Source organism: Cavia porcellus, unplaced genomic scaffold (assembly GCF_034190915.1).
Source record: "Cavia porcellus strain 051 isolate PalLab524CR breed Dunkin Hartley unplaced genomic scaffold, mCavPor4.1 scaffold_1, whole genome shotgun sequence".
Classification (NCBI taxonomy): Eukaryota; Metazoa; Chordata; class Mammalia; order Rodentia; family Caviidae; genus Cavia; species Cavia porcellus.
In genome coordinates this window covers 20335068-20407156 of record NW_026947484.1, presented here as the reverse complement: position 1 = coordinate 20407156, position 72089 = coordinate 20335068, and the positions used below count along the sequence as shown (strand labels likewise).

Genomic DNA, 72089 nt, shown 5'->3' with positions numbered 1-72089 from the left:
AATGCAGGAAATTCTGTGGACAGGCTAACACGTACTAAACCATTTGAGAACACCCTCCTTTTGAAACCCTCAGAAGTGTCCGGGTTACTTTGGATTTGTGAGTCTGGGTTTGAAACTGGATCTGTGGTTAGAAAACTCCTGGTTGAGACCAAGGAGAAAGTTCCACACCGAAGCTAACAAAAAATCAGTAGTGAAGATTTTGTGGGATGAGCTCAGACCTCTGGAATAAGGATGGCTGCTCACCTTCCAGCCTCTAGGGCAACAGAAAGGTCCGCAGGAGTAAAAGTGGTGCCTTCCCAGGAAGGCTGCCAGGTCAGAGCAGACAGAGCCCCTGCAGCACCTTGAAAGAGCCACAAGCCCTGTGGCCTTGCTGATCTCTTAGATATGTGCTCTTCTGGTTTCAGTGGGTGTCATCCTTCTAGGGAGAGTTATGAACATTATCTGAATTGGTTTAGGTGAATACCACACTGTCACCTCTAACAGCTCTGTGGCTGAGTCACAAGGCACAGCAAGAAGAAAGCTCAAGAGGTAGGGGTAGTTGAGCATGTGGTGCATGCAGCTAGTAGAAGGGCAGAGACCTCAGAACATGCCTAGTGCCTGAACTGTACTAAGCATGGCTCTTTTTCACAGCTCTTGTGTCTTTTCTCATTCGGTGAAGATTGTGAACAACTACTTAGCAGGCTAGAGCCAAGGAGGAAAGGTAGATGGGTCCTTCCCTCAAAGGCTGATAAATGTCTAAAGTGGACTTAAAATCTGTCCTTAGAGAAAGAGGTGGCAAACTTGGTGGTGAAGCTGGCTTGGAATATGGGATAAAGTCCAGACTTCTTCTAAGCACATGTGAAAATGGACAGTATGTTTTTCTGTTGGATAGTAAGAGTTTTCTATTTTGCCACAATCATAGCCTCAGATTTTTAAAATGATTAGAATACTTTCTTTAAATATGAATGATGTCTTAGTTACATATTACTTGTTGTGGAGACAAAATACCTGAAGCCCAAGTTGGGGAAGGAAAGATTTATTTTTTACAGTTTTTGGAGGTTTCAGTCCACACTCAGTTGGCTCCAAGGCAGGTGGGCACGGATGGGCCGCAGTTCATGGTGGCTGTAAACAGCAAGCAGGAACCTGCAAAGAGAGCAAGGGTCACTTTCTTCCTGCCATTACATCACATCCTGTCTTCCACCCCTCTATGGGTGGAGCACTGACACCATCAATCAAAGCACTAGACAAAGAACCATTAGAAATGCACAGTGCAAACTCATGAGGCCTGGGGGCCACAGACATAAATCATGACAAATAGTGTGGATTTTTTCTTAAGAAGAAATTTTGGGAAACAAAATTCACTGAATCATAATAAATCATTGTTTACTCTGTTGCAATGAGTAACGTATTTGCTTAGATGTTCATTATTTAGCATTTCATGATCCCAGAAAATAGTCTTCCAAATGCCCAGCTCTGAATGCAAGAGCTTTTGGGTAGACATTCTTGATCTAAGGCCATTCCATCAGCAGTAGTTCTCACTTCTTGGCTTGTGAATACATACCTCCCATCTGTATCTATCATCACGTCTCTGTGTGTCTTTATGTCTCAATTTCCCTTTTTTTTCAAGGGATGCCAGTCAACTGGAGCTTAGTCTTGCTTGAAACTCTCTGAGGATATGTGTGGAATGAATGTTGGCACTCAGGTTTTGCAGTTCAGGAGCGTGGATCATTCCACTGCTGATTCTCATTGGAAATTGTTCAGTGTTATCTGTGAATCTATTAACTGTTCCTCTTTTTAGGGTTGAGGCTGCTCTCTTGCTGGTCTCTGCTGGAGAAAATCCCTATGGCTTGAGGTAATTTTTTCAGTCACAAAAGTGAAGAGATTCTTGTGTTTCTGGAAATCTAAAGTTCATGTTAAATCATAGGTGTCTGCAGTGTTGAGTTCTAAGGGAAATAACCTCGACTGAAATCAATGCCTTTTGTGACCCTTTTAATTCAAGTCAGTCTTGTTTGGATCAGGTAAACTTTGTTTAATCAACTCAGTCAAGACACTTCTTTTATTTTTGTTGTCACTTCTCTGACCCATCACTCCTTCCTGGGTGCTTGCTTTTTTCCGTACTTCAACCTCCTTAAAGATTGAACCTTTTGCTCACTGACACTGCAGAAAGTTAAAGGCAAATTTCTTTTAAAGCTTACTTTCTTTTTGTTTCTTTATTTCATAAATTATATTCTCAAAAGTACATATGACTTATTTGTTATTTTATTGGCGTTATGATCCTCATTCATTTGATTTAGGGATTGTGCATCCATCTAACTTGGTGCCTTTGTTTCTAGTCAGGATTAGATACTGTGCTGGAAATAGCACCCTGAGGTCACCTTTTTGGGTTTCAAGCAAGTATGTGTGGTAGTTAGAGCATAACAGCTAGGCAAGCTCACTCTGCATCTCTGAAGATAGCAAGCAGGCACAGGTAGCACCATACAGTGCTTCATAATGGGTTGAATCAGGGGATCTGACTGAGGCCATGGTTGAGATCATAGGTCAGTGGTACACAGATATCAAGATCATAGGGTTTGGAATAATTATCTCTAGGAGTTAGAGAATGGTCCTGGGCTATAGGCTAAAGAACACATTAAGTAATTTAACAAAATTACCTATAGTTGAGGGAAGAGGGAGCTGAGAACTTTCCGACAGTCACCCTGAAGGCAGATGCTTTGGAGATAGCTGGCTGCCTGGGAGCTCTCTTTCCAGGGAGTTTACTGAGCATAGTTAGAAAAATACCTTGGTTGGGAGATTCAAAACTTTCCTTGGCTGGTTGTCAGATGGTCCTGAGGGTCTGATGGAGACCTTTTCTCCTGGCTGAAAGACAGCTGAATCAAATAGTAGGAGGTCAGGGCCCATCTCTGGTTTGTGGGGCTAACTGGTTGTGTGATAGTAGGTTAAATTAGGTTTTTATATTTTGATTGATCACAAAAGACCTATGACACTTACTATGCTCATCCATGCTAGCCACAAAAGGTATTCCTATAAATAAATACAATGAAAATGTGCATATTAGTTTTGTGTATTTTTTGAAATGTGTATTTATTTTCTCTTATCATTCTGTTCCTAGTTTCTATACAAAAAGCAGAGTTTGTCTTATGCTTGTGCCTCATCAGTTTGTTTGTGGTGCCAGAAGCAGAGCTGTGTGCTGACTGACAATCTGTTTTCCTTGTTTATATACTGACCACAGAGTTTGTTCAGAGCCAAGGTATGAAGGGACATTTCTTTGAGGACCATGACTTCAGAGATAGATAATTTTCCAGCCTTAAAGAGTGCAGTGATGAGGAAGAGAGACATGTTGACTCATGACTGAAGCCAACACTTTTTCTGCAGCAAAGCCCAGATTGCCTAAGTCCTCTGAGGAGCTGTGACTCTTCGGCTACTTGAAGAAGCCAGTGCAGCACACTGTGATCTACTCATGCTGAGCACTATATCTTGAGATTAGATGTATTCAGTTTGTGCAAACTTCCCTAATTATGTCCACTATTGGATGTGGCCAGGCTTCACTAGTAACATGGATTAAATTTGACACCAGACCAGGAGTACTAATGGATCCAGGAGACTGCTCCACCATTTCACATCCAAGTTTGTGCACCAAGGCATATGTGTTAGATCATAACCTCCTTGCTTAGGCTGTCTGTCCGTCTCCTCATCTTCCACCTGTCCCTGCTGAGCTCTGACTTGTTCATTTTAGACCCCTAAGCTGCTGTTCTTAGGTCTGCTCTGATAATGGACATGAAACCTCTGACACGTGGCAGTATTTGTGGCACGTACACTTCAAGTAAATATTATCTTCAGAGCAAGACTAGTTTGGTGTTTGTGGCTTTTAAGCCCAGATATAAACCAACAATCTCACACAAGGAAAGTGGCATATAAAATGAGAGAACCCACAGAAATTACATAACAGGCTGCTTTTCTGTGTATCTACTGCCTAACACACAGTATTTACCTGAAAATAATTCATGTATTAGTGGAAGAGAGAATGATCCTTTCTAGTCCTATTGTAGATGTGGTCACTCTCACTTAAGTGGTCGTTACAGGCCGGATAATCGATCATGGAGTTCCAAGTCAGACACCGTGCTGTTAACAATGACCAAAAAGGACAGGCTGAAAGGAATCAGTATGCTGAGTGTCCTCTCAGAGGGTGTGGTCTGAGCTTAGGAGCAAGACTTGCCTTTCTGAGAAATGACAGTACCCTCCCTAGTGGAGTGCTCTGGCCTAGCTTTCTATGGATATGTCCTGCCAATTTTGTCCCCTATGGATAGGGTAGAAAATAAGCCAGTATCCAAAAGGGACCTAGGAAGAATAATATAGAAATAAGTCTGCTTGGAATCTTATAGAACCGTTGAGATTGTGGACAGTGAAAGGTGGAAGAACAGAATCACAGGCAAGACCAAAACTGAAGCTTCTGCCTGAGCCTAAGAGTCCATGGCTACAAGAGGATGTACGGCTAGGAGAGGAGAGCATGCTCTATGCTTTGGACCTATATTGAACATGCTGTCATTGGCACTTAAACTCTGTCCAGGAATCCTATGCTATCGTTTCTCCAAAGGACTAGAGATCAGTGTGCTAAGGAGTTACCTGATTTTCCATTTTATTTTGCCGCACTATTCATAATATTCTAGTGTCATCTTGTGTCTATCAATGATTGAATAAAGAAAATGTGATATGTATATTTTAGTATATATCGTACTATATATATATATATATATATATATATATATATATATATATATACATACATTTCAGCCAAACAGAATAAAAAAGTGATCTTATCATTTGCAACAGCCTCGATATACTAGGGGACTATTCTGTCAAGGGAAAGTAGCCAGGCACAGAAGAACAAATATACGTTGTTATTTTGTGGAAAATTGAAAAACATTGTACTTGTAGATATAGTGAATAATAGTAGTTATCACAGGCTAGAGATTTAGGAACCTTTGGAGATGTTGGTCAGAGGGTCCTAAGTTTTAGCCAGACAAAAAAGTAAGATTTTGATATCTGTTGTACATCACACTGATCATACTTAGTAGTGTGTATACATCACACTTATCTCCCATGGTAATGTGTATTTCAGAATTCCTAAGAGCAAACTTCAGATGCTCTGAGTATAAAATATCATAATTATTAAACTGTCGGTTATGTTGATGAGCCTTACTTAATCATCCCAAATTGTATATAGATATATAATAACATCTCTTAGAACACCATAAATAGCTTCAAGAAAAGAATTGTTGAAATAATTTTTGAGTATCATTTGATTGAGTAAATCCTGGCATGGAAAAATATGGTACTTGGTGAAAGCAATGGGAATTTATATGGATTCGTTTCTTACTGTGCTTGAGAGGATATACGAGCTACTTTAGATATGTTATATAAAACTCCAGTGTGGGAGATACCTATTACTAACTACATGTGTAGATAATAGAGGATGGGAAACCTTAGATAGTATGTTAAGGGAAATGGAGGTAACAGTTCACATCTATGTCAAAATGCAAACTTCCATTCTTTTTCCTTGCAGATAATAAAAGTCACAAATTGGTAGATCTCAACTCAGTTGTCCTAGCAAGGTAACCTAGTGAAGTCAGGATACCTCTGTGATGGCCTTACCTTGATGTTCATCCACTGTCACTAAGGGTCAATTCAGGGAATCCTATCTTACCTTAGATATCAGGATCAATAATCCACCTATCATCATGGCCCACTTAAGCAGATGACAGCTGCCTTGTTATTGAGGAAGTAAGACCAATAGACCAGCAAAGTTCAAGATTGTGGAGATGGAGCCAAATATGGACTGAGAGTTAGAAGACCAGGGCTGCTGGTAGGCAGGTGGTTAGAGAACCTGGCTCAGTCCAAGCTCTCTCCTAACTTCTGCATTACTTTGGTCATCACTATCTTTTCCTGGGACTCTGTTTCTTTATCTTCTTTTAGAGTAGGATCGGGACTAATCTACAGTAATCCATTTCAAAGGAGTTTTAAACTACAAACCCATTTCCCCAAAGTAAATAGAACGTGGAAGTATTCATGTATATGACTGGGAAACACTTTAAATACTATTTTTTGGTTTTTTGCTTTGTGGATTTTCATTTCTTTTTTCCTGAGGAAGGAGCCAGATCTTCAGTAGGTGTTAGGTGCAGGAATTTTGATTTTCAGACTCAAGTCAGAAGTTGATTTTCCCTTGTAAAGCTACACAAGACAATTATGAGACTGTGATGCAGCATACTTTGTAAACAGATGGGAGAAGGCATGCCTTTGAGAATTACAGGATCTCAGAGTAAGATTTAACTCTGTGCCAAAAAAGAATGTAGTATTTTGTGTATTTGGGACATAGAGACATTAAGATTGATCCATTGAACACAGCTGTTTGTAGTCTCTCTGTTTGAATGTCTACTTTGTATTCTTTGATACTGTGATTTGAGCAACTATTTCCAAGATGATAATATGTAATCTATTAACAGGTGATTTCTTACTGTTATGTTTTTTTTTGTAGTTCTGTATTATATGTAACCTTACACTGCTTTGTTTTGTTTTGTGTTTTTCTCTTTTTCCTCTTAAAAAAAAAAAGATTGATCCGAATTCTGCCAGGCATTGTGGAGTATTAGTGACCTGACCCTGCAGTTCCAGGTAAAGGGAATATTCAGCAAGGTAAATAAAGCACCCACAGGGAAAAATGCCATGCACTTTGTGTTCTCTAAGCTATGAACTTCTCAACAAAGAGAAGCTTGGATAACATTAGATATAATGGATGTATCAGTAACATTCATGATGACCTAAATATTACAGATAGCTCCCCATTTTCTTATGTGGTGGCCTCCCAGACTCAAGTTTGATTCTTCAGAGGAGGGCACTGTAGTGCTGACAGGGATTATGGTTCCCAGCAGTGGACTGGACATGTGTGTTTCCTGTAATTGGATTTTTTATGATAACATGTATATTTGTTTCCTTTCCAACAAATGAAAATAAGCCTGCTTCATTATCTTATCACCTAGGGGCCCTCTTTTGAATCATTTAGCAACTTGCTATCTGAAAAGTGTGTGACTAAGGTCATTTTTAAATTTCATACAGTTTTGAAGTATCATGTGATAATGTTGATAGAAACTGTAAGAAGAAATATAAATAAGATGTTTTATTTCACAAAATTTCCACACAGGCCTCATTGGTCAATCTGGAGGATGGAGTGGAGTTAATTTGGAAAGTCTGTGACAATACCAGCTTCACTGGGATCTATGATTATGTTCATCATAGAACCTAAGACCTGGCACTATTTTTTGTTTTTTACCTAGGAGTGAGCTCAGTACCTTGTGATTGCCTGGTAGGTGCCTTGGCAGGTGAGCTAATCCCCAGCATCTGGCCTAGCACTTTGTACACACTTCACAATAAGGAGGAGATTATATTGGTAAATCCAGGAAAAGTTATGGGAATTCTAATAAATAAATTTCAATCTACCAAATCCAGTGAAATTCATGGCATGAATAATGAGTTAAACCAGTATCTGTAGTTGTGGGGAACCAAGGGGTTCCTGGGTTCAGTCAGAAAAATAGCTAAGCAGAATAAAGGCCACCACCCAGTTCTGAACCAAGGTTTCATTAACTTGTGAAGAGAGACAGGTTTTGGTCCTGGATTGGGAGATTTGAAGAGGTTACAATATCAAATCAGTGTGGCCTCATAAGGAGAGTAGTTGGTAGACAGTGACAACTCTTGGAGGGATAAAAATGGGCATCCAGGTGGCTGTAAGCCAAGGTTAGCCTTGTTCTTAGAGGAGAATGGAGAAGGAAACAAATTTCAGGTGAAGGTGAAGAGTCAGTCAGGTTACCTGGCACTCCATGTGCATCCCTAAACCTGTGGGAGAGAAATGTCCTCATCAGGTATACCCTTCCTCTACCCAGACTGATGGGGTCCTGTTGTGACCTCAGTGGTGCCTGGATGATCTCCAGGACCCATGAAATCATCCCTGTCCCCTCTACATGTGACACAGGAGAAGTCATATGTTCCCCTGGAGCCCTAGAAAGAAAGATGTCCACTTTTTCTTCAGTTGGTGCTTAACTGTAGCCCTTGCAAAAAGAGAGGCTTTGGAGAAGCTAAAGTGTATAAGGCAAAGGTTGGTAACAGTTTTGAGAGGGGATTTGGAAAAGTATTGAGTGGAGAAGGTGTGGAGGAGGCAGAAATCATCAGAACTGTGTCACTGTCCTGCTTAGCAAAGAGTTGGTCCTCATAAGTAAGTGAGCAAACAAGAGACTAGCCTTCCACTGAGATGAAACATTTATTTAGTAGCTGGCATCTGCTCTAGAGTGATTGTAGACGCAGCTCCAGGTAAGATGGTTGCTCATAAACGGGATTTACTTTACTGTGTGCAGTCAGCTCTGTTTCATAGTTTTCTTTATCCAGGGTAGAAACCATGAGACTTTGGTAAAGATACATGGTGTTGTTCCATTCTTTGGTGCATAGGAGACAAAGGCCTGTGCCACATTATTACACACCAGGGGGCCTCCGGAGTCACCCTGTAAATAGAGAGTGAGTCTGTGAACCATGGCACCACTTAATTTCTCACTTTCATTATCCCAAGCCCTCTCATGCAGTACTGATTGTAAGGTGTGCTTGTGAGAGATTAGAGGGAACTATAGGCTCTTAGTGGCTGAGCTCTGACTATGGGCATTTTCACTCTTGGAGCCAGCCTTTGTCTTCATCCCCAGGTCTGGAGCTCACCACTGTAGAATAGTGAGGACCATTGATTACAGGCCAGGGAGGTTGATGACCAGGTCTGACAATGAGCACAGATGATGAGCTCATTGATCAAGAGGGCTGCCGTCTCAGAAAAGGTTATAATGCCTTGTCTTAACTTAAACAAAGTATTTTTAATCTTTGGGTCTCCCACACAAATCTCTGTAGCAGGATCATACTTTGCACAGCTGTCCTCACACTTCTCGTCATTCTGCATTACTATCTCCACTCCCTGCAGTGTTCTTGAAGGTGTACCCTCTGGATCCAACTTTCCCCATCTAGCTACCTGGCACCCGGTACCTGGATTCACCTGGGTCCTGCCCTTGGGCAGGATGAGGAGCTGCACAGCTTTAGTCAGCTTGGCCTTTTTCTCCAGCTGGTGGAAAATAAGTAAGGAAGTCCAGTTCAGTGTATGCTCCTGGGTATGCACAGTGTGATGGACATGATGGCAAAGAGGGCAGGGGCAGGGTGCCAGTGGGAGTGGCAACCATTCTTGAGGAGAGCAAGAGTGACAAGGACATGTACCTTACCTTCAGCAGCATGATGTCATTGATGTGGATTTTTGGATTATAGTCTTGGCGGGGAAATGCTTTTTGTACACAGATAACCTGCTGGGTGTCCTCTTGCTTCTTGATGTTGTGGGCACCCAATGTGACCTCTAATTGGTTGTACACTGAGGCAAGTGGGTTGTTGGATGGAGAGCTACAAAGGACAAAACCCAGGATCTGTAGAAGCAGGCCACAACTGAAACAGGGTATAGCTGTAGTGGACAGAGGGCTACCCGGCTGAATGACTGTCCCTCCTTCTTAGTACTGAGGGAGGGCACCTTGAGCACCAGAGGTTCTCAGTGGTCAGTGCCTCCAGGAAAGGACATGAAACTGTTTTAGTTTGCTTGGTTATGCCAAATATGCTCCTGGGTCTACTTGTAATCAGGTTTGATTGCCCTGGTTTTCCTTATATCAGGAATTCTTTGGCAGTGACTTGCTTCTCTTCCCTTGGGATATGATGACCCTTTCTCACTCTCACCAGTCATCCTCATATTTATGTCCATGAGCTCATCGAGCTCCACAGAAAACAGGCACTGAGAAGTGTTTTCTGTAGCCTGTGGACTCTTGTTCCTTTCTCACCTCTGTAAACCGTGAACAGCTGTCAGCACAAAGTCCTCTTGAATCAGGAAGCCACCACAAAGTTTTCTAGGTTTCTCAAGCCTGATCTTAAGGTAAGCCATGTAGGCAGGAGTGGGGTTTGGCTTCATGCTCCCCGATAATCTCTCCTGAAAACAACAATAAGACTGGGTGTAGCCACTGAGTCCTTTAACAAATATCTATTTACAGTCTCTGAACAGTTGGGCATTTGGGAGCATGCAGTTTCTTGAAGTGGACAGGAACCTAGAGGAAGATGCCTGAACATGTTTTCCAAAGGGCAGGAAATTGAGTCTTGTTCTACTTGTCCTTTTAGTCTGTTTGATTGAAGATGACTATATGTATCAGGGGAAAATAAAACTTCTGAGGCTTTTCATCATTCCTCTGCTAACTTTTTCCTTCCCTTGAGTAAATAAAACCCTTCTGAGTCCTGTGATGTCTAGGATGGTGATGCTTCCTCCTGGCAGCCCTCTAGGTGTACTGTAGATGTGGTCTTATCCTCTTTCCTAAGGCCTGACATGTAGAGGGTGTCTCAGATCTTTTTCCTGGCAGCATGAAGGAACAGCTGCAGTTAGTGTCTGGTTAGTAGAGCAGTGCAGATGGAATTCTGGAAAGCAGAGAATTGTGAGTCTGCCTCTGTGGCTCCTCCTGGAAAACAGAGGAGCCACTGAAGTCCGGAGGAGGAAAGCAGAGCTGGAGAAAGTTAGTAGCAGTGAGGAGAGGCAAAAACAGTGTTCTGAGGACAGAGATTCCATCCATTCTGGGGAGCTCTGGGCATCTCTGCTAGGCAGTTATGAATGCAAAGCCTTTCCCCTCCCCTGACCGGGATGACTGGCCTATTTTGCCCTGTTTAGAAGTGCTTGATATTTTCTTCTTTTTACTTCTCACCTGCATGAACTTTGAAGAAAGACTCTCTAGATGTGCATGCTGAGGCTTACTAAGGGTACATTATCAATCGGCTCTTCTTGAAAGCAAACTCTGGTGGCTTATGCAGTGTCCTACCTGATTCCCTCTGGTGGGAATGGAGTTCAGGTTCAGAGCAATGCTGGCAGACAGAAGGCTCTGGGGTGTTGCATAGACACAAGTGATTCATATGCTCTGTGCAATAAGATTGGGCACCTGGAGGGTGAAGGTGGTCACTCACCTGCCTCTGCTCTGGGGAGTAGAAAGAAGGCCAACAGGAGCAGGAGCAGGTGCATCTTCCCAAGAAGCAATAAGTGTCTCCAAGTCAAAGCTTATGAAGATTTGTCCATGTTGTCTTTTAGCCCCCAGCAGAGGAAAGGGGAGGAGTTGGCTCAGTGTACTCATGTTTGTCACTGGTTTTGTGGTGCTTACCCTGAGAGGCTTTCTAAAACAACACACTATTGCCACCGCCTCTTCTCATCATGACACCTTTTAAGTGTGTGAGACCCCTATAATGACCAGAGCTGATGATTCAGATCAAATCATGTGTTCCTGTCCTCACCAGAAACCCAGATGTGCAAGGTGGGTCTGCAGGATGTGGTATTGGCCAGGATATTCTCATAAACATGGGTTCCCAGTGACATAATTATCAATGCCAGGTTTCATCAGGGTAGTTTTAGAAGCATTTGAGTATTAGGACCATCTCTTGTGCTAGGAGCAAGCATGCTGGAGAGTGAGCTGACCATCTGATGAAAGAGACAGAAACCCAGTAATCCAATATCAGGAAGGCCACAGTGGAGCAATGTACTTAGGAATAACAAAGTGTGGCCAGCATCCACTCAATCCATCTGGTGACTCTGACATCATCATAGCCTCCTTCAATGGGAATCCTAAACATGTCTTATTTAATTATAAACATTCAGCGTGATGGAGTAGGCCTCTCTTCTCAATATTTTTAAACAAAATATCTGCACTTGGCGTTTTTGGTCTAAATTAGCAAATTGCTGTGGGTCCTTGCAAATCAATCTGTGTCTTGACATAGGTTACTCCCTTTGCTTTGGTTGTGCTGTTGTGAATCCCAGTAGAACAACCTGAACTAAATATGGAGGTGTCTTGGGGTGTATATCAGAATACTGATCCCTTGTCTTTAGGGCCCGTTTTCTTTTCTCTTCTTCCCATTCTATAGGAATTGAGAGTTGCCTTGCTCCATGATATCCTTCTCCCATAGTGTTCCTGTTTTGAAGACTGCCTACCTGCATCCATGGCAAATACTGTTGCTCAATGGCCAACTGTAGGTATGAACAATTTGATTTGGTGATTTAAGCTTCCTGTTCATGTTTTACATGTTTTTCTCTGAGGAGTATTACACTTGAGAAGAAATCATTCTGGTGTATCTTCATTTTCAATAGAGAACCATCAACATTTATCAAAGCTGAGCTTGTTTTTAACTGAACTTTGCCGGTTGTAAATAATTAGAAAGTAAATTATTTTTCTGACTGTAATTATAATACATATTCATTAAGCAAATTCACAGAGGGGATGGGGATTTAGCTCAGCGGCATAAGCACCTGCCTTGCAAGCAGGCAGTTGTGAGTTCGATCCCTGGTACCGATAAAAACGAAAAAGACGAAAAAAAAAAAAGAAAAGAAAAAGAAAATTTGCAGAGCAGGAAAGAAAAATAGCATGCGTTTGTCTATCTCCCCCAGACAATTGAAAATTTTGTTATAAATATTTGTGTTACATAATGATTATACTTATTGTGGGAATTTTGTATGTAATGCATCTTATTTCTTCTTGTCCTCTTCTTGTCTCTTCTCTTTCCCCTCCTTAAAACTCTTAGTCCTCTTCTTCTCTGAAAAAAATCTATCACTGTTTCTTATTGTGCATCTTTTATTTGGCTGTTTAATTTATTTATACTTAGGTCTCTTACAAAAGAGAAACCATATGATATTTAATGTTGCATTGTTTGTTTATTTTACTTAACATCGTGGTCCTAAGTACAATCATTTTCTACAAATTCCTCATGTTTGTCCTGCTTATAAAAGAGTAGTACTCCTTTGTGTACAATGCCACATTTTTAAAAATGCATCTATTGCTGTACAGACCAACAGTGTGCTTCTAAGTTATAGCTGTTATGAATTGTGCTACTATGAACATGGATATGAGTATATTACTGTAAATACGTTTCTTTCTCCTTTAGCAAGATAGGGAAACTGCTGTCTTTAGAAGGGACATGACTGGGCTGAATAGTTTACTTTTAGTTTTCTGAGAAATCACTGTACTGCTTTCCATAGTCTTATATACAGCCCATTAAACTTATGCGGTGAGCACATTAACTCAGTGCAATGCTGTAGATACAAGGTAATTTACTTCCTGTTGTACTCAGTCTTAATTAATCTTACAATTTAAACGTTTTAACCACATTTAAAATATCCAATTACTCACTATTACCTTAATAATTGTTTCACAGTCTTATTAAAAATTAATATGTAATAAATTTCTAAAGTTGTAAACTAAAAAATCAACATAAAGTGTAAATAATTAAACTCTTCCAGATCTTTGCTCAGTGACATAAACAATTAAAATTACCTGATTTTTTTCACTCAATACATAGCATTAACATTTTGAAGTATGACCTAATACATTTTTCATATATATTTGCATTGAAAAATTTAACAAGGGATGATGATAAACACATTTATGACTCATTTTTAAAACTAAGGGGAAGTTAGCATGTTACATGTGTAACTATTTTGAAGCATACAATTTAGTAGAATTTATGGCATTTAAAATGTGCATTTGGAATTTCAAATTATTTCTGGAACCTCAAAATGTTGTATGAATATTAAATGATTGCTCCCCATCAACCTTTTTCTCATCGTCCTGCATACTGCACTGCTAAACTTTTTTCTCTATGCACTTGTCTATTTTGAATATTGCATGGTTGGATCATGTTTCTAAAATCATTCTTTAAATTTTGGAAAGTTTAAATTATTTACATTTAAAAGGATTACTTATAGTGAAAGGTTTTTTATGACATTGTGCTACTTGTTTTTTATGTCATGTGTTTTTCACTAATCAGTTCTCTCCATACTGCCTTGGCATTTCCTATAGGCTGGCACATTTAAAAAATCGGGGTATATTCTTTTTTTGGTTTGATTGTTACTGATGGTACTTAAGGTTGATCCCAGGATCTTTGGAGTGAGCTACATCCTACCTTTCTCTTTAGTTTTTACTTTGAGGCAAGATTTCATTAAATTGCTTTGGTTAGATCTTAGGTTTCTCCTGCACCAGCCTTCCAGAGTCTTGGGACTGCAGGCATCTACCACCACCCTTCACTTAATGCCAAGTGATGAAGGATAGATTCTCTAGATGTAGAATACTTGGTTGACAGCTTTCTTTTTTCTTTTTTCTTGGTACTGAGGATTGAATTTACACCCTGCACTTGCCATGCAGGCACTGTGCCACTAAGCTATATATCCTGCCCAACAGGACTTTCTTTCTGCACTGTAAGGAAATGGTCCCAGTGCCTTTGGCCCTTAAGGTTTCTAATGTGAGATCTCATTGAGAATCATTTTATGGGATGAGTCCCTTCTTTTTCCTGTTTGGAAGGTTTTCTCTTTGTGTTGTAACAGTTTCCTTGTAGTAAGTGCCCTTTTGAGTTTTGAGTTTAACCTGCTTAGAAATTTTGAGCTTATTGGGATTGTGTATTCTTATACTTCATCATATTTGGGAAGTTGGGGGCCATCATTTATGGAAATGTTTTTGATTTTGAAATTATCTATCTTTCTTAAGTATCTTGAACTTCCATTGTCTCTCTCTTTATATATATCTGATATATATATATATATGACAAAAATATATATTATATATATGATATTGAATGTGTCCTATAGGACCCTTAGACTTCGTTCATATTTCTTTATTTCTTTCATTTCTCAGACTGAGTTATTTCATTTTTATTAAAAATTCACTACTTCTTTTCTTCTCTATGTTCAGAGAGTTGGACTTTGTTAGTGAACTTTTCATTTCAACTATCATGCTTTTAAGCTCCAGAAATAAATATTTTTGTTTTTATGAGTATTCTTTACTTTTTTGTACATAGTGTCTGGTTTCATTTAGTTATTTGTGAGTTCACTTCAGTGTTTTGAGCGTTTTAAAGTGGGCAGATTTAAAACCTTTTGTTAGTCTATCCAATGCCTAAGCTGTTCAAAATGTTTTACACAAACTTCATTTTTTTTTGTGAGTGGGTGATTCTTTATTATTCCTTTTCATTCTCTGTAATTTTTTTGCTCAAAACCAGTCATTGGGTGTATTGTAAATGTGAAATTTTCCTCACATTGTAAAGTTTATTTTCCTTTCTATAGCATTTTGTTTATAAAGTGCCCAAAGGTTATACTTTGTCTTTCTAGAGCGATGGGTTCTTTCTATTCTCATTTTTCTCAGGGTCTCATGCTGTGAACATTCTCACCACATCTATGGAGCATGGGGCAGATGTATATTTTGTGGTAGGTAAGAAATGTGCTGAATCATTTACCGAAACGTCCACTGTATGATTGTAAAATTGATGTTAAAGAAACCTTAGTATCTCTAACTTCTGCTTGGTAACTACTGTGGTGTATCTTCTATTATCTTGCATTGGGGTGACAGACCACGAATAGAAACCCCTCTTCTACTGGGCTTCTGTTCCCAACTAAAAAATTAAGAACAACCTAATGCATATATGTAAAAAGATCAGGCAGCCCAGATCATTCCAGGCTGGGCTTCAAAGTGTGCTCTGTTTGAAATTAGGTATCACACAAAACTGAGAACATTGTTGTCATTATATGTGTCTAAATATTACTCCAAAGACTCAAGCAGCCTTAAATGTGGCTTTTTCACAGTAGGCTGGATCTAGAATATGTGAAACTGAGATTGATTCATTGCAAAACGCTAAAATGAAAGGCTTTGGATTAAGGGTGTGAGTGATTCCTGTTCTGTGTAACCTGGATAAAATACAAGGGATAGAAAGTGCCATGGTTGTCCCTTGTCCAGTTTTGTTGCTTTCTCCCTGACATGAACCCTTTTCCCTCTGCAATGCGTCTGTGCCATGCCACCCTTTCTGGAAATTGGTCAGTTATGGACTGAAACCTGTGCAAATTGTGAGTTAAATAAGCCTGATTCCTTTGCAGTTTTTGTGTTGGGCATTTTGTCTTATTCATGAAAGAAATGTAGTCCTGAGAGTTGTATTGGTGGCACAGTGCTAGGGTGACTTACTGAGCAACTAATTGCTACCTTATTGTCATTAATTCTGTATGCTGAATCATTTGCCCAGACTTCCAAGATAAGACTTTACAGTGCAGCCTGGCACACTCGGATTTCTTTCTGGACTACACTAAATTCTCCATAGCATTGGCTCTCTCCTTGAGGCTCCAAGGAGTCTGTTCTCCAGGTCCCTTTTGCCTTACACGTTAAGATTTTGAATTTGCAGTTATGAGTTCTTAACTACATATGCACAAATCTTAATTGGTACTTAAGAACTCCTGAGGACATTATGGGAATTGGAATTAGTGGGACTGGTATCAGTTCACATTGTTGGTTAGGTTCTTTCTCTCCAGAAATCTCACTGTTGCTCTAGTCATCACAGAATCAGTAAGACCAGGGCTTTATTTTTTGCTATATTTTATAATGGGTTAAATGAAGAAGAATTAGTTAGTTGTGAGAGGTTTCCCAGCCTGGGTACTGTGAAATGTTTCTGAAGGAAGGATCTTTATCGTGCAGTGAACTGCTGGCTGAGCCATAAAAATCTGAAGACGTAAGGTAAAGGCACATCATAGCTATCCTGAAATAATTTGTGACTATTACTTAGTAGCAGAATGTATGAAACAAACACAATAAAAGGGAAGATAAAGGGCATCATTATTAATCCATACTTTACCGGGTTTTAACAGGGATTTATTTAGTTTATCAAACTGCAGTTTTCATATCCTGCACTGGATTTACATTTACACATTCTAAGATGAAACAGTCAGAGATATTAATTGATGTACCTATAGTCACATGGTTTCTGAATGTTTGGTATACACACACAACCCCCCCCACACACACACACTACACACACAGAAGACTCGTGCTTACTGTACTGAAAACTGTCTGTCACTCTTAGAAGTCGTCAAAATAACACTGGACAGATTTCAGGTCAGCAAAAAGAAGTTATTTCATAATTAGAGATGTCTTTTGAATGGTCACTCTAGTAAATATAGATATTTTCTTTGCAGGCAGTTCTTGCAATAGAGGCAGCAGGATATCTTAGTATGCTGGCAGGTTACAATGGGTTTTGGGTGGAAAGATCACTAGAAAGATTTCAATGCAGCTCTGAGTTTATCTGTCAGTTGGAAGAGTCTGAGGTTTAGAATTATGGACTTTGTTTCAGTTACATAGATCAGTTGCCTATTTCTGGATTTCATCATCTCATTTGACAGAGACACTATAGGCTGTATAAAAGGCCTTTAAAATGATTATAACTATAATGTCAGTTAGAATGGGAAATGTGAGTGTCAACACAGCTTTTTGAATCTCTATCTCTAACTTTCTGTATGCAATACTTCTCTCTGTGTTTCTGTACAATTTCATATACATTGCCACACCTGTATGTATATTAAATATATGATTTTGTATATGATTACATATGCAGAACATACATGTAGATTTATATTTGTGTGTGTTCATGTACATCATACTATATGATTTTGTTTCTTTGTATGTCTTTGTTTTTTCCTTTTCAAGCATAGCCTGGAACACCTGTGTTGCAGGAGACATTTTTTCACTCAGTTAGAATTTTGAAGTCAGCTGCTTCACCCTTGTTATGAAGATGACATGGATCATTAAGATATTCTGCTACCATATTCTCCATGAACAAAAAGAAGGCAGGTGTCAGGTACCTAGAAGATGATATTATCCCAATGTGAAAATGAATTTTATATTGGTTGTTTGTGAGTATATTGGATGAGGGGTCCTTGTGCACAAGGGTAACTCGACAACACTGCATTCAGCACCAGGATGACAGAGGAGGTTTGCTTGCTATGCTTGAGCCAAGAACGGCCTAAAAACATGGACACAGTGTCAACAGTTGATCTCATAGCACAAGTGTGGTCTGTACATTAAACACTGTCTAACTTTGAGGGGTCACTGTGGGCTTGGAAAGGAAACATGTAGCATTAACCCTTATGGTTTGTGGGTTAGGGCTGCTGTTCAACTTTCTGGTGCTACGTGAGCTTTGAATCTAATGTTCTTTTAAAAATGTAATGGTACATGGTGTGACTTCCGTGTTTGAGTTCACACTACCCTTTGGGGTAAACCATAAAATGTGACTGCTCTTTTCTTGGTTTTTCTCCCTGTATGCCTGCATCTCACAGTGCGTACACATTTGAAAACCTTCAGACCAGAAGTTCTACCCAGTCTTTCTAATTCCTTATTTGCTGTACTAACTTAAAATGTGACAATGCTCATGAACATTTTTAGTGTAAGAAACATAGACACTGTTATCCTAAAACTTTTCATTTATGTGGATTTCTCAGACAGATTCAGGCTAACCAAATTAACCTGGGTGAAGAAACAAGGCATTGGTACAAGGTCATATGGCTGAAGTTTGTGAAGGTTGAAGGTCTCCCACCAAGCTTGCTTTTCAACCTCCAGCACCTGGCACCTGATTTATATCTATTTACTGATAAATAACAAAGGGCTGCTTTCGTCCTTCTGAAGAAAAATTTTGTAGCTATTCTAAAGGTAGGTACAACCTGAGGAGGCACCTGTGATCTTGGAGCAGAGGCTATGTTGGGATTGGTGAAGCAGGGCTGAAGACACTGAATTAGTCCATTTCTCAGTGCCTCCTGAACTCCTAAGGGTTGTCTGACCAGGTATGAGAGTTTTGTTTGCATAGCCAGGAAATGGAAGTTAGAGCTCTGGTGAGAGTTCTTGCCTGATTTTCCTCTACGACTATCCTGGGACCAGCAAATATTGACCTCTTAGAATCACTCTCAGACAAGTTAAGAGAAAAAAAGAAGACATACCTGAATAAACGTCCCTGTTAGTCCATTGTAAAAGTCCCATTAGACAAGGACATGCTCAGGCAGTACTGTGTGAAGAAATGAATAGAGACAGTGGGTCAGGTCAAGGTCATTTGAAGGAGAAGTGCTAGGCTGAGAAACTTTGTAAAGCAGGTGTGTGCAACCCATTGCCTGAAGGCTGTAAATGTCTCCCAAAATCAGGCCCACAAGATCACACATTTTTATCAATTTTCTGTGATTTTCAGCACTATTTTTTATGATTTGACTGTACAGTGCTCTTGCACAGACTGTGTAACAGTGTAACTCTGTATGCGTGGGGACAGAGCAGTGTTAACTCTACCCTCAGTGCTCACCACACACAGTGCATCATGAACTGCTGTTTACAAGGATGAAGAACAGAAAGCATAAAACTATATCAAAATTTTCTGAGAAGCATCTTCAAAACTAACTAAATTGTAACCACTTTCAGTGAACCATTTATGGATGAATTAGTTTCACAAATCAGGCCAAAGATGCTATTAGATTTATGTTTGCATTTTCCCCTTTAAAAGAGTGAAAAGAAAAATATAAATGTTTGATATTCATATACATTAGCTATATTATAGATTTAAAGTGTAACCCGCGACCATTTCTTTTTATATACTTTAGACGAAAAAGTCTACAGATGTTGTGGTATTAATGGTCCAAATTTTTATACTGGTTTAGGAAAGACCATGGACATAAGAGGCACTTGGGCATGGGGGAAATAAGCAGTGTGTCAGCTTCCTAGCTCTCCAGCATTCCTGGCTGACCCGACTAGGTGAAATCATGTGCACCCTTCCTGGGCATTTTTTTTATCCTCATTGCAGAGGAGACAGAAAATATAAAGGAGGTCCTGTTTCACACAAGAGTTAGTAAATTGTTTTCTTGCTTAATCATAAATGGGTGTCCTGTTGTAGTAACTTCTATCATCATTTCAGGTGACTGCTTTCCTTTTGTCCCTTACAGGTAGCTTTTGAACACATTTATTTCAGTGATTTCCTTTTTGTCTCTTGGCGGGTTGCTCACTTTCCCCTTAGTGCACACAATGCTCTCAGGAATATCATTTATATATTTGTCTCAGTCTTCTGAGGATATGCAAGTGAAATAGGTTGGCTAGCTTATTATGTCCTTTCAATTTTCACTTACCGTATGTATTTCTCATTGGGATCTGATAAGGTTGGATAGAGGTTTAATCACATGCAGGCTGTTTAAAGTACTTGCTTTTTGATGAATCATTGCCAGCCTATGAAGTTAAATTATTTTCCTTATAATTAGTGATTTTCCTTCAGGTGAGTGAGGGATGAAATAACTGCTTAATGTTTTTAGCCTCATTTTTCCTAAGGCTACTAAAAATCCTGCCTCACCCTTATAATACTATATTATGTGGATACATCATGGCTCCATCTTCCTAATATGTTATTATTCAAACTATTTCTAATTTCTGATAATATTAAGCAATATTGAAACTATAATCTTTATGCTGAGAGCTCAGTGCATGCCGTGTGCAGTGTTGTGTGTGAGTGTGCCCCTATGACCGCACTTTCATTTCGGTTTGCATGATGTTCTCCCAATAGTAGAATTACTGTACTGTATTATTGTCAGTTGGCACAAATGTTGCACCTGGGGAAAATGTTGGTAATGAGGGAGATTGCACATGCGTAGAATCAGGAATTTGGGGGAAATCTCTGTATTTACCTATCCAGTTTTCTTTAAACCTAAAATTGCTGTTTAGAAATTGAAGAGTTTGCTTTAATATTAAAATAGCTCTTTAAAACAAACATAAGCCCAAAGGAACAAACAAGCCATTCAAGATTTATAGAACAATTGATATAAGTAAAGTAAGAGTGCATGTAAAAATAGTCATATCAATAACTATATAAATCATAATTCAGAATAATTCATAAATCAGTGAAAGTCCAAGATAATCAGAGTGGGGATAAAAGTGTAATATAAACACATGTTATGTGTAAAACATTGCATAAGTTGAAAGGAGAATTAAAATAGAAGTACACACAGAATACCAGTATAGGTTGAAAAGAACAGTAAATACTGAATTTTAAGAAAATAGCATTGTGAAGGACATGTACATTTCTTTTCATGAAGAATATCAGTTATATTCCTTGGGAAGATATATTAATTTTAATTCATTTGATTGAATATAATTGACAAAATCAAATTTACTTAAGTTGCACAGCATCATGTTTTGGGATAGCTGTGCACTTTGAACCACTGCTACAATCACCTCACACACAGCAAATTTTGACTCCTTCTGCTTTAAGTGTTTTATAATAGCACAAGTCAGAAATACTTTTAACCAAAAAGAAATTGTGTTCAGCATCTCATTCTCAGAGTCATTAAACGATTAGTGAATACCATTCTCAACAATTTCATATTTCTATATTAATGTATTATTGAAAATAAAACTATCTATCATGTTCCTGTATAGGATTTTGTACCCTGATTTTTCACCTAATGAACTGTACTGGACACATTGTTACCTCAGTAAATTCATGTCAGCATCACAATAACTTAATGACACACTTAATAACTTTTTCCATACAAAATAGTGCCTTAACTACAACTTTCTCTTGCTCCTCTTTATTTCCTATCTATGGTCAAATAGTAGTCTTTATACTACTTTCATGTCATGTTTTACATTCCACACATTAGGGAAAACATACAATATTTGTCTTTCTGAAACATAAATTTTCATTTAACTTGATCACCTTCAGTTTCATCCTTTTTTTGCAAAAAACATAATTTGATTATATTGATGGCCGAATAACATTCCATTGTATGTATACACCACAATTTATTATTATTATTATTATTATTATTATTATTATTATTATTATTTTCTTTTAAAATGGGAAAAAGAAAACTTAACAAAACAGAACAAAGCAGATCAGAAGAAAACAATGTAAGTGACAGAGATTTCAATGCAAGACAGTAGGAGATCTACTGTGGCTAGCATATCTCTTGTTTCTTTCTAAATTGTTGTCCAGATCTTCAAAAACAATGAATTCATACAAAACAATGTAGTATAAAACAGATAGAAACAGAGCAATCTAGGCATTACAGACCTTCAAAACCAGACAATAAGAATATCAACAATGACTGCAATAATGTCTCTTGTTCTCTTCAAAATAGAGCCGTGCAGCCCTTCATGTATGTTGAAATTCAATAATAGAAAACAGACTAAAACCACCCTGAGCAAAGAATAAAAGCATTACTGGATTTCACAGCATGATGATACGGGTATCAACAATGGGTACCATAATGTCTCTTTTTCTTCAAAGTATCTGTTCATCCTACCATGCATAATATAATCGATTCTCTTAAACTGTTTAAGAGAAGTTCTAGGCATGTATATGCCTCTACATGTATACCTATCCTTTCTGTATTAGCAGGAAAAAAACAAACCAAATCAAACCAAACCAAACAAAACAGATTACTAGAAAAACAAGAAACAAAAAATGCAAATGAATGACAATAGCTAAGTGCCCAAAACAATGACGATATAGGCCTGCACAACAAGGAGACATAGTCAGGGTTATTACTTTGTATCTTGATCTTCACAAGAGTTCCTCACATCACCAGACCCAAATCTACCAAATTGTTCCAACTCTATGAATGTTAACTGCTTTGTTCCAAGAAATAATAGAATTTTTATCACAATCATCTTAGCTATCCGGTGTGTTTATACAAATGTAGATTTTTTTTAATTTTCCCATCCTATTTCATTTTCCTCCTTTTCTCTGAGATATTCTTTTTCTCCTTTGAGCAGATAATTTCCCTATCACTGTATTTATTGAGGATTTTGTATCTTATATACTCTTACCATTTCTTACACTAGGAAGAAAAAACAGTATTTACACATGTGAGTTTGATTTGTTTCATGTGTGAGTACGGTGTCAAATTGCATTTGTTTACCTATAAGCATGTCAGTGTTATCATTCTTCATAGCTGAGCAGTACTCCTTGTATAAAAGTACCACATCTTTTTTATCCATTCCGCAGTTGATGGGCATTTATGTTGTTTCCAAGATCTGATGTTTTCAATTCTTCTGGAAATGTGCCCAGAAGTGGAATAGCAGGGCAAAATGTGACTTCTCATTCCAGCTTTTATGGGTACCTGTAGACTGAACCTCATAGCGGGTGCACCATCTCCTGCACCAACAGTGCCAGAGGGTTCCTTTTTAGGCACAAAATCTCCAGGATTTGTTGATTGTAGTTTTCTGGATCCTGGTCATTCTTTCTCCAATGAGATGCAACCTCAGTGTGGTTTGAATGTACATTTGTCTAATGAACAATGGTGACAAACAATTTTTCATGTATTTATTTGCCATTCATATTTCTTTATGAGAGAAATGTGTATTCATCTTAGATGCCCATTTTAGGATTGGGTATTTGAATATCAGGGTACTGAAATTTCAAAATTCTTTATATGTTCTGGACTGAAGTTCTTTGAGAGACAGTTGACTAAGATTTTTTCAAACCTCATGGGTTTCTTCTTTACTCTGCTGAAGATTTCTTTTAACCTGCAAAACTTTTTAATAAGACAAGAACCCAGTTATTGATTCTGGGAAGCATTTGGTGCAGTTTGATTTTTGTTCATGAGTTCTCTACCTACCATACTACTTACCTCTTCATGATTTCTACCTACTTTGTCTTCCAGAAAATGAGTATTACTTTTGTTTTAATATTTAGATCTTTTTTCCATTTTGACTTTAGTACATGAAAATAGGCATGGGTCTACATATATTTTTCGGCTTGTGGAGAGCCAGTTTTTCCACTAGCACTTTTTAAAAGGACTATCTTTCAGTGAACATGTTTGGCTTCTTTATCAAGATAAGGTGGGGGGGAACATGGCAGACAGATAGCAGCAGCTATGGAAGCTCTCTGAAAGACCCAGCTTAGAATTCAGAAATGCTGCAGAGTAAGGATTCATAGCCAAGTGGAGATTTGCCCTGCTGACCCAAGAATGAACTGGGCTGAGAGAAACCAACTGGGAACGCAATCCTGGTGCTATAACAGGAACAGAAAAGCCTCAGCATGGAAGCTGGAGCCCGTGCCATTGGAAACTGCGATTTGGGTTTCCCACCGCTGCTGCTGCATCTACATCAGCTCGGCAGGGAGAGAGACGAACGAAAGCTCTGAGAATGGGAATCAGTGAAAGGAGTTGAAAGCAGGATGGGTGGGGAGCTCTGCATTGACTGGGACTCTTCCATGGTTCAGGACATTGTGGGATGGGGCAGACTTGAGGGAACAGTGTGCTGCAGTGACTTCAGCCACGTATCCCCCTCTCAAGTGGGATTGCTGAGCAGTTCCTAGCCTATGTGACGTGCTGGCTGAGACCCAGTAGGCCAGCACAACCCAGATCCCAGCTCCTGAAGGTGACCTGGAGGGGCAGGCCCTGCATAGGCTGCCTGGTCTACAACTTCCTGGTGTGTGGCGGTGGGCAGGAACACCTAGCCGGTGCAATTCAATCAGACTGTGGCTGACACGGAAGGAAGCTGGGCCTCCTATACACACTTGCATATATAAGGAACAAAGAATATGGAAGAGGCAGCAACAAGAAAGGGTCCTCAGCCCCCAATCCTGAGAAAGAGGCAATAGCAGACACAGCACCAATAGATATAAAGCGCTATCTCCAGAGCCTCCTAGACAAGTTCAGGAATGAAGTTATTAATGACCTGAAGGTAGACATAAGCAGAATAGTTAGAGAAATGCTAAGCACCATCCAAGAAAAAACAGATGGTAGAATGGAATAATAGAAAAAGAGGGGAGAATTGTTTGATGGAGAAAATAGAGAAAGCATAGAATACGTGAAGCAGGTTCAAAGAGATTACCAGGAAACTAAAAACTCTATCGAAAACTGGCATAACAGCTTGAAAGAAACTAAGGACAGATTATCTGAACTGGAGGGCAGATTGGTAATATGGGAGAATGAAATGAAAAACTTCTTAAAAATAACAAAGAAACAAACAGCAATAATACAAAGACTAGAAGATGATAACAGGATCCATAACTTAAGAATTAAGAACATAAAAGAACAAGTAGGGACACAAATAAATGGACTAAAAGCTACTCACAGAAATAATCAAGGAGAATTTTCCTAATTTAGCAAAAGGTAAAGATACTCAGTTGTATGAAGCATACAGGAACCCAGACACTTACCACCCAAACAGAGCAACGCCCAGGCATATAATAATTAAAATTCCAGAAATCCAATACAAGAACAGAATATTAAAAGCCATCAGAGACAAGAAACAAATCACTTACAAGGGAACACCCGTTAGAATTACAGCAGATTTCTTGGCACAAACCATCAAATCACGAAGAGCGTGGGGGGGAAGTAACTCAAGTTTTGAAAGATAATAATCTCCACCCAAGATTGATATATCCTGCACAACTATCCCTCGAAATTGATGGAAAAACAAGGTGCTTCCAGGATAAAGAGGAACTAGGGGAATATGCAACCACCAATTCAACTCTACAGAGAATACTGCAGGATATTCTAAAAAGGAAAAATACGAAGAATCCAGAAAATAGTGGCAGAGAGGCCACAATGAATGGAGCAGAAAGCAAAATGAAGAAGACAAACTGACAACTAATGACAGAAAAAGATCTCAACAGAAATGAGGCAAAGAAGACTGGATGATAGGAACAGCTATTTTGGAGAAAATGACATCTTAATAGGTAATACTGATTTAGTGTCATCTTGTTTTGAAGTCTCATCAAGCTTTTATTCTTCTGTCTCCATTGATCTAAACAGGTTGTATCATATTGGATTTTATTATGTATGATAGTATAAACAAAAACTTTTATAGACAAGGAAATTATACAGAAACCATTGTTCATTTTCTGTTAGTTGATTCTAAATACCCTGTAATACTGTCATTCTCTTAAATGGTTTTACATTGTTTTGATATATTTGATGCTACAGTACACGCAGCTATACTCAAAAGATTTCAAGCAAAGAGACAATATGGTAACTACTTTTCTGTTGGGATTATCTTGTGGTGAACCACTATTTTACTTAAATGGTTATGTTTTGATCTGCGCTGTTTTGGTATTTTGCCCTCTTTTATCTCAATCTCCATTTTATTATTTACTTTTTTATTTTTATTCTTTTAATTAAGAGAAAAATAAATAAAAAATAGCAGGATATATTATAGTAACCCACTTTGACTTTCCATTATCTTGATTTAAAGCCCTGTATTGCTCTCACCATCTTGTTTTGACTGATGATTCTCTATTCTGTTTTGCTTGATAGTACCAGGTTTGAAAGTTTAGGCAACAGCTGTGAAGATAGGGGGACTCATTATGACACCCATTCTGGTTGACTATTATCTACTTTTGAAGACCTATAATGTCTCCAATATTGTGGTTTCTTTGTTTTTGTTCTTTACTGTTTTGTTCAATTTTATTATAACTGATGATATATGCATTTCTATTAGAGATAGCGGGAGGCATTATGGTAACCATTGTTGATCACCTTGTATTATGCTTTTACATTATCTAGTATGTCCACCCTTTTGATTTGACTGACGCTGTTCTGTTATGTCACATTTGGTTCTACTCTCTTCCAAAAAGGTAATAAGAACTGTAGGAGCAACAACACCCAAAATGTGTAATAGTCATTGTACAAAAGAGAGGAAAAGAAAGTGCTCTAAACGATATAACTGCATGGATATTTAAGTGTATAAGATACATAATATCACTGAGTTTTGTTGGATCATTGAACAGAACTGTTTGCAGTCTCACTGTTGGAATGTCCGCTTTATAAGCTTTAATTTTGTAACTTGAACAATTATTTCTAAGATGACAATACGTAATCCATTAACTAGTGATTTTATACTGTTTATTGTTTTCTGTAAATCTGTATAACTTGTACCCTTTCTCTGCTTTCTTTTTTCTTTTTCTTCTTAAATAAAATTTTAAAAAAAGATAAGGTGGCTGAGGGCATTTGTAGATGTAGTTGAATCTTCTAATCTATTCCGTTGATGTTCCAGTTTATTTGTATTTCAGTACCATGCTGATTTTATAGCAGTAGCTTTTTGTATTACTGCCAGTCAGGAATTGTGATTTTTCCAGCCTAGCCTGTGTTTCTGATAATTTTCTTTGATACTTTAAGTCTATTCAGGTTTCAGATGAATTTCAGGAATGAATGCTCTAGATCTGTCAGGTACATAGGGGTATTTTGATTGGAATTAAATTAAATCTGTATAACAATTTTGGGAGAATGGCCATTTTCATAATGTTAATTCTTCCTATACATGAACAAGAAATTGTCTTTCCATTTTCTGAGATCCTCTTCATATTCTTTTTTTTGGGGAGGGGGTGTACTATAATTTTCCCTATTTAGATAGTTCTTTTACTTCTTTTGTTAGATTCATTCCTAAGAATTTCATTTTTGGATGCTAATTTGAAGGGTGTTGCTTCTCTTATTTCTGTCTCAATGAATTTGTTGTTTGTGAATAGGAATGCTATTGATTTTTGTTTATTGACTTTGTATCCAGCTACATTCCTGTAGTTATTAGAGCTAGGTGTCCTTAAATGTAGTTTTGTAGGTCTTCTATGTAGAGTATCATGTCATGTGCAAATAATGATAATTGAATTTCTTTTCCCAACCTTACTTCTTTTATTTCTATCTCTTGTCTAATTGCTCAGGCTAGTATATCTAGCACTATATTGAAAAAGAATGGTGACTATGGACGTCCTTGTCTGGTTCCTGATTTAAGAGTAAAGGCTTTAAGTTTTTGGCCTTTTAGTATGATGCTAGCTGTTTGATTATCATAGATGGCTTTTTTCAGAATGAGATAAATATCATCTATTCCAATTTTCTGTTAGGTTCGTATCATGAATGAGTGTTGGACTTTATCAAAAGCTTTATCTGTATTTATAGAAATGATCATGTGATTCTTATTTTTGGGTCTACTGATATGGTGGATTACATTTATTGATTTGTGTTCATTGAATCATTGCTGCATTCCTGGGATGAATCCCACTTGCTCATGGTGCATAATCTTCTTGATGATTTGTTTAATTCTATTTCTCAGTATTTTATTGAGAAATTTTTGCATGTATGTTCATTAGGGAAGTTGACCTCTAGTTCTCTTTTTTGTTTGCTCCCACGAATGAGTTAAGGAGAATTGCTTCCCTTTCAAGTTCATTGAAGGTTTGAGGAATGTCGGCATTAAGTCTTCTTTGAATTTTTTGTAGAATTATCCAGTGAATCCATCTGGACCTGGACATTTCTTTGTTAGTAAAGTTTTTTATTTATTTATTTAAAATTTTATTTGATGTGAAAATAAAAAACAGATAAAAGGGTAAAAATAATACAGAATTTCGGATAAAAACCTAAACAGTAATCACTAGCTGATAAATTATATTTTGTTCTCTTAGAAATAGTTAAATTACAAAATTAAAACATACAAATTAGACATTCAAACAGTGAGACTGCAACAGTTCTGCTCCATGATCCAAGAAAAACTTAGTAATATGTTTATCTATCCTACACACATAACATGCAAACATGCCTGCAGCTATATTATTTAGACCATTTTCTTTTCATGTCTGCTTTACCTAGCAATTACACATTTTGGGTTTTATTACTCCTACATTTCTTAATACCTTTCACACTAGAGATACAATGTGATTTTTATGAATATGATTTTTATTTCTTTCACTTATAAGGATAGAGTCAAGTTGTCTGCATTTACCTATGAATGTCTCAAGATCATCCATTTTTATAGCTGAATAAGAAGAATACCACATCTTTTTCATCCACTCTGTGTTTGAAGGGCATTTTGGTTGTTTCCAACATTTAGCTACTACAAATTGTGCTGCTATGAATATGGGTGCACATATATCACTATAGTATGAAGTTTTCATTTTTTCTGGAAAATAGCCAGGCAGGGAGTAGCTGGATTGAATGGAACTTCCAATTCTAGTCATCTGAGAAATCTCCATACTGATTTCCATAGTGACTGCACCAGTCTACATGCCCACCAACAGTGGAGCAGTGTTGCTTTTTCCCCACATCCTTGCCAACATTTGTTATCAGTTGATTTGTGGATGGCAGCTATTCTTTCTGGAGTGAGATGAAACCTCAGTGCTGTTTTAATTTGCATGTCTCGAATGACCAGTGATGGTGAACACTTCTGCATGTATTTAATTGTGCCATTTGTATATCTTCATTTGAGAACTGAGTTTTCATTTCAGAAGCCCATTTTTAGATGGCCTTTGAATGTGGGGCCTTAATATTTTTCAATTCTTTATGTGTTCTGGATACAAGTCATTTGTCTGAGGAGTTGCTGGCTAAAATTTTTCCCATTCTGTGGGCTTTCTTTTTACCCTGTTGCTTTCTTCCTAAATGCAAAAACTTTTAAATAACATGAGATCCCAGTTGTTGATTTTTTGAAGTGTTTCCTATAAACGTTGTATTTTGTTCATGAATAATCTGCTTACCCCTATGTCTCCAAGACTTCTACTTACCTTGTCTTCCAGTAGATTTCTTATTTCTGTTTTAATATTTAGATAGTTTATCCATTTTGACTTTAGTTTTGTGCATGGTGATAGGTATGTGTCTATTTTCAGGCTTTGGCATGTGGAGAACCAATTTTTTCAACACCATTTATTAAAGAAGCTATTCTTTCAGTGAGCTAGCTTAGCACCTTGGTCAAACATTAAATGGCTGAGTGTCTTGGTAGTTGTGTTTGAATCTTCTAATCTGTTCTATTGATCCTCAGGTCTATTTCTTTGCCAGTACTATGATAATTTTTTTCACTGTGGCATTGCAGTATAGCTGCAAGTCAGGAATTTAGATGCCTCCTGCCTCGCCTTTGTTGCCCAGAATTTTCATTGCTATTCTAAAATTCTTCTATTTCCAAATGAATTTTACGAGTGTTTTCTCTAGATCTGTGAAGTATGTTAATGGTATTTTGATTGGGATTGCAATAAACCTGTATCATAGTTTTGGGAATAAGGCCATTTTCACAATGTTGGTTCTTCCTAAGGGCATGGAATATCCTTCCACTTTTTACAATCATTTTCCAACTTCTTTTTAAGAGTAGTAATAATTTTCATCACATAGGTCTTTTACATTCTTACTTATGTTGATTCCTAAGTATTTCATTTTAGATGCTATTGTGAAAGGTGATATTTTCATAATTTCTCTAAGATTTTTGTTTGTGTGCAGAAATGCTATTGACTTTTGAGTGTTGAATTTGTATGCAGCTATAGTGCTGAAATTATTTATTACTTCTAGTAGTCTTTTAGTGGAATTCTTTGGGTCTTCTATATAGAGTATCATGTTTTCTGCAAACAATGATAATTTAACTTCTTCACTTCCTATCTTTATTCCTTTTATTTTCTCTCTCTTGTCTGATTGTCCTGGCTAGTATTTCCATTACTATTTTGAATAGGAGTGGTGACAATGGACATCCTTGTCTTGTTCCTGTTTTTAGAGTAGAAGCTTTCAGGTTTTGTCCATTTAGAATAATGTTGGCTGCTGGTTTGTCATAGATGGCCTTTTTCAGATTGATATATACACCATGTCCTCTGATTTTCTGTTGTTGTTTTTTTTATCATGAACAAGTGTTGGATTTTATTGAAAGCTTTTTCTGCATCTATTGAGATAATCATTTAATTTTTGTTTTTGGCTCTGTTGATGTGGTGTATTACATTTATTGACTTGCATATGTTAAACCATCCCTGCATTCCTGGGATAAACCCCACTTGGTCATGATGTATAATCTTCTTGATGTTTTAATGCATTCAGTTTGCCCTGTATTTTATTGGGAATCCTTGCATCAATGTTCATTAGTGGGACTGGACTATAGTTCCTTTTGGTTGACTGTTTCTCTGGTTTTGGTGTCAGAGTAATACTTGCCTCCCAGAATTAGGTAGGGAGGATTGCTTCCCTTTCAGTTTCATTAATGCATTTGAGGATTTTTAGCCTTAAATCTCTAAATTTCTTGTAGAATTCAGCCATGAGTATATCAGGACATAGAGGTTTTTTATTGGTAAGTTTTCAATCACATTTTCAATTTCAATGCAGATATTGGGTTATTGAAATCTTCTTGATTGAGCTTTTGTAGTTCATATGTTTCTTGAAGTCATCCATTTCTTCTGTATTTTCCATCCTATATAAGTAAAGATTTTCAAAGTAGGTATTCATGATCTTTTGAATTCAATACCTGAAGGCCTCTAATTCAGAGGCAAAGTTACCAAACTGCAGCAAACCTGCTGAGGTCCTCTTTATCGTTACTGAGTCTCTCCCTAACCCAGCAAGGCTAATCCAATGAAGTCCAAGGTTCTGGGAAGTGGAAGTGCATGGGCTCAACCATTCCACATAGAAATCATACACGATATTCTCTTTCATTAGGCTTATTCTTGAATAACTCAAAACTGGAACACATGAATTCAATACAAATTGCTACATGAGGGTCAATTTAATACCTTCTACACTTGTAAATTGTAAGACTAGATAATCCCATCAGGACTAACGTAAAATCCAGTTCTCATAATTTTCTTTTTTCTGCTCCAGTCTGCAACACCCATGTATGTGAAGTAGCTCCTGAGGGCAGAGCATAAAGCATTCCACATAGAAATCATACAGGATACTCACTTTCAGAACACTTCTCCTTGAATTATTCAAGACTGGAACACCTGAACTGGATCAAAATTCCTACATGATGGTCAATTTAAACCCTCTTCAACTCCTAAACATTAAAACTAGTTAATCTGATTAGGACCAACATAAAATCCAGTTCTCATAATTTTCTTTGTTCTGAAAGAGTCTGCAATAGAAATGTATATGAAATAGCGCGAGGACCATGGGGTAAACCATTTCACATAGAAATCATATACGATACTCTCTTTTAATACACTTATCCTTGAAAAAATCCAGAATGGAAAACCTGACTTTTAGGAAAATACATACATGAGGGTCAATTTAAACCCTCCTAATCTGCTCAACCTTAAGAATAGATAATCTGATTAGGCCAAACATAAAATCTAGTTGTTGTCATAATTTTGTTTGTTCTGAATGTGTCTGCAATAGAAATGTATGTGACGTAGCTCATAGACCTTGGTGTAAACCATTCCACATAGAAATCATACATGATGCTCACTTTCAATATTTTCATCCTTGAATAACTCTAAACTGCACCACATGACTTGGATGAAAATTCCTACATGATGGGCAGTTTAAAAGCTTCTAATCTGTTAAACCTTAAAACCAGTTAATCTGATTAGGATGAACATAAAACCTAGTTCCCGTAATTTTCTTTGTTCTGAAAGAGGTTACAGTAGAAATGTATGTGAAACAGCTCGTGGATCTTAGGGTACACTATTCTGCATAGAAATGATACAAAATACTCACTTTTAATATTCTTATCCTGGAATAACTCAAAATTGGAAAACCTGACTTGGATGAAAATTGCTACATGAGGGTCAGTTTAAACCCTCCTACACTGGAAAAAATTAACACTAGATAATCGGATTAAGATGAACATAAAATGAAGTTCTTGCAATTTTCTTTGTACTGAAAATGTCTGCAATAGAAATGTATGTGAAATATCTCGAGGACCATGGAGTAAACCATTTCACGTAGGAATCATACACAATACTCTCTCTCTTTTTTTTTTGGTCTTTTTCCCTTTTTTTCCGTACCTGTGATCGAACCCATGACTGCCTGCTTTACAAGGCAGGTGCTTATGCCCCTGAGCTAAATCCCCAGCCGCTATCGACCCCCTCTTTCAATATACTTATCCTTGAATAACTCAAACCTGGAACACCTGACTTGGATATAAATTCCTACATGAGGGTTAATTCAATCCTTCCTACACTTGTAAACTTTAAAACTAGATAATAGGACAAACATAAAATCCAGTTCTCATAATTTTCTTTGTTCTGAAAGAGTCTGGAATAGAAATGTGGGTGAAATAGCTCATAGACCTTGGGGTAAACCATTACACATAGAAATCATGCATGATACTCATTTTCAATATACTTATCGCTGAAATACTCAAGACTAGAACACCTGACTGGGATGAAAATTCCTACCTGATAGTCAGTTTAAACCCTCCTACACTGGTGAACCTTAAGAACAGATAATCTGATTAGGATGAACATACAGTGAAGTTCTTGTAATTTTCTTTGTGCTGAAAGAGTCTGCAATAGAAATATATGTTAAATAGCTCAAAGGCCATGGGGTAAACCTGTTACACAGAAACCATAAATGATACTCACTTTCAATACTCTTATCCTTGAATAACTTAAGACTGGAACACCCTGACTTTGATGAAAATTCCTACATGAGGGTCAGTTTAAACCCTCCTACACTGATAAACATTAAGACAAGATAATCCAATTAGGATGAACATAAAATCCAGTTCTCCTAATTTTCTTTGTTCTGTAACAGTCTACAATAGAAATGTATGTCAAATAGCTCATAGACCTTGGGGTAAACCATTCCACATAGAAATCACACGATACTCAGTACATAAGTAGGTGTATGCAATACATAAGTATGGGAACTACCTGCTAGGAAGTGTTTCCTGGTGTCCAGTAGCAGCCACCAGAGGTCGGAACCAAGCCTAGTGCCCTCCAGTCTCCAATGGAAACCTCGGCCCCACATGTGAAGCCCTCCCTGTACAAAGAATACACTCCTCGATCTGAAGTGACAGATATTCCTGATCTGCATGGACTGCCACCCAAGGCTGTCCTCTGCAAAAAAAGAGAGCCTCTTACCGCTGACAAAAGATAAATGAAAGAAACATTGGCCTCGGATGCAAGGCCACGGGCAATCCTGGGAAGATTCTGATCAGTCTCCAGGAAGGCAATGTTCAGAGCACCTACAGAGCTGCAACCTAAAAACACTAATGCAGAGCCTAATCCTAATCGTAACCTTCTCAAAAGCGGCGGCCACCATCTTTCGGTGCCCCCCTACAACACCAGACAGGTCCATAACCGAAGAAATGTTTCGCGTGCCGTGTATGTCTATGATGTCGTTCTTTGCCTCTTTGTGTTTCTCTGTAGACTTCTGAATCCTCCACTGTGGCTAGGTTTGCAAGGGGCGCCGTCTGGTGGCCAAACGTGGAATAGGCGGTAGCCTCACAGAGCTGACATGGAAACTAGCAGCTTCCAAAACCAATGCAGGTTGACCAAAGTGGGTCCAGGGGGTCTTCCCTAAGCCACTGGCCAACTAATCATCACCCTCTGCTAAACCTAATACCCTGCCACTGAGCACTCCTCTGCTCCAACATATCTATAGCAAACTCCTCATGGAACATAGAAATACAATGAATTTTTCCATGTGGAAAAATTCGACCAAGAGACTCTAGTTGTTTCTTTGGTGAAACAGACAGAACAACTTCTTCTATGGCTGGGGGCCATCCAATCCCACATCAGAGCCCACATTCCTTCAGGGTGTGTGGAGGAGGAGTAGAGGGTGGGGGTTTACAGGGGCATCTTCAAGCTTCTCTGAGTCACTAGCTGACTAACTCCAGTGGTCACTAGCCCTCACCCTATGCCGGACCTAAGCCTAACCAACCCATGTGTGCACTCCCCTGCCCTCATCCAGTACTCCATAAACCCCACAAACAACACTTTGCCTGGCTTCAAAGGTCCCATTCCGCCTGAAATGAGTTAGCTAACATCTGACTTTGATTGGTCTTGGGCTTATTGGAAGTAAGGGTCTGTAGCCCCCAACCCTGGGAGAGAGGGTGGTGGCAAACCACTCACAGAAGGGTGTGCTCCAGAGAAAATGTCAGTCCCTCTGGGCAGTACTGGAACTGCTCCCTCAGGGGAGGATCCGATATCAGGCTGCTTTGGCCCTGGAGGGTAACTAGTGGGCCCAAGGCTGACTCTTGTTTGAGCCTGAAGGGTATATGCAGAGGCCAGGCTGATGGTAAAGGTAGTGGAAAAATCCAAAAACCCAATATTGGAGGCCCCATGGATCGAGGGAAGACCGGCAGCAGTGATTCATTCCAGTGGCTGTGCTTCCTTTTCAGAAGGACTGAGTCCATTCCCCGGAGACATTGGATGCTGACTCATAACTATGCACAAACAAAACCCTGAGTTCCCCTACAGCCCAAAGAGAGAGACATCCAAAAGCACTTTCCAACATCTCTCTCGTGTCCCTGATGAATGTTGCTCTGACTCCCTTGCCAGCAGGTATCAGGGTGGCTTCCTCAATGGGCAGACAGACAGACAGACTTACAGAAGGGGACAGGGCTGGGGGTTCCTCCAAGACATAGGCCCCAGAACAGCATACCCAACTGTGTGTCAGTACAGTTCATTTTTCTTCACTTGCCACAGACAGGTAAATGAGTCTGTGTCATCCTCTGTCCATCCGTGTGCCACCATCTGGTGCTCCTGCATTGGATCCTTCTTGGGTAATGGCCTTCCTTCCGGTTCCCCTGACCGCTTGTCCCATCCAGGGTGGATGGCCCAACTGTGGCAAGCATCCTCTCAGACAGACATACTTGTGCACCTTAGAAATGGGCAGGATAAATATCTAGAGCACACTGATTTTTATCTAGGGGTGGATGAGACTGCATTAGGCTGGATGACTTTGTTGGCTTCTGTTCTTTAGTGCTCTCCCAGTTGTCAAATGTCTTTTAAGCAATATCTAATAACTGACTGAAGGGCATTCCCTCAAATCCCTCAAACTTTTGCAATTTTCCCTTAATATCAGGGGCTGACTGGGTTACAAATGCAATATTAAATGAGCTTGCATTTTCAGGTGCTACCTGATTTATGGGTTTATAAATGTCATAGACATTTTGCACTGTTTCCAGAAAACCCCGAGGAAGTCTCATTAGCCAGTTGTCTCCCCTGTGCTACCTTGGGCAAAATGGTGGGTTTTCTGGGGCGCCCTTACGGGCATCCAAGAACAACTGGCAATAGCAATGGAGAACGTCCTTACCTCTGGTTGTCCACTCGGGGTTGGACAAAGGGAAAACATGGTTCTGGTGTTCAGGATCAGAGGACAGGTTCCATCTGAATCACAAACTGCTTTTTCTTCCCATGGATCCTGAAGCCGAAATGGGCAATGAGCCCCTAAATTAGTAACAAATTCAACAAGTTCAAATGGGCAAAAAAAAAAAAAAAACGTTACTAACAAGATTCAACAGATTCAAACGAGCAGATGGCTCCAAAGTGCACTGAACATAAAGACAAATGGGCAAAAACACCCAAATTACAAACAGGCTAAAAGACCCAAATACTTACAGATGTTTAAGCCAATCAATTGGAGAAAAATAATTTGGGGAGGGGTCCCCCAGTAATACCAGATGAGCACCCAAATATTGTACCCCAAAAATTAGACCCCTACATATTGTCCAAAAAATGGAGCAAGATTTCTTTTAAACAAAAGGAGCAGTTTTATTTAAGCTGGCAACAGCCATACAGTGCAGCTGGAGTTTGCTAAGCCTTGTAACTTGGTTAAAATTTTGACAGACTTTTATAGAAACAACAATCACAAAGTAAATCTTGGGTGGGGTAACAGGAATAAGGAAGACTTTGTTCACCCTTGCTTGAGGGCAGAGAAGTTTTGCAGTTGGTGGTCAGCCATTTGCTTCTTTACAAGAATTTACCGCCCTTTGTTTACTAATTTCAGGATCAACTATCTTTCACAAAAGGAGGACAAAAGTCCGAGAGAGAGGAATGTAGGTAACTCAAGGTAGACTGATTCTAGGAACAATTGTCCCTCACAAGGGGAGCAAGGGTCAACACACCACACATGTTACCAGGGTGATGGCACATGCAGAACAGTTTGCAGTGCTTTTTAGAATAACATTTCCCCTTTCCACTAATTCCCCTTTCCCCTTGTCTTTATTTTTCTTTAGTCGTCTCTCCTCTACTTTCATATCATTCTATTTATTTTCCACATTTAAGAAAAGACATTTATTTTTGTCATTCTGACTCTGACTTATTTTGCTTAATATCAATCTCCATTTTCAGGAAATGATTTCTTTTGGGACTATGACTCAGTGATACTCCAGTATGTATATATGTCACATTGTGTTTATCCATTAATCAGTGGGTGAGGGTCAGGGCTATTTCTATGGCTTAACTATTGTGAATTGCCCTGAAATAAGCATAAGTGCACAGGTACATCTAGAGTATGCGGGATCTATATTATTTACACAGTATGGAGCACGTTTCAAGTTTTTGAGGTTCTATAATGTGTTTTTCCATGGTGACAGTCCTAACTTACATTCTTATTCAGTGCTTACAAGCATTTATTGTTTGGTAATCATTATGAGTCAATCTAGATGGAATCTTAATGTAGCTTTATTTTAGTTCATTCAGGTCTAAAGATGTTGAACACACTTTTATGTACTTATTCATTATTTGTTTGCATGTTTTATGGAAGTATCCATAAAGTTCACCTGTCCACTTATCAACTTGTCTTGTGTTTTTGTTTTCCATTATTTTTTGACATGGGGTCTTGCTATACAGTTCAAGCTAGTTTTGAACTCACTATGTAGCCCACACTAGCCTCAGACTCACATCAATTGTCTTGCCTCAGCTTTCTGAATGCTTGGATTAGAGGCATGTACCATAACTCCCAGTTTGTTTATTTGTTGGTGTTAAAATTTTGAATCTATATACATTTGAATATTTAAGCCTCTGTTAGAAGGGTACCTCAACAAGTTTTTTCCCAAGTTTTGATGGGTGTTACTCTTTAATCTATAGATTGCTTTTGTGCAAAGGTTTTGAAATCAATGCAATCTTCCTTGGCAATTGCTGCTATTATTCCCTAAGATACTCAACTCCTGTAACAGAAAGTCTTTTTGATGTTGGAATCACTTGGTTAAGCAAACTATTTTGAGTTATTGTCACATACACTCAGAAGTAGTGCTGTTTGAGTGATAAGGGATCCTAAATTAGATCATGTAGGTCACAACACTCTCACATCTGAAGTGCAGAAGGTTGGAGGTTTGTGGGTTGAAATTCACCCTGCTTGGGCTGCCTCCTCTCCCCTCCCACACCTCTGAACCCAGACTTCAGTGGCCACACATGAGCACCTGCATGGCTCTTGCAGTATCACACATTCAGTGGCCACACATGAGCACCTGCATGGCTCTTTCAGTACCACACATTGCTCTTCTGGAGCCAAAAATATTACACATGTGACACTGTTATACACAACCAAGGCAGAATACAGAGAATTTAATGTTTTTCAAAATAGATTTCTAATGGATTCCCAATATAAGTCTATTTGGGTAAGTTAACTTGCTTTGGTGGAAGGAGAGAACTTATGGATATTTAGAGGATATTTCTCATTCCTGAGAGTTTTCCAAAGGTGAAACCAGAGCCTATTATATATCAGATACCAAGAGATAGATCAAAAGAGTGTTTGCTGATAGAGGGATAAGTGATCCTTCATGTCCAGCTTCCCTGGGCTGACTCACAGGACCAATAATCCATGCCTGCCACCAGGGGGAGAGTGGGCACCAAGGCCAGACCAGGCTGATAGCCTGAGCCTGCCCTGAATTCACAGGAGGTGATAATTCACAAGAGGTGATGGCTGAATTCTTGGAGAATGCTGGATTGGAACAGGCTGCAGCCAGGGCTACTCAGGGAGAAGTGGAGCATTGCAAGTTTTGTGAAACTGGCTGACAGTGGTGAATCCACACAGACTTGTGATCTCTTCAGGGAGCTGGAAAGGAATGGAGTTGGTGGCCAGAGCCACTCAGTGGACCCAGGCATTGGTGTGCAAAGGCCAAATCAAGAGGGAGGAGATGGACTGAACTTTGTGTTGGCCCAGGATAGGGACCCAGGAAATGGGACCTGGTAGTCCTGAGGGTGATCTCAGCCTCCTAAGCAGCAGACAGCACTGAAAGGGGGAGAAAATTGCAATACTGGGGAGAGAATCACTGAAACAGGAAAGTGAGTGCTCTGAATCTCCTGAGTCTCTAGGGTTACCCTTTCCACTGCCCTGCCAAATTGTTTGGGATCCCATGAAGATTCTTGGACTAGAGATGGTAAGACAGTCCTGAAGCACAGTGATACATATTTGGAAGGTAAACTATAAGACTGTGGAACCTTGTGTGTGATGATGCCTCCTAATGCTGAGTGACACTCTCCAGTGTGCATTGAGGATCTACAGTGGAGAGCTGAACATTAAACAAAATGGGTGGGAGCAACAAGTGAGGAATTGTATGGGATGAAGTTAAGGAATGAGGGAGGGCTGGGGAGAAAAGAGGAAGCCACAGTTAGAATGGCCAGCACAGCAGTTACATGCTCATTAGGGTTCAGGGAATAAATAGGATTTCAGGCACAGTCATTCTTCTGATCCATTTACTGTAACTGTGCAGTTGCCTGGGTTCGTGGGAGTGTTTTATTCTGCCTCAGTAAAGATGATGAGGCACAGAGGAAGTCGATCTTGTGCCTGCTGTTAGAAGTGCTCCATTATCTTCTTCATCCAGGGCAAGAAGTGGGAGAACTTCATGAAGACGCCTGGGGGTTTGCCATCCTTTTCTCCATAGAAGAAAATGCCATGGATCATGTTTTTACACATGAGGGGGACCCCAGAGTCCCCCTGTGGACAGAGAAGGAAAGCATCGAATAGGCCTCTTCCTGTTTGTGCTCTTTGAACATCACCACTGTGGATGACCTGTCAGGGGGCACTTGTTCTGTACTCTCACCATCTGACTCGAAAGCTTAGCTCTTCTGTTTCTCAGCATTTCATTTTCCCAGTTTTCTTTCCTTTTTTTAAGGCGAATGGGTTGGAACGCTTTTTTGTGCACTGAGCTAAAGCTTTCAGTCCTTTCTAATTTATTTTTATTTTTGACAAACTATCTCACTTACTAGTGAGATCAGGGCTGGGTACGTCTGGCTGCCTCCCGCTCTACCCTCACCCCGGCTTTTACCTGAACCTTTCTGGGAAATCCTAGAGATACTCAAGTGATTACCCTGAACTCGGTTTACTGGTATTTCCTGATCCTCTACTCCTATATACCCAGGGAATGCATTAACTACTGCATTGCTGCAGAACCCAGGACTTCAAAGTCTGGACTCAGGGAATGGGATATGGACACCATCATCTTCCCACCAAGTTTCTCTTTCTTGGGTTCTGTTTCTACAGACAATGGAAACCTCACCTTGAAACCAGTCTTTGTTTTCCTTTGCTTTCCCACACAAATTTCAGTGACATTGGAGTAGGTATGGATGGAAGACTTGCATTTTTGTTTGTCTTGTACTTTCAGCTTCACCTCTTGCAGTGTGCTTGCTAAGGGACCCAATGGGGTGATTCTCCCCCTGCCTGCCACAAGGCACGTGTCTCCTGGATTCACCTGGCTCATGGCCTCATGCAATCTGAGGGTCTGCACAGCTTTAGTCTGCTTGGCTTTTCTCTCTAGCTGATAGCGAATAAGCAAGATAGTTGAGAACAGCCTCTGGCATAGACAATATGCCTTCTGGACCCTTACATTGTGATAGCTGTGAGGGCAAGAAGGAAAAGAGTGGGGATCCACTGGGAGCAACAACCCTGTATGAGAAGAGAAAGAGCAGCAGGAAGGTTTAACTCACCTACAGCAGCATGATGTCACTGGAGAAGGTTTTAGGAGTATATTCTGGGTGTGGGATGGCTCTTTTCCCATGAATGTCCTTATAGGTCTTGTTTTGTTTCTGGATGTTGTGGGCCCCTAGGATGACACTCATTGAGCTGTGCAGAGAGGAACATGGATTTAGGTTGTAAAACCATAGTGAATCTGTGCAGTGCAGGCAGCACCAGCTTTGCAATGTAGTTGCTATGTCTTGTCACCTGTCACTTGTTCTGTACTCTCACCATCTGACTCCAAAGCTTAGCTCTTCTGTTTCTCAGCATTTCATTTTCCCAGTTTTCTTTCCTTTTTTAAGGCAAATGGGGTGGAATGCTTTTTTGTGCAATGAGCTAAAGCTTTCAGTCCTTTTTAATTTATTTTTATTTTTGAGAAAGGATCTCACTTACTAGTTAACTTATCAAGCCTGGGCAGAAACATTTTTTGACTTTTATTCCTACATGTTTGCGGAATACAAGGACTACATACACTGTAAGAGATTATCACAGGTCCATAACTCGTTCAGTTTCTTTCTTTTCTCCCCTTCCTTCATCTCCTTTTTATTTTTCCAGCCTCAGAATCATTTATTTATCTTAGAATGCTTGATACAGTTAATTCTCATAATCCAGATACTGGGCTGAAACTTTTGATTTTCCTCCCTTTCCTGTTTTCTGATGAGCTCTTATGGGTTTGTGAACCCCAGGAGCTCCTAAGACTGTGGTCTCTGTGGAGGACAGTGGTCCCTGTTGGGTCTTAGCAAATGTGGGCTGGTTGTCCCTCCTCACCTTCCCTTGCAGGGTGCAGCTGTCAGTACAAATTTCTTTCACACCACGACACCACCACATCTCCTCTTCCTATCTCCATTCAGAAACTGGACAAAGGTCATATAGGGATGACAGTGGGACTTGGCCTTATGATCCCTGATGATCTCCTGTGAAAGAAAAGCTGAAATGGGGTATCTGTGAGAAGTGTGGTCGAGAGAGAAGACTGTGGAAAGTCAAGGTTGAGGGTGGGATCTGGAGTGACTGTACCCAGCAGAGGGACTCATCTTAGGTTCTGCAGGCTGCATGCTTTGGAGCCAGAATGACTTTTTCTGAACGTCAACTGCTATGAGAAAGTCAGGATAGTGCTGGTCTTCTGCTTCCTACCTTGGACACTTGCATGGAAGAGGAATGAGTGATGGTAAAATTTCATAAGATACTAGGAAGCTGCCTTCATTCCTGTTTTCTTTCTGAGGCCTTCCTGTCTGTTTGAACTGCTATTAATTTCTGGATTGGTGGCACTTTCTAACAATCTACCTATGAGATAATGAATTTGGATTCTTCAAACCCTCATGATCTATACCGAACATATTCTGTGTTCTCAGGAGCTGTTTTAGGCTGTATATCTGATGTCTAATCAATGTTTCATCAGTGCTTGATTGCCCAATATAGTATGGTGGGATTCAGGGACATAAACATTTAGGAGGAGGAAGTATCCAAGGCGGGGACCACAAGGGAAGACAGCAAGGCAGAGGTAGAAAAAAATAACTAGAGTGAACCTGCAAAGAACTAAGGTGGAACTAGGGTAATGGAAAGAGGATGCAGTCATCATGTCACCTCTGAGTCTAGCTGCACCCTGAAATTCTCTTCAGGGCTGAGACTGGGGTGGTGGGCACTGTATAGTGCAACTGGTTCCTGTGACACCTGTCCCCCACAGGCTGATGGACTGAGCTGCCCTGTTCTGGTTTTTGAGCAACAGGGTTTAATTACTTACTTTTGTTGGTTCACATTCTCTGGTTAATGATATCTTGATTTTTCTTTTTAATGTTTTTCTGAGGACAACTCACTTTCCAGGTAATGCAGAAAATTCTGTGCAGAGGCTAACACCTATTAAATCATCTAGAACACCCTCCTTTTGACACCCTTGGAAGTGTCCAGCCAGCTTTGGATTTGTGAGTCTGGGTTTGCAATTGGATCTGGGGTCAGATAACTCCTGGCTGAGACCAAGGAATGTTCCAGACCCAAGCTAGCAAAAATGTCAGTAGTGGAGAGAACTTTGTGGTATAGCTGAGACCTCTAGAATAGAGATGGCCACTCACCCATTCCAGCCTGAAGGGGAAGCAGAAAGCTCAGCAGGAGTAGGAGTGATGTCATTTTCCCAGGAAGGCTGCCCAGGTCAGAGTAGACAGAGCCCCAGCAGCACGATGAATGGGGCACAAGCCCTGTGACCTTGCTAATATCTTACATATATGTTCCTTTGGTTTTGATGGGTGTCATCCTTCTAGTGAGGATTATGAACATTTTCTGGATGGTTCAGGAAACTCTGTCAGTCTAATAGCTCTGTGGCTGAATCACAAGGCAGCAAGAAGAAAGCTCAAGCAATAGAGGTAGTTGAGGCTGTACTGCATGCAGCTAGTAAAAGAGTGGAGACATCAGAACCTGCCCAGGTTCTGAGCTTAACCAAGCATGGCTATTTTTCACAGTTCTGACTTTTCATTCTGTGAAGAGTTTGAAGAATTACTTAGCAGTCTAGAGTCAAGAACTAAAGGCAAATGGGTCCTTCCCTCAAAATCTGGTAATTGGTTGAAGTGGACTTAAAATTTGTGCTTAGAGCATAATGTGGTAAATTGGTGGTGAATTTGGCTTGGTAATAATAGGTAAAGATTGGACTTGCTCTAATGACACATAAAGATGGACAGTATATTATTTTGTGGAATAGTAACAGTTTCCTATTTTGTTACCATCATAGCCTCAGATTTTTAAAATGACTTAATACCCTCTTTAAATATGAATACTCTGGAATTTCTCTTTCTTAGGAAGAAAATTTTGGGAACCAAAATTCACTGGATCAAAATAAATCATTGTTTACTCTGTTGCAACCTATTTGCTTAGGTATTCATTATTTAGCATTTTTTCATCCCAGAAAATAGTCTTCCAAATGCCCACCTCTGAATGCAAGTGCTTTTGGGTAGAGATTCTTAATCTAAGGCCATTCCATCAGCAGTAGTTCTCATTTCTTGGCTTGTGAATACATAACTCCCATCTGCATCAATCATCAAATGGTGAGGCTCTGGGTGTCTTTATGTCCCAATTTCCCTTTTTTTCAGGGGTCACTATTCAACTGGAGTTCAGTCCTGCTTGAGAATCTCAAAGGATTTGTGTGGAATGAATGTTGGCACTCAGGTTTTGCAGTTCAGGAGCGTAGATCATTCCACTTCTGATTTTCATTGGGAATTGTTCAGTGTTGTCTGTGAATCTATTACCCTTTCCCCTTTTTAGGGTTGAGCCTGCTCTCTTGCTGGTCTCTGCTGGAGAAAATTCCTATGGCTTCAGGTGATTTGTTGAGTCACAAAAGTGAAGAGATGCTTGTGTGTCTGGAAATCTAAGGTGCACGTTAAGTTATAGGTGTCTGCAGGGATGAGTTCTAAGGAAACTAGCCTCTACTCAAAGTAATGTCTTTGATCACCCTTTTAATCCAAGTCAGTCTTGTTTGGATCAGGTAAACTTTCTTTAATCAACTCAGTCAAGACTCTTCTTTTGGTGGCCCATTTCCTGACCCATCACTCTTTTTTGAGTGCTTGCCTTTTTCTGTACTTCAACCTCCTGAAAACATTGAACCCTTTGCTCAGTGACACTGAAGAAATTTAAGGGCAAATTTCTTTTAAAGTTTTCTTTCTTTTTGTTTCTTTATTTCATAAATTCTATTCCCACAAGTGCATATGACTTATTTGTTGCTCGATCGGTAATTATGATCCTCATTACTCTGACTTAGGGATTGTGCATCCATCTAAGTCAGGTGCTTTGTTTCTAGTCCAGATTACCTACTGTGCCAGATAACATCCTAAGGTCACCTTTGTGGGTTGCAAGTCGGTATGTGTGGTAGTTAGAGCACAACACCTAGGCAAGCTCACTTTGAATCTCTGAAAATAGTAAGCAGGTGCCAGTAGCACTGTACTGGGTTGAATCAGGGGATCAGACTAAGGCCAGGGTTGAGATCATAGGGTCAGTGAAGCACAGTTGTCCAGATCATATGGCTTGTGTTCATTATCTCTAGGAGTTAGAGAAGGATACTGGGCTATAGCCTAGAAAACACATTATGGAATTTACCAAAATTCACTATAGTTGTTGGAAGTGGAATTTGAGAATTTCCAACCTTCCCCTCGAAGGCAGATGCTTTGCAGACAGCTGTCTGCCTGGGAATTTTCTTTCCACAGAGTTTACTGAGCAGAGTTAGAAAAATACCTTGGTTGGGAGACTAAAAACTTTTCCTTGGATGGTTGTTAGGTTGTCCTGGAGGCTTCTGGTCCTGAAGAATTGAGGGAGACCTTGTCTCCTGGCTGAAAGACAGCTGAATCAGATAGTAGAAGGTCAGGGGCCATACCTAACATGTGGGGCTAACTGGTTGTGTGATAGTAGGTTCAGTTAGCTTCTTATATTTTGATTAATCACAAGAGACTTATGACACTTACTATGCCCATCTATGCAAACTACAAGAGCTATTCCTATAAATAAATACAATGAAAAATGTGCATATTAGTTTTATGTATTTTTGAAATGAATATTTTTTTCTTGCATTTCTGTTCTTTAAGTTCCCTACAAAAAACAGAGTTTTGTGCCTCATCAGTTTGTTTTCAGGGTGAGAAGCAGAGCTGTGTGCTGACCTATGATCTGCCTTCATGTTGATATCGTCACCACAGAGTTCTTCAGAGCCAAGGTATGATGCGACAATTCTTTGAAGACCATGATTACAGAGATAGATAATTTTCCCAGATTTAAAGAGTGAGATGATCAAGAAGGGAGACATATTGACTCATGACTGAAACCCATGCTTCTTCTGCAGCAAAGTCCAGATTGGCTAAGACTTCTGAGGAGCTGTGACTCTAGCACTACCAGAAGAGGCCAGTGCAGCACATTGTGATATAATTAGGCTGAACACTGTACCTCGAGATTAGAGGATGTTTTTGTCCTGTGTAAACTTCCCTAATTTTGCTCACTATTGGATGTGGCCAGGCTTCATTGGCAAAAAGGGTTAAATTTGACACAAAACCAAGGCTAGAAATGGATCCAAGAGATTGCTCCAACTTTTCATATCCCAGCTTGTGCACCAAACAAGTTTGTGCACCAAAGGCGTATATGTCAATTTGAGACCTGCCTGATTAAGCCGTCTGTCCTCCTCCTCAATTTCCACCTTCCTCTGCTGACTTGTTCATTTTAGATTCCTAATCTGCTGTTGTCAGGTCTGTTCTGATAATGCACTTGAAACCGGTGGCACATGGCCATATCTGTGGCATGTATACTACAAACAAATACTATCTTCAGAGCAAGAATTCTTTCGTTCTCATGTGTTTTGAATCCAGATCTAAACCAAGAAGCTTACACAAGCTAAGTGACAAGAAAATGAGAGAAATTCCATGACAGGCTGCTTTTCTGTGTATCTACTGACATGTACTCAGTATTTGCCTGGTAAGAATTCATGTATTCGTGGGCAACAGCGTAGTGCTTTCTAGTCCTATTGTACTTGTGGCCGCTCTCGCTTAAGCGGACATTACTGCCTGAATAAACAATTATGGAGTTCCACCTCTGAGATCCTGCTGCTGGCAGTGACCAAAAAGACAGCCTGAAAGGAATCAGGCTGCTGAGTGACCTCTCAGAGTTTGCCCTGAGCTTATGAGCAAAACTTGTCTTTCTGAGAACTGACAGTGCCCTGCCTAGGGGAAAGCTCTGGCCTAGCTTTCTGTGGACATGTTCCACCTTCTTTGTCTTCTATAGGGCAGAAAATGAGGCAGTATCCAAAAGTGACCTGGGAAGAATGGTATGGAAACAGTCTACTAGGATCCTCATGGAACCCTTGAGATTGTGGATAGTGAAAGGTGGAAGAACACTCTCCCAGGCAAGAGCAAGCCTGAAGCCTCTGCCTGAGGCCAAGGATGCCTGGCTGCAAGAGGATGTGCTGCTGTGAGAGGAGAGCCTGCTCCATGCTTTGGACCTGAATAGAACAGCTGTCATTGGCACTTACACTGTGTCTAGCAAACCTACTCTGGAGTGTTTCTCCAAAGGTCTACAGATCATGGAGTTACCTAAATTTCCATATTCATTGCTGCATTACTCGTAATAGCCAAGTGTCAACTTTATCTATCAATGAATGAAGAAAATGTGAAATGTATTTTTAAATATCATATATATATATATATACATGTATATATATATATATATACATGTATATATATATATATACATGTATATATATATATATAGAATCCAAACCAAATAGAAAGGAAATCTTGTCATTTGAAACAGCATTGATGTACCAGGAGGACATTATGTCAAATAAAATAATCCACGCACAGAAAGAGAAATATAAGCTGTTACATAAAAGGATACTAAAAACAATTGTAATTGCAGAAACACAGTCTACCAGTAGTTATCAGAGGCAAAGATTTTAGGAGCATTTAGAGACTTTGGTCAAAGGGTGCAAAGTTTTAGCTACATAAGAGGTATAAGACTTTTGAAATGTATTGTGCATCATCCTGAGCACACTTAGTAGTGTATATTTCAGATTTGCTAAAACCAAATTTCAGATGATTTAGTCTAAAAAAATCATAACAATTAAACTGCTGGTTATGTTGTGTAGCTTTAGTTAATCATTTAATATTTTGTGTGTGTGTGTGTGAGTGTGTATACTATAAAATCTCTCAGAAAACCATTTCAAAAGAATTTTTCAAATAATCCACTTGTAATATTTGATAAAATAAATCCTTTCATGGGAAAAATAGCACTACGTGAAAGCAATGAGAATTCATATTTATTCATTTTTTTACTCTGCTTCAGAGAGCATACCAGCTACTGTAGATATGTCATATAGAACTCCAGAGAGGGAGATGAATGTTGCTAACTACATGTGTAGATAAGAAAGGGGCTGAGAAACATTACAGAGTATGTCAAGGATAGTGGAGATAACAGTTCATATTCAGGTCAAAATGCAAACTTCCACTATCGTCCCTTCTATCGTAGAAGCCACAAATTGGTAGATTTTAACTCAGTTGTCCTAGCATGGTAACCTGGTACAGTTAGGATACCACGGTAATGGCCTTCCATTGACTTTCATTCACTGTCAGTAAGAGTCAATTCAGCAAATATTAACTTCCCTTAGAAATCAGGATCAATCATCTACCTATTGTACTTGCCCACTTTAGCAGATAACAGCTTACTTTTTATTCAGGAAGTAAAACCAATAGACCAGCAAAGTTCAACACTGTGGAGATGGAGCCAAAACTTTTGAGGGTGAGAGTTAGAAGATGGACTGAGAGTTAGAAGACCAAGGCTGCTAGCAAGCCTGGTGTTTAGGGGACCTGGCTCAGTCCAGGCTCTCTCTTAACTTATGCGTTACTTTTGGTCATCCATGACTTTTCCTGGGAATCTATTTCATCCTCTTCACTTAGAGGAGGATGAAGACCAACCTACAGTAATGATTTTTCCACGAAATTTTAAACTGCAAGTCCATTTCCCCAAAGTAAATAGAATATGTGAGTATTCATGTATATGACTGGGAAAAGTTCTAAACTATTATTTTTTTTTCTTTTTTGCTTTGTGGATTTTAATTTTTTTTTCTGATGAAGGACCCAGATCTTCAGTAAGTTTCAGGTGCCGGAATTGTGGTTTTCTTCTCCAAGTTGAAAGCTACTTTTCCCTTGTAAAGCTACACACAAGACAATTATGAGACTGTGATGTGGCATGGTTTGTAAACAAGATGGGAAAGGGCATGCCTTTGAGCATTACATGATCCCAGAGTAAGATTTAACTCTGTGTCACAAAAGATGTAGTATTTTGTGTATTTGGGATATAGAGGCATTAAGTTCAAGCCAAATTCTGCCAGGCAGTGTGGAGTATTAGTGACCTGACCCTGCAGCCAGAGGTGATAGGAGCATTCAGCAAGGTAAACCCAGCACCCACAGATATAGTTGATGAACAAAGTGTCACACACTCTGTGTTCTCTAAGCTAAGAACTTCTCAACAAGGAGGAGCCTGGGTTATATTAGATATCATGCATGTAGCAGTAACCATGAGTACCTAAATGTTACAGGTATTTCCCCATTTTTTTCTGTGGCAGTCTCCCAAACTCAAGTTTGATTCTGCAGAATCAGGCTTTGTAGTATTGACATGGATAATGATTCACAGCAGGCTGACTGGATATGTGTGTTTCCTGTAATTTGATTTTGTATGATGACATTTCTATCTGTTACTGTTCAAACAAATGAAAACAAGGTTGTCTCATTATCTTCTCTCTCCTGGCTCCCCATATGAAAAACTCCTCTTAAAATCACTTAGTAACTTCACATCTGAAAAGTGTATGCTTAAGATCATTTCTAAATCTCATACAGTTTTGAAGTATCTTGTGATACTATTGGTAGAACCTGTAAGCAGAAATATAAATAATATATTTTATTTCACTTATTTTCCATGTAGGAGTCATGGGACAATCTGGAGTATGAGAGGGAGTTAATTTGGAAGTCTGTGACATTGTCAGTTTCAAAGGGCTCTGTGATTATGTACACCATAAACCCTATGGCCCAGCACTTGTTTTCTTTATTGGTGCCTGGGATTGAATTCAGGACCTTGAGCTTGCTAGATGGGTGCCTGTGCCACTGAGCATAATCCTCAGGCCCTGGCCTAACCCTTTGTAAACCCTTTAAAAGAAACCTTTCCAGTCTAGTGACAGTCAGGATGAGTTTATAGTTGTAATCCCAAGAAAAATTATTGGAATTCTAATAAATAAATGTCAATCTACCAAGTCCAGTGCAAATCCTGATGTGAATAAAGAGTTAGCCAGTATCTGTAGTTGTGGGGAAATAAGGGAGTCCTAGGTCCAGTGGAATGAAGGCCAAAACCCAGGGCTGAAGTGGATGTCATTAACATGTGAAGAGAGGAATGGCTTTGATGTCCTTGGTGGGGGGATTTCAGGTGTTTACAATACCAAATCAGTGTGGCCTGATAAGGAAAGGACTTGGTAGACTGTGACAGTTCTAGGGGGGATGAGAATGGGCAGCCAGGTGGCTGCAAGCCAAGGTAAGCCTTGGTCATAGAGGAGAATGGAGCAGGAAACAAATTTCAGGTGAGGATGAAGAGTCATTCAGATTACCCCGCACTCCTTGTGTATCCTTAAATCTGTGGGAGAGAAATATCCTACTCAGGAAGACCCTTCTCCTGGCCTAGCCTGATGGGACCCAGTGGTGACCTTAATGGTGCCTGACCGATCTCTAGCAACTGTGAAATTATCCTCTTTCCCTTTGGATGTGACACATAAAGAGGTCAAATATTCACCCTGAGCCCCAGGAAGAGAGATGTACACTTTTTCTTCTGTAGGTGATTAACTTTAGCCCCTACAAAAAGAGGTGCTGTAGAGAAAATAAAGTGTTTAAGGAGGAGCAGGTTAACAGTTTTGAGAGGGAATTTGGAAAGGTATTGAGTGGAGAAGGAATGGAGGAGGCAGAAATCATCAGAACTATGTCACTGTCCTGATTAGCATGGGGTTGGTCCCTATGAACCAAAGTAATTGAGCAAAGAAGAAACCAGCCTTTTCACTGAGATGAAACATTTATTGAGTTGCTGGCAGCTGCTCTAGAGTGATTTTAGACACATCTCCAGGTAAGATGGTTGCTCACAGAGAGGACTTGGTTTGTTCCATGCACGCAGCTCTGTTTCATGGTTTTCTTTATCCAGTGAAGAAACCTTGAGACTTCGGTGTACACAACTGGTGTTGTCCTATTTTTGGTGCTTAGGAGACAATGCCTTGTGCCACATTGTTACACACCAGGGGGCCTCCGGAGTCACCCTGTAAATAGATAGTGAGTCTGTGAACCAGCACACTGCCTAACTTCTCACTTCCATTGTGCCAGACCCCCTCATGCAGTACTGATTGTAAAGTATGCTTGTGAGAAATTTGAGGGAACTACAGGCCCTGAGCTGCTGAGCTCTGACTATGGACACTGTCATTCTTGGGGCCAGCCTTTGTCTTCATCCCCAAGTCTAGGACCTCATAGCTGTAGAATTGTGAGGATCATTGGTTTCAGGCCACAGGTTTAGGCCATGGAGGCTGATGAGTACGTCTGACCCTGAGCACAGAGGATGAGCACATTGACCAAGAGAGCTGCCGGCTCAGAGGAGCTGATTGGTTATAAATCCTGCACTAACAGTTTTCTTATGCCCATGCCATGAACTCACGCAGCATGTTGCAAACTGAACCTTTCTTGGTAAAGTGGTAGAGGTTTTAGTTACCTCTCAGCTCAGATTGCTCCCTTTTTCTCTTTTCAGGGAGAAATATCACAGCCTACAAGGTGAAGAAATCCCTGGTGCTTGGATCTCTTGATCCCAAACACTATTTCTGCCAAAGCAAGGGGTGACAGATGCCTAGTCTTACCATAAAGGAAACATTTTTAACCTTTGGGTCTCCCAAACAAATCACAGTAGCAGGATCATAATTCTTTGGAAAGAGGTCTTCACATTTATCATCTTTCTGAACTATCATCTCCACCTAAAGCTGTGTGCTTGAAGATCTTCCCTCTGAAGCCAACTTTCCCCATCCAGCCAGCTGGCACCGGGTACGTGGCTTCACCTGGGACTTGCTGTTGGGCAGCCTGAGGAGATGCACAGCTTTATTCAGCTGGCCTATTTCTCCAAGTGATGGGAAAGAAGTAAAGAAGTCCAGATCAGTGTATGGCTCCTGGGCATGGGCAGTGTGATGGACATGATGGCCAGGAAGGCAGGGGCAGGGTCCTAGTAAAGTTGCAACCCTGCATGAGGAGAGTAAGAGCCACAAAATAATGAGCCTTACCTTTAGCAGCATGATGTCATTGAGGAAAATATCAGGATTATACTCTTAATGGGGAAATGCTTTTTGTACATGGATGACATGCTAGGTGTGTCTTGTTCCTTGATGTTGTGGGCCCCCAAGATGACCTCTATTTGGCTGTACAGAGAGTAAAGTGGATTGGTGGATGGGGAGCTACAAAAGACACAACACAGGGGCACTAAAAACAGGCCACAGCTGATACAGAGTACAGCTGTACATGACAGAGGACAACCTGGCTGAATGACTGTGGCTGCCTCTTCGTACCAACGAAGGGCACCTTGGGCACAAAAGGAACTCAGTGATCAGTGCCTCCAGGAAAGGACATGAAATTACTTTCCTTTGCATGGTTATGCCAAAGCATGGTCCTGGGTCTACATTTAATCGGGTTTGATTGTCCTGGTTTTCCTTATATCAGGAATTCTTTGTAGCCACCTTGCTTCTCTCCCCTTGGGACACGATGACCCTTTCTCACCCTCACCAATCCTCCTCATGTTTATGTCCATGAGCTCAGCGAGCACCCAGAAAAAGGGCTCTGAGAAGTGTTTCCTGTAGACTGTGGACTGTTTTTCCTTTCTCACCTCCCTAAACAGTGAGCAGCTGTCAGCACAAAGTCCTCTTGAATCAGGAAGCCACCAAATGTTTCTAGGGTTGATCTTAAGGTAAGCCATGTAGGGGCGGGGAGTGGGGTTTGGCTTCATGTCCCCCAATGATCTCTCCTGAAAACAACAAGAAGACTGAGTTCAGCCACTGAGTCCTTAAACAAGTATCTACTTACAGTCTCAGAACAGTTGAGCATTTGGGAGCCTACAGTTGCCTGAAGTGGACAAGAACCTAGAGGAAGATGCCTCAACTTGTTTTCTAAAGTGCAAGAAATTGCGTCTCATTCTACAAATTCTTTTCCTCTGTTTGACTGGAGATGACTGTATGTATCAGGGGAAAATATAACCCCTGTAGCTTTTCATCATTCCTCTGCTAACTTTTTACCTTGCTTGAGTAGATAAAACCCTTCTGAGTCCTGTGATGTCTAGGATGGTGATGTTTCCTCCTGGCAGGGCTCTAGGTGTACTGTAGATGTGGTCTTATCCTCTTTCCTAGGACTTGACCTGTGGAGAGTGTCTCAGAACTGTTCCCTGGCAGCATGAAGGAACAGCTTCAGTTACTGTCTGGTTAGTAGAGCAGTGCAGATGGGATTCTGGAAAGCAGAGAAAGGTGAGTCTGACTCTGTGGCTCCTACTGGAAAAGAGAGGAGCCCCTGAAGTCTGGAGAAGGAAAGGAGAGCTGGAAAAAGTATGAGTGAAGAGAGGTTAAAAAAAAAGTGTTCTGAGAACAGAGATTCCATCCATTCAGGGGTCACTGAGCTATGGGCATCTCTGCTAGGCAGCTGATGAATGCAAAGCCTTTCCCCTCCCCTGACCAGGATGACAGGCCTATACTGCCCTTTTTAGGGGTATTTGATATTTTCTTTTTTATTACTCACCTGCATGAATTTTAAAGAAAGACTCATTGTAGATGTGCAAGCTGAGGATTAATGAGGGTACAGTAATCTCTGGACCTACTTCAGAACAAACTCTGGTAGCTTAAGCAGTGTCCTACCTGAGGCCCTATGGTGGGACTGGAGTTCTGATTCAGAGCAATACTGGCAGACAGAAGGCTCTTGGGGTGTCGCATAGGGACAAGAGATTCACGTGCTCTGTGCAGTAAGACTGGGCCTCTGGAGGGTGGATATGGTCACTCACCTGCCTATGCTCTTGGGAGCAGAAAGAGGGCCCCCACAGGAGCAGGAGCAGCTGCATCTTCCCAAGAAGCAAGAAGCATTTCCAAGTCAGAGCTTGTGAAGATTTGTCCATGTTGTCTTTTAGCCCCCAGCAGAGGAAAGAGGAGGAGTTGGCTCAGTGACCTTGTGCTTGTCACTGGTTTTGTGGTGCATTACCCTGAGAAGCTTTCTAAAAAAACACACTGCTGCCACTGCCTCCTCTCATCATGATGTCTTTTTAGTGTGTGAGACTCGTACAATAACCACAGCTGATGAGTGAGAGCAAATCATGTGTTCCAGTCCTCACCAGAAACCCAGGTGTGCAAGGTGGGTCTGTAGGATGTGGTATGGCCAGTACATTCTCAGAAACCTGTGTTCCCAGTGACAGAATTATCAATGCCAGATTTCTTCAGGGTAGTTTTAGAAACATTTGAGTTTTACGACCTTCTCTTGTGCTAAGAGCAAGCATGCTGGAGAGTGAGCTGACCATCTGGTGAAAGAGACAGAAACTTAGCAACCCTATTTCAGGAAGGCCACAGTGGTGCAATGTCCTTAAGAATAACAAAGTGTGGCCTGCATCCACTCAATCTACCTGGTGACTCTGACATCATCATAGCCTCCTTCCAAGGGAATCCTAAACATCCCTTATTGAATTATAAACATTCATTATGATGGTGTCGGCTTCTCCTCTCAATATTTTTAAACAAAATGTATGCACTTGGCATTTTTGGTCTAAATTAGCAAATTGCTGTGGATCCTTGCAATTCAGTCTATGTCTTGACATAGGTTCCTCCCATTGCTTTTGTGGTGCTGTTGTGAACCCCAGTAGAACCACTTGAACTAAATATGGAGGTGTTTTGGGGTATATCAGTATACTGATCCCTTGTCTTTAGGGCTCTTTTTCTTTTCTCTTCTTCCCATTCTATAGGAATTGAGAGTTGCCTTGCTCCATGAAATCCTTCTGCCATAGTGTTCCTGTTTTACAGCCTGCCTGCCTGAATCCACTGCAAATACTGTTGCTCAAGGGCCAACTGTAGGTCTGAACAATTTGATTTGGTGATTTCAGCTTCCTGTTCATGTTTTACATGCTTTTCTATGAGGACTATTACACTTGAGAAGCAAAAATTCCAGTGTATATTCCTTTTGTAAAGGACCACCAACATTTATTAAAGCTGAGCTCGTTTTTAACTGAACTTTCCCAATATTAAATAATTAAAAGGGAAAATTTTCTTTTGACTGTTATTATAATACATATTCATGAAGAAAATACAAAGGGCAGAAAGGAAAAATTGCATGCATTTGTCTTTGTCCCCCAGACAATTGAAAATTTTATTATACATATTTGTGTTACATAATGATTATACTTATTGTGGGAATTTTTTATGTAATGCATCTTATTTCTTCTTGTCTCTTCTCTTTCCCCTCCTTACAAATCTTAGTCCTCTTCTTCTTTGAAAAAAATCTATCACTGTTTCTTGTTATGTATCTTTTACTTGGCTCTTCATTTATATTTCATGTTTCTTTTAAAAGAGAAATCATGTGATATTTAATGTTGTGTTGATAATTTATTTTACTTAACATTGTGGTCCTAAGTAAAACAACTTTATACAAATGGCTCATGTTTGTCCTTCTTATAGGAGAGTAGTACTCCACTGTGTACAATGCCACATTTTTAAAAATGCATCTATTGCTGGACAGACAAACAGTGTGCTTCCATGTTATAGCTGTTATGAATTGTGCTTCTATGAACATGGATATATGTCTATCACTGTAATAAGGTTTCTCGCTCTTTTAGGAAGATAGGGAAACTGCTATCTTTAGAAGGGAGACCACTGTACTGAATAGAAGTTTACTTTTAGTATTCTGAGGAATCACTGTACTGATTTCCATAGTCTTATATATAGCCCATTAAACTTATGCGTTGAGCATATTAACTCAGTGCAATGCTGCATATATACTCAATTTACTTCCCATTGTACTCATTCTTAATTAATCTTACAATTTAAACATTTTAACCACATTTAAAATATTCAATTAGTAAGTATTACCTTAATATTTGTTTCATAGTGTTATTAAAAAATTTAATATGCAATAAATTTCTAAAGTTGTAAATTTAAAAAGCAACATAAACAAAGTGTAAATAATTAAACTCTGCCAGATCTTTTACTCAGTAGCATAAACAATTACAATTAACTGATTTTCTACACTCATTGATACTTAGCTTTAACGTTTTGAAGTATGAACTAGTACATTTTTCATGAAATATGTGCATTGTTAAATTTAACAAGGGATGATGCTAAATACATTTATCACTCATTTTTAAAACTAATGTGAGGCAACATTTTAATTGTGTAACTATTTTCATGCATACAATTCAGTTGAATTTATGGCATTCAAAATGTGCATTTGGAATTTCAAAATATTTCTAGCACCTCAGACGTTGTATAAATATAAAATGATTGCTCCCCATTTAGCTTTTCCTCATCATCCTGCTCACTCCACTGCTTATCTTTTTTCTCTATGCTCTTGTCTATTTTGAATATTGCATGGTTGGATTATGTTTCTAAAATCATTCTTTAAATCTTTGGAAAGTTTAAACTATTTACATTTAAAATGATTACTTATAATGAAGAGCTTATTTATGACCTTGTGCTACTTGTTTTTTATGTCATGTGTTTTTCACTAATCAGTTCTCTCCATACTGCCTTGTTATTACTTATAGGCTGGCACATTTAAAAAATTAAGATATATTCTTTTTTTGGTTTGTTTGTTCCTGGTGGTACTAGAGCTTGAATCCAGGGCCTTTGGACTGAGCTACATCCTACCTTTCTCTTTATTTTTTACTTTTAGACAAGATTTCATTAAATTGCTTTGGCTAGATCTTAGATTTCTCCTGCAGCAGCCTTTCAGAGTCTTTGGACTGCAGACATCCACCACCACCCCTCAAGTATTGCTGAGTGATGAAGGATAGATTCTCTAGATGTAGAATCCTTTCTTTCTTTTTCATTTTTCTTGGTACTGAGGATTGACTTCACGCCCTGCACTTTCCAGGCAGGCACTGTGTCACTAAGCTATGTATCCTGCCCAACAGGACTTTCTTTCTGCACTTTAAGGAAAGGGTCCCAGTGCCTTTGGCCCTTAAGTTTCTGATGTGAGATCAACTTTTAATCTCATTGAGAATCATTTTCTGGATGAATCACTTGTGTTTTCCTGTTTGCAAGATTTTCTCTTTGTGTTGTAACAGTTTACTTGTAGTAAGTTCCCTTTAGAGTTTTGAATTTAACCTGCTTAGAAATTTTGAGTTTATTGAGTATTCTTACACTTCATCATATTTGGGAAGTTTGGGGCCATCATTTATTGGAAAAGTTTTTAATTTTGAAATTATTTTATTTATTCAGTATCTTCAACTTCCATTTTCTCTCTCTCTCTCTCTCTCTCTCTCTCTATATATATATATATATATATATATATATATCATAAGATATATATCAATATCATATGATACATATGATATTGAATGTGTCCTATAGGACCCTTAGGCTTTGTTCATATTTCTCTCTTTCTTTAGTTTCCCAGACTGAGTTATTTCATTTTTATGAAAATTTCACTAGTTCTTCTCTTCTCTTTGTTCAGATCTGTAGTTGGACTTTGTTAGTGAACTTTCATTTCAACTATCATACTTTTAAGCTCCTGAAATAATTTTTTTTGTTTTTATGTGTATTCCTTACATTTTTTTTACATCCCGTCTGGTTTCATTTAGTTATTTGCCAGTTCAGTTCACTGTTTTGAGCATTTTAAAGAGGCAGATTTAAAACTTTTGTTAGTCTATCCAATGCCTAAAATGTTCAAAAATGTTTTGCATAAATTTCATTTATTGTGAGCAGGTAATACTTTATTATTCCTTTTTATTCTCTATAATTCTTTGCTCAAAACTAGTCATTGGGTGTATTTTAAATGTGAAAGTTTCCTCACATTGTAAAGTTTATTTTCCTTTCCACAGCATTTTGTTTACACAGGGCCCAAAGGATATACGTTCTCTTTCTAGAGCAATGGGTTCTTTCTCTTCTCATTTTCTCAGGGTCTCATGCTGTGAGCATTCTTACCACATTTATGGAGGGAGTGGCAGATGTATATTTTGCGGCAGGAAGAGATGTGCTTTTACCGAAACTTCCAGTGTATGATTGTAAAATTGATGTTAAATAAACAGTTGTACCTCTAACTTCTCCTTGCTAATTATTGTAGTTTATCGTTTATTATCTTGCATTGGAGTGACAAACCAGGAATAGAAAGCCCTCTTCTATTGGGCTTCTGTTACCAACTAAATACTGAAGAACAACCTAATGCATATATGTAAAAAGAACAGACAGCCTAGATCATTCCAGGCTGCCCTTCAAAGTGTGCTCTGTTTGAAATTAGGTATTGCCGAAAACTGAGAACATTTTTGTCATTGGATGTGTCTAAATATTCCCCCAAATCCTAATGCAGTCTTAAATGTGTCTTTTTCGGAGGAGGCTGGATGTAGAATGTGTGACACTGAGATTTATTCATGTTACAATGCTAAGATGAAGGGCTTTGAGATTAAGGGTGTGAGAAGATTCCTGTTCCGTGTAACCTAGATAAAATACAAGGGATAGAAAGTGCCATGATTGTCCCTTGTCCAGTTTTGTTGTTTTCTCCCTGCAATGAACAGTTTTCCCTCTGCAATTCCTCTCTGCCGTGCCACCATGTCTGGAAATCGGTCAGTTATGGACTGAAATTTGTACAAATTGTGAGTTAAATAAGCCTGTTTCCCTTGCAGTTTTTATGTTGGGCATTTTGTCTTATTCATGAAAGAAAAGTAGTCCTGAGAGTTGTATTAGTGGCACAGTGCTAGGGTGACTTACTGAGCAACAAATTGCTATCTTATTGTCATTAATTCTGTATGATGAATCACTTGCCCAAACTTCCAAGATGAGTCTTTACACTGTATTCTAGCACATTCAAATGTTTTTCTGGACTACACTAAATTCTCCAAAACTTTGGATCTCTCGTTGAAGCTCCAAGTGTCTGTTCTCCAGGTCCCTCTGGCCTTACATGTTAAGACTATGAATTTGCAGGTTTGAGCTCTTAACTACTTATGCAAAGATGATAAGTGGTACTTAAAAACTCCTGAAGACATAATGGGAACTGGACTTAGTGGGCCTGGTACTGGTGGCACAGTGCTAGGGTGGGACAATCATTTCACATTGTTGTTTTAGGTTCTTTTTCTCCAGAAATCTCACTGTTGTTCCAGTCATCACAGAATCAGTAACGCCAGGGTTTTATTTTTCCCTATATTTTATAGTGGGTTAAATGAAGAGGAATTAGTAAGTTGTGAGAGGTTTCCCTGCCTGGGTGCTGTGAAATGTTTCTGAAGGAAGGATCTTTATGGTGCAGTGAACTGCTAGCTCAGTCATAAAAATCTGAAGAAGTAGGATAAAGGCACATCATAGCTATCCTGAAATAACTTGTGACTATTACTCAGTAGCAGAATGTATGAAACAAACACAATAAACGGGAAGATAAAGTGGATCCTTATTAATCCATACCTTACCATGTTTTAAGAGAGATGTATTTAGCTTGTCACACTGCAGTTTCCATGTCCTGCACTGGACTTACATTTACACATTCTAAGATGAAACAGTCAGAGATATTAAGTTTTATACCAATAGTCACATGGTTTCTGAAAGTTTGGTACACACACACGCATACACACACACACACACACACACACACACACACACACACACACATATATACACACATAGAAGTTGCATGCTTACTATACTGTTTTGTCTATCCCTCTTACAAGTTGTCAAAACAACACTGGACAGATTTCAAGTCAGCAAAAGTAAGTGATCTCATGATTAGAGATGTCTTTTGAATGGTCACTCTAGAAAGTCTAGATATTTTCTTTGCAGGCAGTTCATGCAATAGAGGCAGGAGGATATCTTAGTATGGTGGAAGGTTACAATGGATTTGGGGGGAAAGATCACTAGAAAGATTTCAATGCAGCTCTGAGTTTATCTTTCAGTTGGAAGAGTCTTTGGTTTAGAATTCTGGACTTTGTTTCAGTTTCATGGCTCAGTTGCCTGTTTCTGGATTTCCTGATCTCATTTGACAGAGACACTATGGGCTATATAAAAGGACTTAAAAAGGTTTTTAACTATAATGTCACTTAGTATGGGAAATGTGCGTGTCAACACAGCTTTTTGAATCTCTTTCAATCTCTAAATTTCTATATACAGTACTTCCCCCTGAGTTTCTGTATATTTTCATATACATTGCCACACCTGTATTCATATTAAATATGTGGTTTGTATATGAATACATGTGCAGACCATACATTTAGATTTATATTTGTGTGTGTTCATGTACATCATTTCTATATAATTTTGTTGCTTTGTATGTATTCATTTTTACCTTTTCAAGCATACCCTGGAACACCTGTGTCCCAGGAGACACTTTTTCACTCAGTTAGAATATTTAAACCAGTTGCTACACCCTTATTATGAAGATCACCTGGGTCATTAATATATTCTGCTACTCTACCATATTCAAAGAAGGCAGGTGGCAGGTAACTAGAAGATGATACTGTCCCAATGTGAAAATGAATTTTAAGTTGGTTGTGGGTGAGTATTTTGGATGAGGGGTCCTTGTGCACAAGGGTAACTAGACAACACTCCAGTTGGCATCAGGATGACAGGGAATGATTGCTCCCTATGCTTGAGCAAATAACAGCCTAAAAACATGGATACAGTATCAACAGTTGGTCTCATAGCACAAGTGTGGTCTGTACATTAAGTGTCTGACTTTGAGGGGTCACTGACAGCTTGAAAAGGAAACATGTAGCATTAACCATTATGGTTTGTGGGTTAGGGCTCTTGTTCAATCTTCTGGTGCTACGTGAGCTTCTTTGAATCTAATGCTCTTTAAAAATGTAATGGTACGTGGTATGTCTTCATGTTTGAGTTTACAATACACTTTGAGGTAAACCATAAAATGTGACTGCTCTTTTTTGTTTTTTCTCTCTGTGTGCCTGCATCTCACAGTGAGTACACATTTGGAAACCTTCAGAACAGAAGATCTACCCTGTCTTTCTAATTCCCTATTTGCTCTACTAACTTAAAATGGGACAATGCTCATGAACATTTTTAGTGTAAGATACATAAATGCTGTTATCCTAAAATTTTTCATTTATGTGGATTTCTCAGACACATTCAGGCTAAGCAAATTAACCTGGGTGAAGAAACAAGGCATTGGTACAATGTCATATGGCTGAAGTTTGTGAAGGTTGATGGTCTCCCACCAAGCTTGCTTTTGAACCTCCAGCACCTGGCACCTGCTTTATATCTATTTGCTGATGAATAACAAATCGGTGCTTTCAGTCCTTCTGAAGAAAAATCTTGTAGTTATTCTAAAGGTAGCTACAACCTGGGGAGGCTCTTATGGTCTTGGAGCAGAGGCTATGTTGGGATTGGTGAAGCATGGCTGAAGCTATTGAATTAGTTCTTGTCTCAGTGCATGCTGAGCTCATGAGGGATGTTGGGCCAGGTAGTAGAGTTTTGTTTGCACAGCCACGAAATGGAAGTGAGAGCTCTGGAGAGAGTTCTTGCCTGATTTTTCTCTACGACTATCCTGGGACCAGCAAATGCTGACTTCTTAGAATCAAATAAATATTGTCTTCAGTGCAAGACTATTTTGATTTTTGTGGCTTTCAAACCCAGATATAAACCAACAATCTCACACAGGAAAAGTAGCATATAAAATGAGAGAACCCACAGTAATTACATAAAAGGTTGTTTTTCTGTGTATCTACTGTCTAACACACAGTATATCCTGAAAATAATCTATGTATAAGTGATTTCTAGTCCTGCTGTAGATGTAGTCACTCTCACTTGGTCATTACAGACTGGTAATCAATCATGGAGTTCCAACTCAGAGACCGTGCCCTTAGCAATGACCAAAAAGGACAGGCTGAAAGAAATCAGGATGCTGAGTGTCCTCTCAGAAGGTGTGCTCTGAGCTTAGGAGCAAGATCTGTCTTTCTGAGAACTGACAGTGCCCTGTCTAGTGTAATGCTCTGGCCCAGCTTTCTTTGGACATGTCCTGCCTTCTTTGTCATCTATGGATAAGGTAGAAAATAAGCCAGTATCCAAAAGTGACCTAGGAAAAATAATATAGAAATAAGTCTGCTAGGAATCTCATGGAACCCTTGAGATTGTGGACAGTGAAAGGTAGAAGAACAGAATCTCAGGCAAGAACAAGACTGAAGCTTCTGGCTGAGCCCAACAGTCCCTGGCTCCAAGAGGATGTACTTCTAGGAGAGGAGAGCATGCTACATTCCTTGCACCTAAATAGATCGGGCTGTCATTGGCACTAATACTCTGTCCAGGAATCCTATGCTAGTGTTTTCCAAAGGACTAGAGATCAGTGTGCTAAGAAGTTACCTGAATTTCCATTTTTATTGCTACATTATTCATAATAGTCTAGTGTCAACTTGTATCTATCAATGATTTAATAAAGACAATGATATGTATGTTTTAGTTGATATATATATATATATATATATATATATATATATATATTTCAGCCAAACTACATTAAAAAAGAGATCTTGTCATTTGCAACAGCCTGGATATACCAGGGGGCTATTATGTGAAGCACAAATAGCCAAGCAAAGAAGAACAATATAAGTTGTTACTTACGTGGGGAATTGAAAACCATTGTAGTTGTAGACATAGAGTACAATAGTAGTTGTCACAGGCTAGGGATTTAGGAGCATTTGGAGATGTTGCTCAGAGGGTGCAAAGTTTTAGCGAGACAAGAGAAATAAATTTTTGATATCTATTTGTACATCACACTGATCATACTTAGTAGTGTGTATACATCACACTGATCTTACTTAGTAGTGCATATTTCAGAATTGCTAAGTGCAAATTTCAGATGCTCTGAGTATAAAAAATCATAATTATTAAACTATTGGTTCTGTGGATCAGCCTTAATCATTCCAAATTTTATATATATATATATATATATATATATATATATATATATATACCATAACAACACTTAGAACACCATAAATATCTTCAAGAAAAGAATTTTGAAATAATATTTAAATATCATTTGATTGAGTAAATCCTGGCATGGGAAAAATAGTATTTGGTGAAATGAATGGGAATTTATATGTATTCATTTATCACTGTGCTTTAGAGGATATACCAGCGACTGTAGATACGTTATATAAAACTCCAGTGTGGGAGATACCTATTTCTAACTACATGTGTAGATAAAAGAAGATGAGAAACCTTAGATAGTATGTCAAGTGGAATGAAGCTAACAGTTCGCATCTATGTCAAAATGCAAACTTCCATTACCTTTCCTTGTAGATAATAAAAGTCACAAATTGGTAGATCTCAACTCAGCTGTCCTAGTAAGGTAACCTGGTGCAGTCAGGATACCCCTGTGATGGCCTTCCATTGACTTTCATTAACTGTCACTAAGGGTCAATTCAGCAAAACCTATCTTCCCTTAGACATCAGGATCAATCATCTACCTATCATCATGGCCCACATAAGCAGATGACAGCTGCCTTCTTATTCAGGAAGTAAGACCAATAGACCAGAAAATTTCAAGATTGTGGAGATGGAGCCAAAATATGGACTGACAGTTACAAGACCAGGGCTGCTGGTAGGCTGATCATTAGGGAATCTGGCTCAGTCCAAGCTCTCTCCTAACTTCTGCATTACTTTTGGTCCTCACTATCTTTTCTGGGGAATCTGTTTCTTTTTATTTTTTAGAGTAGGATTGGGACCAATCTACTGGAATACTTTTCAAAGGAGTTTTAAACTACAAACCCATTGCCCCAAAGTAAATAGAACCCGTGAGTATTCATGTATATGACCGGAAAACTTACTAAAATATTATTTTTTGGTTTTTTGCTTTATAGATTTTCTTTATTTTTTTTTCCTGAGGAAGGAGCCAGATCTTCAGTAGGTATTAGGTGCAGGAATTTTGGTTTTCAGGCTCAAGTCAGAAGCTGATTTTTCCTTGTAAAGCTACACAAGACAATTAATTATGAGACTGTGATGTAGCATGCTTTGTAAACAGATGGGAGAAGGCATGCCTTTGAGAATTACAGGATCTCAGAGTAAGATTTAACTCTGTGCCAAAAAAGAATGTAGTATTTTGTGTATTTGAGACATAGAGGTATTAAGATTGAGCCAAATTCTGCCAGACAGTGTGGATATTAGTGACCTGACCCTGCAGCCCAAGGTGGAGGGAATGTTCAGCAAGTTAAACAAAGCACCCACAGGACATTTGTTCAACAAAATGCCATGCACTTTGTTTTCTCTAAGCTATGAACTTCTCAACAAAGAGAAGTTTGGATAATATTAGATATAATGGATGTATCAGTATCCATGATGACTTAATATTACACATATCTCCCCGTTTTCTTCTGTGCTGGCCTCCCACACTCAAGTTTGATTCTTCAAAGGGGGGCACTGTAGTGCTGACAGGTATTATGGTTTCCAGCAGGTTGACTGGGTATGTGTGTTTCCTGTAATTTGATTTTGTATGATAACATTTATATCTGTTTCCTTTCAAAGAAATGAAAATAAGCCTGCTTCATTATGTTATCACCTACGGGCCCTCTTTTGAATCATTTAGCAACTTCCTATCTGAAAAGTGTGTGACTATGGTCATTTTTAAATCTCATACAATTTTGAAGTATCATGTGATAATGTTGATAGAAACTGTAAGCAGAGATATAAATCATATGTTTTATTTCACAGGTTTTCCACACAGGCTTCATTGGGCAGTCTGGAGGATGGGAGGGAGTCAATTTGGAAAGTCTGTGACCATACCAGCTTCACTGGGATCTATGATTATGTTCATCATAGAACCTAAGACCTGGCACTATTTTTTGTTTTTTACCTAGGACCGAGCTCAATACCTTGTGATTGCCTAGCAGGTGCCTTGGCAGGTGAGCTAATCTCCAGCATCTGGTCTAGCATTTTGTATGCACTAATACAGAAACTGTTCCAGTATTGTCACAGTAAGGAGGAAATTATATTGGTAAATCCAGGAAAAGTTATTGGAATCCTAATAAATAAATTTCAATCTACCAATTCCAGTGAAACTCATGCCATGAATAAAGAGTTAAACCAGTATCTGTAGTTGTGGGGAACCAAGGAGTTCCTGGTTCCAGTCACAACAATAGCTAAGCAGAATAAAGGCCACCACCCAGTTCTGAACCAAGGTTTCATTAACTTGTGAAGAGAGACAGGTTTTAGTCCTGGATTGGGAGATTTGAAGAGGTTACTATATCAAATCAGTGTGGCCTCATAAGGAGAGTAGTTGGTAGACAGTGACAACTCTCGGAGGGATAAAAATTGACAGCCAAGTGGCTGTATGTCAAGGTTAGCCTTGGTATTAGAGCAGAATGGAGAAGGAAACAAATTTCAGGTGAAGGTAAAGAGTCAGTCAGTTTACCTGACACTCCATGTGTATCCCTAAAGCTGTGGGAGAGAAATGTCCTCCTCAGGAATACCCTTCCTCTACCGAGCCTGATAGGGTCCCATAGTGACCTCACTGGTGCCTGGCTGAACTCCAGGACCCAGGAAATCATCCCCTTCCCCTCTACATGTGACAAAAAAGAAGTGACATATTCCCCTGGAGCCCTCGAAAGAAAGATGTCCACTTTTTCTTCAGTTGGTGCTTAACTGTAGCCCTTGCAAAAAGAGAGGCTGTGGAGAAGCTAAAGTGTATAAGGCAGAGCTTGGTAAAAGTTTTGAGAGGGGATTTGGAAAGGTATTGAGTGGAGAAGGAGTGGAGGAGGCAGAAATCATCAGAACTGTGTCACTGTCCTGCTTACCACAGAGTTGGTCCCCATGAACCAAAGTAAGTGAGAAAACAAGAAACTAGCCTTCCACTGAGATGAAACATTTATTTAGTTGCTGGGATCTGCTCTAGAATGATTCTAGACTCAGCTCCAGGTAAGATGGTTGCTCATAGACGGGATTTACTTTACTGTGTGCAGTCAGCTCTGTTTCATAGTATTCTTTATCCAGTGTAAAAACCATGAGAGTTTGGTAAAGATACATGGTGTTGTTCCATTCTTTCATCCATAGGAGAAAATGTGCCACATTATTACACACCAGGGGGCCTCCGGAGTCACCCTGTAAATAGAGAGTGAGTCTGTGAACCATGGCACCACTTAACTTCTCACTTCCACTATCCCAAACCGTCTCATGCAGTACTGATTGTAAGGTCTGCTTGTGAGAGATTAGAGGGAACTACAGGCTGTTAGCTGCTGAGCTCTGACTATGGGCATTTTCACTCTTGGAGCCAGCCTTTGTCTTCATCCCCAGGTCTGGACCTCACCCCTGTAGAGTTGTGAGGACCATTCATTACAGGCCAGGGAGCCTGATGACCAGGTCCGACAATGAGCACAGATGATGAGCTCATTGGCCACGAGGGCTTCCCTCTCAGAGGACAATATTATTCCTGCACACCAAGGAAACAGTTTTCTCATGCCTGTGCCATGAGCTCAGGCAATGTGTTACAAACTGAGGCTTCCAGTGGTGTTTCCTTCTCCAGAGGCCCCTTAGTAAAATGGTAGAGGCTTTAGGTTTTAGTACCTCCCAGCTCAGGCTGCTCCCTTCTTCTCTTTTCTGGGAGAAACATAACAGCCTATGGGGTGAAGGAATCCATGATGCTTGGGTCTCCTGGTACTAGATCTGTCCCAAACACTCTTTCCGATAAAGCCAATTGTGACAGATGCCTCATCTTACCTTAAGCAAAGTATTTTTAATCTTTGGGTCTCCCACACAAATCTCAGTAGCACGATCATAATACTTTGGGAAGAGTTCCTCACACTTCTCGTCCTTCAGCACTATCATCTCCACTTCCTGCAGTGTTTCTGGGTATGTTCCCTCTGGAGTAAAAGTTCCCCATCCAGCCACCTGGCACTGGGTACCTGGATTCACCTCTGTCCTGCCCTTGGGCAGCCTGAGGAGCTGCACAGCTTTAGTCAGCTTGGCCTTTTTCTCCAGCTGGTGGAAAATAAGTGAGGAAGTCCAGTTCAGTGTATGCTCCTGGGTATGCACAGTGTGATGGACATGATGGCAAAGAGGGCAGGGGCAGGGTGCCAGTGGGAGTGGCAACCATTCTTGAGGAGAGCAAGAGCCACAAGGACATATGCCTTACCTTCAGCAGCATGATGTCATTGATGCGTTTTTTTATGATTTTAGTCTTCTTGGGGAAACGCGTTTTGTACACGGAAGACCTGCTGGGTGTCCTCTTGTCCCGTGATGTTGTGGGCCCAGAAGGTGACCTCTATTGGGCTGTACACAGAACTAAGTAGATTGGTGGATGGAGAGCTACAAAAGACACTACCCAGGATCTGTAAATGGAGGCCACAACTGAAATAGGGTATAGCTGTAGAGGACAGAGGGCTACCCGGCTGAATGACATTCCCTCCTTCTTAGTACTGAGGGAGGGCACCTTGGGTACCAGAGGTTCTCAGTGGTCAGTGCCTCCAGGAAAGGATATGAAACTGTTTTACGTTGCTTGGTTATGCCAAATGTGCTCCTGGGTCTACATGTAATCAGGTTTGATTGCTCTGGTTTTCCTTATATCAGGAATTCTTTGGTGCCAACTTGCTTCGCTGCCCTTGGGATATGATGACCCTTTCTCACTCTCACCAGTCCTCCTCATGGTTATGTCCATGAGCTCATCGAGCTCCTCAGAAAAAAGGCACTGAGAAGTGTTTCCTATAACTGTGGACCCTTTTTCCTTTCTCACCCCTGTAAACAGTGAGCAGCTGTCAGCACAAAGTCCTCTTGAATCAGGAAGCCACCACAAATTTTCCTAGATTTCTCACGCCTGATCCTAAGGTAAGCTATGTAGGGGCGGGAGTGGGGTTTGGCTTCATGTCCCCCGATGATCTTTCCTGAAAACAACAAGAAGACTGGGTGCAGCCACTGAATCCTTGAACAAGTATCTTACAATCTCTGAACAGTTGGGCATTTGGGTGCCTGCAGTTTCTTGACATGGACAGGAACCTAGAGGAAGAGGCATGAACTTGTTTTCCAAAGTGCAGTAAATTGAGTCTTGTTCTACAAATCCTTTTCCTCTGTTTGATTGGAGATGACTATATGTATCAGGGGAAAATAAAACCTCTGAGGCTTTTCATCATTCCTCTGCTAACTTATTACTTCCCTTGAGGAAATAAAACCCTTCTGAGTCCTGTGATGTCTAAGATGATGATGCTTCCTCCTGGCAGGCTCTAGGTGTACTGTAGATGTGGTCTTAACCTCTTTCTTAAGGCCTGACATGTAGAGGGTGTCTCAGATCTGTTCCCTGGCAGCATGAAGGAACAGCTGCAGTTAGTGTCTGGTTAGTGGAGCAGTACAGATGGAATTCTGGAAAGCAGAGAAGTGTGAGTCTGCCTATGTGGCTCCTACTGAAAAACAGAGAAGCCCCTGAAACTCAGAGGAGGAAAGCGGAGCTAGAGAATGTTAGTAGGAGTGAGGAGAGGCATCAACAGAGATTCCATCCATTCTGGGGAGTTCTGGGCATCTCTGCTAGGCAGTTGATGAATGCAAAGCCTTTCCCCTCCCCTGACCGGGATGACGGGCCTATTCTGCCCTATTTAGGATTACTTGATATTTTCTTCTTTTTACATGTCACCTGCATGAACTTTGAAGAAAGCCTCTCTAGATGTGCAAGCTGAGTCTTACTGAGGGTATATTATCCACTGGCTCTCTTGAAAACAAACTCTGGTTGCTTATGCAGTGTCCTACCTGATTCCCTCTGGTGGGAATGGAGTTCAGCTTCAGAGCAATGCTGGCAGACAGAAGGCTCTGGGGGTGTTGCACAGGGACAGGAGGTTCATATGCTCTGTGCAATAAGAGTCGACCTCTGGAGGGTGGAGATGGTCACTCACCTGCCTCTGCTCTGGGGAGCAGAAAGAAGGCCAACAGGAGCAGGAGCAGATTCATCTTCCCAAGAAGCAAGAAGCGTCTCCAAGTCAGAGCTTCTGAAGATTTGTCCATGTTGTCTTTTAGCCCCCAGCAGAGGAAAGGTGAGGAGTTGGCTCAGTGACCTCATGTTTGTCACTGGTTTTGTGGTACTTTACCCTGAGAGGCTTTCTAAAACAACGCACTACGGCCATTGCCTCCTCTCATCATGACACCTTTTGAGTGTGTGAGACCCGTATAATGACCACAGCTGATGAGTCAGATGAAATCATGTGTTCCTGTCCTCACCAGAACCCAGATGTGCAAGGTGGGTCTGTAGGATGTGGTATTGGCCAGGACATTCTCATAAACATGGGTTCCCAGTGACAGAATTATCAATGCCAGGTTTCATCAGGTTAGTTTTAGAAGCGTTTGAGTATTAGGACCATCTCTTGTGCTAGGAGCAAGCAAGCTGGAGAGTGAGCTGATCATCTGATGAAAGAGACAGAAACCCAGGAACCAAACTTCAGGAAGGCCACAGTGGAGCAATGTACTTAGGAATAACAAAGCTTGGCCAGCATCCGCTCAATCTATCTGGTGACTCTGACATCATCATAGCCTCCTTCTAACTGAATCCTAAACATCTCTTATTTAATTATAAACATGGAGTTTGATGGAGTAGGACTCTCTTCTCAATATTTTTAAACAACATGTCTGCACTTGGTATTTTTGGTCTAAATTAGCAAATTGCTGTGGGTCCTTGCAATTCAATCTATGTCTTGACAAAGGTTACTCCCATAGCTTTGGTTGTGCTGTTGTGGATTCCAGCAGAATCTCCTAAACTAAATATGGTGGTTTTTGGGGGTGTATATCAGGATAGTGATCCCTTGATTTTAGGGCTCTTTTTCTTTTCTCTTCTTCCCCTCATATAGGAATTGAGAGTTGCCTTGCTCCACGAAATCCATCCGCCGTAGTGTTTCTGTTTTGAAGCCTGCCTGCCTGAATCCACTGCAACCCTGTTGCTCAAGGGCCAATGTAGGTCTGAACAATTTGATTTGATGATTTAAGCTTCCTGTTTATGTTTTACATGTTTTTCTATTAGCAGTATTACACTTGAGAAGAAAACATTCCGGTCTATCTTCCTTTTCAATAGAGGACCATCAACATTTATCAAAGCTGAGCTTGTTTTTAACTGAACTTTCCAAGTAGTAAATAATTAAAAGGCGAAATTTTTTTCTGACTGTAATTATAAAGCATATTCATTAAGAGAATTCAGAGAGCTGGAAGGAAAAATAGCATGCATTTTTCTATCTCCCCCAGACAATTGAAAATTTTATTATACATATTTGTGTTACATAATCATTATACTTATTGTGGGAATTTTGTATGTAATGCATCTTATTTCCTCTTGTCCTCTTCTTGTCTCTTCTCTTTCCCCCCTTACAAATTTTAGTCCTCTTCTTCTCTGAAAAAATTCTGTCACTGTTTCTTGTTATGTATCTTTTATTTGGCTCTTGAATTTATTTATACTTTAGGTTTCTTATAAAAGAGAAACCATGTGATAATGAATGTTGTGTTGATCGTTTATTTTACTTAACATTCTGGTCCTAAGTACAACCATTTTCTACAAATGACTCATGTTTGTCCTGCTTTTAGAAGAATAGTACTCCATTGTGTACAATGCCACATTTGTAAAAGTGCATGTATTGTTGGATAGACAAACAGTGTGATTCTAAGTTATAGCTGCTACGAATTGTGCTACTATGAACATGGACATGAGTATATTACTGTAATAACATTTCTCACTGGTTTAGGAAGATAGGGAAACTACTGTGTTTAGAAGGGAGATGACTGAGCTGAATAGTTTACTTTTAGTTTTCTGAGCAATCACTGTACTGATTTCCATAGTCTTATATAAAACCAATTAAACTTATGCGGTGAGCATATTAACTCTGGGCAATGCTATATATACACTACAATTTACTTCCTATTGTACTCAGTCTTAATTAATCTTACAATTTAAACCTTTTAACCACATTTAAAATATCCAATTACTCAGTATTACCTTAATAATTGTTCCATAGTGTTATTAAAAAATTTAATATGCAATAAATTTCTAAAGTTGTAAACTAAAAAATCAACATAAAGTGTAAATTAGCTCTTCCAGATCTTTGCTCAGTGGCATAAACAATTAAAATTGCCTGATTTTCTTCACTCATTAATTCTTAGCTTTAACGTTTTGAAGTATGACCTAACACATTTTTCATGTAACGTATGCAATGAAAAATTTAACAAGGGATGATGCTAAACACATTTATGACTCATTTTTAAAATCGAGGGGAAGTTAACATGTTACATGTGTAACTACTTTCAAGAATTCAATTCAGTAGAATTTATGGCATTCAAAATGTGCATTTGGATTGTCAAAATATTTCTAGCACCTCAAAATGTTGTATAAATATTAAATGATTGCTCCCCTTTAACATTTTTCTCATCATCCTGCTCACTGCACTGCTAATCTTCTTTCTCTATGCACTTCTCTATTTTGAATATTGCATGGTTGGATCATGTTTCTAAAATCGTTCTTTAAATCTTTGGAAAGTTTAAACTATTTACATTTAAAAGGATTACTTATAATGAAGGGTTTTTTATGACATTGTGCTACTTGTTTTTTATGTCATGTGTTTTTCACTCATCAGTGTTCTCCAAACTGCCTTGGCATTTCCTATAGGCTGGCACATTTAAAAATTTGGGATATATTCTTTTTTTAGTTTGATTGTTACTGGTGGTACTTGAGGTTGAACTCAGGATCTTTAGAGTCAGCTACATCCTACCTTTCTCTGTAGCTTTTATTTTGAGACAAGACTTCATTAAATTGCTTTGGTTAGATCTTAGGTTTCTCCTGCAGCAGCCTTCCAGAGTCTTGGGACTGCAAGCATCTACCACCACCCCTCACTTAATGCCGAGTGATGAAGGATAGATTCTCTAGATGTAGAATCCTTGGTTGACAGGTTTCTTTTTCTTTTTTCTTGGTACTGAGGATTGAATTTACACCCTGCACTTGCCAGGCAGGCACTGTGCCACTAAGCTATATATCCTGCACTACAGGACTTTCTTTCTGCACTGTAAGGAGATGGTCCCAGTGCCTTTGGCCCTTAAGGTTTCTGATGTGAAATCAAATGTTAGTCTCATTGAGAATCATTTTCTGGAATGAGTCACTTCTTTTTTGCTGTTTGGAAGGTTTTCTCTTTGTGTTGTAACAGCTTCCTTGTAGTAAGTGCCCGTTTGAGTTTTGAGTTTAACCTGCTTAGAAATTTTGAGCTTATTGGGTTTGTGTATTCTTATACTTCATCATATTTGGGAAGTTTGGGGCCATCGTTTATTGGAAATGTTTTTGATTTTGAAATTATCTTTCTTTCTTAAGTATCTTGAACTTCCATTGTCTCTCTCTTTATATATATCTGATATATATAATAAGATAAAAATATATATGATTTATATGATATTGAATATGTCCTATAGGACCCTTAGGCTTTGTTCATATTTCTTTCATTTCTCACACTGGGTTATTTCATTTTTATGAAAAATTCACTAGTTCTTTTCTTGTCTTTGTTCAGCTAGTTGGACTTTGTTAGTGAACTTTTCATTTCAACTATCATGCTTTTAAGCTCCAGAAATAAATATTTTTTGTTTTTATGAGTATTCTTTACTTTTTTATACATCTTGTCTGGTTTCATTGAGTTATTTGTGAGTTCACTTCTGTGTTTTGAGCGTTTTAAAGTGGGCGGATTTAAAATGTTTTGTTAGTCTGTCCAAAGCCTAAGATGTTCAAAATTGTTTTACATAAACTTCATTTTTTTGTGAGTGGGTGATCTTTTATTGTTCCTATTTTTTCTTTGTAGTTCTTTGCTCAAAACTAGTCATTGGGTGTATTGTAAATGTGAAAGTTTCCTTACATTGTAAAGTTTATTTTCCATTCCATAGCATTTTGCTTACACAAGGCCCCAAGTTTATATTTGTCTTTCTAGAGCGATGGGTTCATTCTCTTCTCAATTTTCTCAGTGTATCATGCTTTGAACATTCTTACCACATCTATCGAGGATGGGACAC

At 39.4% G+C, this 72089-nt stretch overlaps 2 protein-coding genes and 1 pseudogene across 2 annotated transcripts; all 3 read right to left on the bottom strand.

Annotated features, from left to right (window-relative positions):
- Positions 1 to 8260: 8260 nt before the first annotated feature.
- LOC101788102 (granzyme B-like) lies at positions 8261 to 11143 on the bottom strand. The gene is made up of 5 exons (XM_063246070.1): positions 11023 to 11143; positions 9864 to 10009; positions 9267 to 9438; positions 9023 to 9112; positions 8261 to 8516 (listed from the first exon to the last, which is right to left on the bottom strand). The coding sequence occupies exons 2-5, from the start codon at positions 9989 to 9991 to the stop codon at positions 8373 to 8375; spliced, it is 534 nt and encodes a 177-aa protein (XP_063102140.1). The 5' UTR covers positions 9992 to 10009; positions 11023 to 11143; the 3' UTR covers positions 8261 to 8372.
- A 28125-nt stretch (positions 11144 to 39268) lies between these two features.
- LOC101788126 (granzyme-like protein 1) lies at positions 39269 to 45136 on the bottom strand (annotated as a pseudogene).
- A 19559-nt stretch (positions 45137 to 64695) lies between these two features.
- LOC100715856 (granzyme B-like) lies at positions 64696 to 66815 on the bottom strand. Its single transcript, XM_013146136.2, has 3 exons — positions 66226 to 66815; positions 65811 to 66071; positions 64696 to 65195 (listed from the first exon to the last, which is right to left on the bottom strand). The coding sequence occupies exons 1-3, from the start codon at positions 66235 to 66237 to the stop codon at positions 64986 to 64988; spliced, it is 483 nt and encodes a 160-aa protein (XP_013001590.2). The 5' UTR covers positions 66238 to 66815; the 3' UTR covers positions 64696 to 64985.
- Between the last annotated feature and the right edge of the window lie 5274 nt (positions 66816 to 72089).

What these genes read in the sequence shown, in the direction of transcription:
- LOC101788102 (XM_063246070.1), bottom strand. Translation starts at nt 9,991, where the DNA reads ATGAAGCCAAACCCCACTCCTGCCTACATGGCTTACCTTAAGATCAGG. An exon ending in GCTGTTCACGGTTTACAGAG is followed by an intron (nt 9,439 to 9,863) that starts GTGAGAAAGGAA and finishes TGTCCTTTGTAG; the next exon opens with CTCTCCATCCAACAACCCAC. An exon ending in ATGACATCATGCTGCTGAAG is followed by an intron (nt 9,113 to 9,266) that starts GTAAGGTACATG and finishes ATTTTCCACCAG; the next exon opens with CTGGAGAAAAAGGCCAAGCT.
- LOC100715856 (XM_013146136.2), bottom strand. An exon ending in TTAAAAATACTTTGCTTAAG is followed by an intron (nt 65,196 to 65,810) that starts GTAAGATGAGGC and finishes CTCTATTTACAG; the next exon opens with GGTGACTCCGGAGGCCCCCT.